The 71,049-nt window shown below is 38.1% G+C and overlaps 5 protein-coding genes and 1 long non-coding RNA gene across 9 annotated transcripts in view; 3 read left to right on the top strand and 3 right to left on the bottom strand.

Annotated features, from left to right (window-relative positions):
* rangap1a (RAN GTPase activating protein 1a) overlaps nucleotides 1–6,988 on the bottom strand; it is a 321,818-nt gene extending 314,830 nt beyond the window's left edge. For all 3 annotated transcript variants that reach the window (XM_052551056.1, XM_052551055.1, XM_052551054.1), the window contains exons 1-15: nucleotides 6,854–6,988; nucleotides 6,215–6,337; nucleotides 6,004–6,131; nucleotides 5,412–5,471; nucleotides 5,091–5,270; nucleotides 4,849–4,983; nucleotides 3,738–3,896; nucleotides 3,470–3,583; nucleotides 3,267–3,366; nucleotides 2,106–2,190; nucleotides 1,833–1,986; nucleotides 1,610–1,726; nucleotides 752–857; nucleotides 584–672; nucleotides 1–5 (exon numbers count right to left, since the gene is read on the bottom strand). The exon at nucleotides 1–5 is cut by the window's left edge and continues 117 nt beyond it. In XM_052551056.1, the coding sequence (XP_052407016.1) occupies nucleotides 1–5; nucleotides 584–672; nucleotides 752–857; nucleotides 1,610–1,726; nucleotides 1,833–1,986; nucleotides 2,106–2,190; nucleotides 3,267–3,366; nucleotides 3,470–3,583; nucleotides 3,738–3,896; nucleotides 4,849–4,983; nucleotides 5,091–5,270; nucleotides 5,412–5,471; nucleotides 6,004–6,131; nucleotides 6,215–6,326 (1,544 nt within the window). In that variant the 5' untranslated portion in view covers nucleotides 6,327–6,337; nucleotides 6,854–6,988. The remainder of the gene's footprint in view (nucleotides 6–583; nucleotides 673–751; nucleotides 858–1,609; nucleotides 1,727–1,832; nucleotides 1,987–2,105; nucleotides 2,191–3,266; nucleotides 3,367–3,469; nucleotides 3,584–3,737; nucleotides 3,897–4,848; nucleotides 4,984–5,090; nucleotides 5,271–5,411; nucleotides 5,472–6,003; nucleotides 6,132–6,214; nucleotides 6,338–6,853) is intronic.
* On the top strand, nucleotides 4,851–5,886 carry LOC127952635 (uncharacterized). The gene is made up of 2 exons (XR_008153002.1): nucleotides 4,851–4,995; nucleotides 5,056–5,886. It is a non-coding gene; the product is annotated as an uncharacterized LOC127952635 (long non-coding RNA).
* Nucleotides 6,989–9,431: 2,443 nt separating the features above from the next.
* Nucleotides 9,432–12,098, top strand: LOC127952594 (sodium- and chloride-dependent GABA transporter 3-like). The gene is made up of 9 exons (XM_052551233.1): nucleotides 9,432–9,570; nucleotides 9,700–9,834; nucleotides 9,910–10,050; nucleotides 10,131–10,218; nucleotides 10,334–10,466; nucleotides 10,583–10,717; nucleotides 11,515–11,618; nucleotides 11,708–11,832; nucleotides 11,912–12,098. The coding sequence occupies exons 1-9, from the start codon at nucleotides 9,432–9,434 to the stop codon at nucleotides 12,082–12,084; spliced, it is 1,173 nt and encodes a 390-aa protein (XP_052407193.1). The 3' UTR covers nucleotides 12,085–12,098.
* Nucleotides 12,099–12,225: 127 nt separating this feature from the next.
* On the bottom strand, nucleotides 12,226–18,565 carry LOC127952579 (zinc finger protein 239). 2 transcript variants are annotated; one of them, XM_052551214.1, is made up of 3 exons: nucleotides 18,477–18,565; nucleotides 17,495–17,699; nucleotides 12,226–16,102 (listed from the first exon to the last, which is right to left on the bottom strand). In XM_052551214.1, exons 2-3 carry the CDS (start codon nucleotides 17,541–17,543, stop codon nucleotides 15,021–15,023), a joined length of 1,131 nt encoding a protein of 376 aa, XP_052407174.1. In that variant the 5' UTR covers nucleotides 17,544–17,699; nucleotides 18,477–18,565; the 3' UTR covers nucleotides 12,226–15,020. The 2 variants fall into 2 exon arrangements, with proteins under 2 accessions (XP_052407174.1, XP_052407173.1); XM_052551213.1 differs by lacking the exon at nucleotides 18,477–18,565 and adding an exon at nucleotides 18,150–18,460.
* Nucleotides 18,566–24,349: 5,784 nt separating this feature from the next.
* On the top strand, nucleotides 24,350–27,952 carry LOC127952554 (neurotrypsin). Its single transcript, XM_052551173.1, has 8 exons — nucleotides 24,350–24,361; nucleotides 24,730–24,806; nucleotides 25,113–25,319; nucleotides 25,399–25,530; nucleotides 25,732–25,938; nucleotides 26,009–26,140; nucleotides 26,666–26,971; nucleotides 27,168–27,952. Exons 2-8 carry the CDS (start codon nucleotides 24,752–24,754, stop codon nucleotides 27,503–27,505), a joined length of 1,377 nt encoding a protein of 458 aa, XP_052407133.1. The 5' UTR covers nucleotides 24,350–24,361; nucleotides 24,730–24,751; the 3' UTR covers nucleotides 27,506–27,952.
* Nucleotides 27,953–39,882: 11,930 nt separating this feature from the next.
* LOC127952507 (interferon-induced very large GTPase 1) lies at nucleotides 39,883–69,977 on the bottom strand. Its single transcript, XM_052550998.1, has 7 exons — nucleotides 69,912–69,977; nucleotides 69,061–69,234; nucleotides 68,600–68,635; nucleotides 54,490–55,059; nucleotides 53,832–54,419; nucleotides 44,188–44,852; nucleotides 39,883–44,025 (listed from the first exon to the last, which is right to left on the bottom strand). The coding sequence occupies exons 2-7, from the start codon at nucleotides 69,131–69,133 to the stop codon at nucleotides 41,917–41,919; spliced, it is 4,041 nt and encodes a 1,346-aa protein (XP_052406958.1). The 5' UTR covers nucleotides 69,134–69,234; nucleotides 69,912–69,977; the 3' UTR covers nucleotides 39,883–41,916.
* Between the last annotated feature and the right edge of the window lie 1,072 nt (nucleotides 69,978–71,049).

Here is a 71,049-nt window from a genome sequence, read left to right as displayed (position 1 = left end):
TCACTCTACACAGAGAGAGAGAGAGAGAGAGATGAACATCAAAACACACTTTCCACCATCAGGTCCACCAGTTCTTCTGATGGGGAGTAATGAAACCAACTGCATTATTATTAGGACGCGAGCTTTCAAACTTGGTTCAGGGTGAAATGAAATGAGAGAAAAAAATAATAATTTGACTGATATCACATGGACTGTTTTACCAATGTATTTACTATGTTTCTGGACCTGGGAACATGTCAGTTGCGTTGTTGTCTAGAGAGCTCTCAGATTTCATAAAAAATATCTTTATTTGTGCTCCGAAGATGAACAAAGGTCTAACGTGTTTGGAACGACAGAATCTTCATTTTGGGGTGAACTAACACTTTAAATGTCACATACTACAAAAATGAAAATTTTTAAACATGCTGATAAAATTTTTTAGAGAACATGGCATGATTTAGCCACAGTAAGAGTACTGAAATGACATAAAACAAACATGAAATGGCATTCATAGCCTATTTTGGTTACAAGATATTTCCAAGTGAAAAGAACTTGTACATGTAAAATCCCCTAGCTCAGTTTTAAATGCACTACACATTTGTACCTTCAACAGCCCGAGCATCACCAGCAACGAGGACATGAAACTCAAGGCCTGGAAGGAGGGTGTGAGGAAGGCTTTACTCAGCACTGCGTCTGAAACACAGACACACGAGAATCAGACTCAGACACGTCTCAGATCGTCCAGCAGACGTCTGACGGAGCTTCATCTCACCGATGCTCTCCAGCACGGCTGACTTCACATCTGCGTCGTCTTCCTTATACACACACGAGATCTTCAGGAACGCTTCCACCGTCTTACTCACGTCCGACACGTCCACCTGCAGAAAAACACACAGACGCTCAGCACTGGGACTGTCGCAAGGAGTAACTAGCTACATGTAACACAATTACGTATTTTAATTACAAAATAACTGTGAAAAAATGAGTCAATGAATTACGGTTACTTTTGAAAGTGTGAACGATTGCTAAAAGGGGTAATATTCAGGGTTTCTGCAGGTTTAATGAAGGTAAAGTTAAGATTTTTTTTTTATAGAGACTAGCTAAGTAACATGATTTGTGCTGGCCTTAAATCACCCTTCCACAAATCCAGACCAGAAAGTCTTTAATTCATCATTCGATTCGCGCATATTGAGCATCAGTATTTTTGTCTCGTTTTCCAACAAATATCTAAACATTCCTAAATCAACAGACATTTACTGGAGTTGCAAATTTAGCATACGAAGTCTTGTTTTCTGAGGAATTGAGCAACAAACAAGAACAAATACCTGTCAATTATTTTTTCTTTGAATTATACACTCACTTCATTTTGATCAGAGTTCATTTTGCATCTCAAGTAAATGTATCTTGATTTAAGGAGGTTTAGATTTTTTTATATTGGAAAAAAAGACAAATACTAAGGAAGATATTGATATTTTTGCAACAATGAATGCCACAAGTTTGTGAATATAAAGCTTTATGCTCTAATTTAATACCTTTTCAGGCCTTAAACAGAGTTAAAACTTGTTAAGAGCTACGTAAACCCTGAAATTAATCTAAGAGATAGTAAAAGTCACAAGCTGAACAGACGGACCTGTTGCTGGATGAGGAAGCTTCTCTTTGCACCGAGTCGCAGGAGTTTGTCTGGAGACGGAAAGCTCAGGAACGAGGAGACGTCTGGAGTACGAGGCGCTGAAGGCGGCGTTGAGAACTAAGTAAACAGACACACATTTATTTAGTTCTCACTTGTGTTGTCAGTTTTGTAATGTTGATTTGAATTGTGCTTCAAACGGGAAGAATTTACGGTTTGATCAAACCTGGTTTAATTCACTATTTTCTTCCTCTCCTTCTCCCTCCTCCTCTTCCTCTTCTTCCTCCACGTCTTCATCATCATCATCATCATCATCATCATCATCGTCGTCATCGTCCTCCTCCTCATCGTCATCTTCCTCAGGTTCTCCCTCGTCATCACTGTGAAATGAGAAGGAATTCATACGAAATCATGTGAGAAACGAAAGCTCGTTCTAATCCTCGTTCTGAACTGTTATGAAGGTCACAATGTAGTTTTTAGTTTGGGGTGTGTTTGATACCTCAGAGAGCCCAGTTTGTCTGCCATGTTCATCTTCTCCATCACATCTCGCAGTTTATCACAGCCGTCTTCACCGAAACTGTTACCTAAAGACAAACACAACCAAATGGATGATGTGGATGTTGCTGCAATGTGTATTATTTTTATTTATTTTGTTTATTACACAGGTTGACGTCCGTGACGTTATTTTAGCAATATTTGTATACTAATATAATTTGTATTCAACTTTTTTAGTTTTAATATATTATAATATCAAAAATATAAAATTTATTAATATTTTGAAACTTTTATTTTTATGTTTTCAATTGCAGTAACTGTAGAAAATGTCTTAGTAATTTTGTTGTGCTTGTCTTTTTATTAGCTTTTTATATTACTCTTTGGATTTAGTTTACCCTTTATTTCAATTTAAGTGTTTATTGATTTATTTCCAATTAATAATTTTAGTGTTTCAACTTAAAACTTTCAATTTTCATTTTAAATAATTCATCAAATATTTATTTCTTCTTTATTTCAATTACCAAAAATAGTTTTATTTGTCGTAGTTTACGATTAACCAGTCTTACCATTGATATAGAGTTTTGTCTATACTTGGAATTAAAATTATACTTTAAAATTTTATTAAACTTAGTTGATATATATATATATATATATATATATATATACACACACACACATTTTTTTTTCAACTTTAATAAATGTTTCAAATTTTTGCTATGTTTATTTATTTCATTTTCAGTTATTTTAGTACGTCTAGTTAAACTAAATAAAGCTTTTTTAATATTACAATGAACATTTATTTTATTTGAATTAAATTTTTTTTTTAAATTTAATTAACTATATTAACCCACAATTATTTTTTTAATCACTATTAGTGTATTTTAACATATTTAAACAGTGTTATGTTTTAGATTATTATAGCTATGTGTTAACTTTCCAAGCAAATAGACAAATACACATGCCTGACATTATGTTTAATCTTAATTACATTTTAAATGTCTTTGAAGAGACTAATTGCAGATTTGTAACCTGTTCATCACTATATTTTTTAGAACCAAAATTGACTTAACCAGGGCGTCATTAACTATCACTGACTGTTCAGACGTTTGCCGATAATTACTGAAAATTCTGTGATTTTCTTTTCTTTTTTTTCATGTGTTTGTACCATTCAGGTCAAGTTTTTCAAACTGATCTTTATGCTGTACGGATCGAGCCACTTCCAACGCAGCTTCCTCTGTGATTTCCCCAAAAGACAGATTCAGCTCCTGGTGAGAGAGAGACGATCATGTGATTTAACCTTTTTCATGTCACCAGTTAAAGCTCTTTCTCCAAAACTACATAGCACAGATATTGAGCACCTATAACTACCTTTAGTATCGGCAGTCCTTCTTTCAGGGTCTCTGCTATGGCACTGGCTCCTTCAGACCGAACAAGACAGTCACCAAAATTTATCACCTGCACATTGCGCAGGTGTTTCAATGCCTAACAAACAAACAAACAAACAAACAAACATCTTTGAAATGAAGGAAAGAAGCATCAGTTTTCATACACTAATCAATTATGGGCTAGTTTTTATTTTCGGGCAGTTTTTATTTTACACTCTTTAATAATTCCACAGATCTGTTTTCCAGTGTACCTCTGCCATGGCGATCGCTCCTCTCTTGGTGAAAGTGTTGTCGTTGAGGTTCAGGACACGCAGTTGTGGGTTGTGCTGCATTGCTGTGGCTAAAGCTGTGACTCCTGGGTGATTGATCCCATTCTGGGGCATGTGCACTTCCTCTAGACTGCCAATCAACTGAGAAGATAAAGCCAATAGATCAATGGAGAAGATAAACCAATGGAAGAATGGTGACGTTAAACCACTGGACCAATGGAGAAGATAAACTAATGGACCAATGGAGAAGATAAACCAATGGACCAATGGAGAAGATAAACCAATGGACAAATGGAGAAGATAAACCAATGGGATAATGGGGAAGATATAAACAATGGACCAATGGAGAAGATAAACCAATGAGATAATGGGGAAGATATAAACAATGGACCAATGGAGAAGATAAACCAATGGAGAAGATAAACCAATGGACCCAATGGAGAAGATAAACCAATGGACCAATGGAGAAGATAAACCAATGGATCAATGGAGAAGACAAACCAATGGACCAATGGAGAAGTTAAAACAATGAATCAATGGAGAAGATAAACCAATGGACCAATGGATAAGATGAAGCAATTGGCCCATTGCTTTATTTTCTCCATTGGTCCATTGGTGTTGGTCTATTGCTTTATCTCCTACACTGGAGGACATATATCAATGAGCCACTGGACCAATACCTGTGCACCAATTGAGAGAATAAAGCAATGGACCAATGGACTTTGAAGTAATGAGTAATGGAGAAGACAACATCATGGACCAAAACTAGGACTGGGAAAATAAATCAAGAAATGATTCTGCATCGATTTTCAGAAATTACATGACTCTTCAGCACTCTTCTTCATGAGCATTTGAGTGTGCGGATCAAAACTTGATTAGAGCACCATCTGCTGTTAAACTCCAAGCTCTGAGGCAATGAATAACACCAAAGAATTAATCAGCTGAAGGAAACTAAACAACATCTACAATGGATCTAATGACAAAGGTCAGCAATCAGGTATATTTTAAGTACTAAATTTATGAAAATTAAGAAAATAACCATTATTATTCTGAAAGATTGTAGTTCAGGGTCATTTCTCATATGGTTAAGCACCTGGAAAGCCTGCGCCAGCGCTGTAGCTCCATCGTTCTCCAGTCTGTTCCTGCCAGCGATGAACACCTTCAGCTGCAAGGGGGCACCAAGTGCACTCGACTCCTTATGACACACCGTCAGAGCTGCCGCCAGGATCTAGAGCAGCAGGTAACACCGAATTTCCAGAAAAAATAAATGGCAATATGAAAGTGACGCCCACTTTTTCAGGACATGATGACATCAGTATCATAAACCCCGCCCACCTTTCCTCCTCCGATGCCCATTCCACAGTTGTTCAGACGCAGTTCCTGCAGTGTGTGGCAGGCGGTGCTCTTGAGCAGCTTCTCAATCCCTTTGACACCATCAGGTCCGAAAGCGTTATCACTCAGATCCAGAACCTTCAGCCGAGCTCCAGCCATGATTAACGCATCGCCCAGAGAATTCTGTGGAGGCAACGTTTACAAGCATTAAACAGACTGTTATAGTCACGACTACTAACTACGAGCACACTGGGTTTGATAAAGACTTTATTAAAAGTCTTTGCTCTAAAAATGTCGAATTAAATCATGACGTGTCCATCTTACCAACGCTGGAGGAATCTCAGCTCGCAGGCGGCCCGTAAACATGTCGCTCCAGTGGCAGCACTAACTCGAGAGAAAATCAACAGTTAAAGGAGAAGGTTTTTATTTGTTTCTAAATTTTACATCACTATATAATATCGTGTTTCACATACATTATTATTAGCAGAATATTATCATCTAAATGTGGTTTCTTGATCTTGGCAGCCAATAATTCAATGCACAAAACACACTATAGTGATTTCCTAAGCAGATATGGTGATGCGAATACATAAAATATCTAATAAATAATGTCTTAATTATAGAAAATGACAGATACATTTGTGGAAAAATATTGTATTGTTTGTGTTGACACAATGTCTGTGACATCAACAACTGAATACATGTAATTTGTCTTCTCATGCCTTTTAAAAGTTAATAAGCTGTTTCATTTTTCTGTCATTACGATGCATGACTTGGTGCATTAAATTACATGATTTAGCATTGTTTTTTTTCTGCTGCCTTTAATCTTTTCAGTTTGTTATCCTTCAGTTGAGAACTCCTGTTTTAAACGATGCTTAGGATTTGGGAATAAGTCCAGATGATCTGGCACATGCACCTGCAGGTCGCTCTTCTTCTCCAGGGCTTTAGCGATGGTTTGCGCTGCCTCCACGCCGATGGTGTTTCCCTCCAGTCTGAGCGCACGCAGACCGTCAAACTCCTCAATCTCCTTCACCATCTTCTCCACTGCACACAACACAGCATTACTTATGTTATACTTTCAGAAACATGCATTGACATGCTTAATTCAAAGATCACCGGCAGCTCACCAGACTGAGCGTTGTCCAGTTTAAGGCCTTGTCCTTTATAACTGAGCTCGCTCTCATCGACTTGAGTTTTGGCCAATGAGTTGGCGAGATTTTCCACATCATCTGATGCCATCTTGACACCAACTGAAGAAAATACACATAAACACACGAGTTTATAACTTGATTGCATCGACCAAGAAAGTTCTTGTGAATCATAAAGATAACATTTGACACATTAGAATCAAACCCACTTCATTACTACAAATAATTTGTATATTATATTAATATGATAACATTCTCATGTATTTTAATAGTTTACTATTATTAACCATGTAAATTAGCTATTAAATATATGTTATTCATATTAATTAAACTTCACTGATAAATTCATACCACGTAAACCTACTTTGCATGTTAAAAAGTTAAATATATTCATAATAGTGTAACCACTGTTGTTCACCCTTAAAGTGATGCGTGTATGTTTACAATTTACATAAATGTATATGTGTCTATCTCTATACGAACATGTGTTTTCAGATACACGCTGACGCATGATCAGCACGCAAAACACGACTCAAGTGACGCAGTCTATTTAAAGCTAGTATATCGACACTCATTTCCGGAACAAACTTAGCATATAAATACCCAGTTTGTACTTACAGGTGTTGTTTAATATGATTTTGTTGGTGCAGATGTACTGTACTCCGTTTCTTCCTCCCGCTCGTTCCGATGACGTAGTGGTGTACACACGCAAGGGTTCATGGGATTTGTAGTTCGTATATTATTTTGTTTAGCATGGACTCTTTTTGGCTTTTAAAATGACCACATACAAGTCATAAAGACACAATTTATGGATTTTGTGTTGTTGTTTTGTTTAGGATCATACATTGGACTAATTAATCATATGGATTTACTTAACTCTGATTATTAGTAATTTGAAAGAGAGAGGCGTTATGTTTTTTATGAGGTCTATGATATTTTTGCTGGCGGGCCACTGTCACGTGACAAGTGTTACTTTACTCATCGCTGGTCAGGATGGACCAATCACAGTTATTCGTCGATTACTGGGCAACGATTACTTAAACATCGTTTTATAGTGTTATGGTGTTTTACTTTGTATCCCAGTTATCCGTTCTATAAATGAACATGCTCAAAATAATATGCCTTCTACACTATAGACGTTTCCAATAATGCGAATAAAAAACGTTGTGAGATTGTGGTCAGATATAATTGTCTATGATGATATCATAATTAATGTTTTAACGATGTGTGAGCTGACATTTTTGAATTTGTCCCTCACTTTGCTTTCACTGCGTGACGTATGCAGTTGTATGCCCCTAAAATTCAAGATACACAGGTGTTATTTCTCCAATGAACTTTTGTCTTATTTTATTTATATCCTGTGATGTAAGTTGTAATCACAATATCACACCAGTAAGCGTGCTTTTCCCCCAAGTATCAGCAGGGTTGCAAAAGTGATTTATACAACAGATCGATAAATAATAGCAAACAATGTGAATTAAATTTTAGTTACAATGTTGTCATTATTGTTTGTTTTTGCTTTATTTTGCCAATTAAAATTATACAGGAGCAGTGTTGAGGTAACGCATACGTAATTGGATTAGTTTTTTTTTTTTTTCAAGTAGCAAGTAAAGTAACGCATTACCTTTTCATTTACAAGAAAATATCTGTTACCTTTTCAAAAAAGTAACGCCACTTTGTTTTTCCATTTATTGACTGACAAGTCTCAGCTCCTCATATTGGCAGAAATCTGAAGTACAGAGTAGTTGTGTGCACTGTGTGAACATTATGTAGTTCTAATCTAGATTAAATGTGAATGTGCTTTAATTCATCCCACTCACACACACACACACACACACACACACACACACACACACACACACAAAACGATTTAGTATTCATCAAAATAAATTAAAACGTGAAATGCAAACTCATAATATGACACAAACCTGCACTAATTATTAGTTATTATATAATAATTATAATAATAATTATCTAATTCCATTTTATTAACTAATGTCTTTGAAGCTGACTTTCGTTGATCCAGTTCAACCATAATAATAAGCAGAAATGACTTTAGATAAACTAAATGTTGTGTTTCACTGTTTTGTTTTTTTATTGCTGAAGAGTGCTGAACCTTCTTCTCCTGTGTTCTACTCTACAGACGTCAATTTACTTTTCCTTCAGCCTGAGGTATATTCATTAAACTTTTTGGTCTGAAAGGGCATTTATATATGCTATAAATATAACTTCTCATATTAAATACAATCAAGCCCTGCTCATATTTAAAAAGTAACGCAAAAATACTTTCCATAAAAAGTAACTAAGTAACGTAATGAGTTTATTTTTTAGGGAATAACACAATATTGTAATGCATTACTTTCCCCAACAGGGAGTGTATGGAAACCTAGATGCCAACCTGCATATGGCATGCATATGCATAATTTATACTAACATTTGTAAGCTCCTTATTGTATCTTGTGTCAAACAGTGACAAATCAACGTATCACCTACAGAGGATGGGAACAGATGTGAGTACCAATGTTTGTTTCTCAGGCTGGTCCTTAATATTCATAATGCTTTGCCCATGATGAATACAAGTAATACAAAGACGCAATTACAGAATAAAACTTCTAAATAAATTAAACCAACTTACAAACCAAAGGCATCCTTCTTCAATCTAATCAGAAATCTATGCTCTGTTATACGTCAGTAAATGTGTCCTGTTTTTAAATAATCAAAATGATTAGTGTTTGCTTTGATAATAACAATATTCAGAATGTTACATAGCTTCTTAGGTTCTTTCTAGGTCAAAGTTCAGAGTAGTAAATACACACTGTGATTTTCACTCATCCTTGAAACACTTTCATTTTTAAAATGTGATTAATTTTTCCACTCAGCTAATTTACACAGCTGACAGCTGACCGCAAAACCTTCAAACTTATATAACTCAGTATAGCAGCAGCAGCTGACTAAATGAATGCATGCTAGAGGCTATAGGTTACATATATATTTCTTTAAATTAGCATTTTACCTGGCACCTGTCTAACCATCATATTAACAGTTCATTTTGTCAGTTTTAGACTCGCCCATTGGCTTTTTTTGTCTCTCAAATTATTCCTTTCTTATTATTCCAGAATTCAGTTCATCCTCCACCACTGCACTACAGTCGTCTGACAGCAGGAACACAGATACCTGGTGAAAACGGTGTGACGGTATGAAGACAACTGAAGGACAGATAGAAGAGAGAGGCTACTGGGGCAGTAAAGCAGAGTTTATTTTAGCTGTGGCCGGAAATGTGGTTGGACTGGGTAACGTGTGGAGGTTTCCTTACCTATGCTACAAGTATGGAGGAGGTATGAGGCGCTCCAAATAAACAAAGTATATCTAATCAAATTATTTTGAATGTATTTAACAGCACACTCTGTATCAGCATTCTGTCAGTGGTTTTTTGATGATATATTATTGTACTTGTGAGTTCTCAGGTGCCTTTCTGATACCCTACCTCATGTTTGTGGCTACGTGTGGAGTACCTCTGTTCCTGCTAGAGACAGCAATGGGACAGTACACACAGGAGGGAGGCATTACATGCTGGAGTCGTCTCTGTCCACTGGCTGAGGGTAAGAATCATAAAGCAACAAAAACGCTAACTAAAGGGATCTTTAACATCTGTCAACATTTGCTTTTACTGGCAGGAATCGGCTATGCAGGACAGCTCATTCAGGTGTATAGCTGCATGTATTACATCATTATTCTGGCTTGGGCACTCTTCTACCTCATCTTCTCTTTCCGTTCCCAACTTCCATGGGCCAGTTGTGATAATATATGGAACACAGGTGATAATCAAATAAATCGAAACAAATATCACATTATATCTGGATTATATGCGGTAATAAAAAGGTTTTCTCTGTTGTAGACAACTGTGTAAATCTTGCAGCAAAGAATCTGACCATCAGATGGACAACACTGATTAACTCAACGTCTGCCGCTACTGAGTTCTGGGAGTAAACACAAATTAAATCATCGCTTTTCTAATAACTACATTTAAGTGTTGTTATGTGCATAGAAAATAAATGTGTGCACATGCAACCTAACAAGTCTTTTCATGTCATTATACAGACGAAGAGTGCTGGCTCTCTCCGGGGGTATTGAAGAGGTCGGTAAGATAAACTGGGAGATTCTTCTGTGTCTCGTTGCGATGTGGATCATATGTTATTTCTGCATCTGGAAAGGAGTCAAATCTACAGGCAAGGTGTGAAAGTGTTTCAGCTATGTCAGAAGGAAAACAAAAGACATGTATTTGTAATAAAAATAGCTTCACGTGTTGATATCAAATTAATATAACCCTTTCTTGTATTGTGGTTTTAGGTGGTGTATTTCACAGCTACATTTCCTTACGTGATGTTGCTGGTCTTGCTGTTTCGTGGGTTGACTCTTCCTGGAGCTCTGCAGGGGGTTGTGTTTTACCTGTACCCTGAACCGTCCCCTCTTTCTGACCCACAGGTAACCAGTCTTGGGGCGACGCATTACATAGTGCATGCAGCATAATGGTAAAAGACTGGTGACCCAACGGTGGCGGGTTCGATTCCCAGCACCAGCAGGAATTGTGTGTCAATACCACAACTGAGGTGCTGCTGAATAAGGAATTGAACACAGAACTTCATCTTTCACTTTGCATATAACGCAAGCTATATAAACAGATACTTTCTCAAGTAAAAGTAATACATTACTTTTAAATTTACATTTATTCATTTAACTTTTGGTGTAAAAGGACCCTTTTTGTTTGTTTGTTGATTAGGATGGCCATTTGCGCCATTCATAGGGGACACGTCCCGGCCAGGATTTTTATGTAGCCTAAAATATCCAGGTTAAGGTTGTTTGCACTGTGCAGGTCAGCTGCTGTTTAATTTTCATGAGAGCTATAGACAGCAGAGCAGACGGCGTCTTGGGCTTTCGATTATTTTGGTGTCTTTTTTGATCGGTGCACAGCGACACTTCAAGTCAAAACAAATATACAAATACTTGGACATATTTGCATCGCTTTGATGGTTCCCTGTAGATCTCATCTTCTCACGTGCAGCCCCGTGATTGGTCGATTATATACAATACCTGCATGTTATTGGTCAAACTGCTTTGGATGTTTTAGGCAACATTAAAATCCTTTCCAGGAAGAGTGCCATATGAACGGTGCATATGGCCACCCTAATTTTGATGTAACTATATAGTAACATAAAATAAATACTATTATTATGTAAAAAATATAGTGCTCTCTCTCTGTGTGTGTGTGTGTGTGTGTGTAGGTTTGGATGGAGGCCGGAGCTCAGATTGTTTTCTCCTACAGTTTGTCTGTTGGCACTCTCACTGTATTGAGCAGTTACAATAAATACAACAACAACTGCTACAGGTTAGTGATTTTAATAAAATTAAAGTAACAAAGAGTAGACTAATGAATTAACAGGTTGGTTGAGAGTGTGTGTGTCTTATATCTATCAGGGACTGCTTTTGGCTTTGCCTTCTGAACAGTGTCACCAGTTTGGTGGCTGGTTTTGCTGTGTTCTCGGTGCTGGGCTTCATGGCCCATAAACAGGGAGTCCCCATCGAAGAGGTGGCAGAATCAGGTACTTCAACATAAACAAGCTGAAAAAGGATCAGAAATTGTACTAAACCAGTGCTAAGCATAAGACCTCTCTCTTTTAGGTCCAGGACTAGCATTCATAGCTTATCCACAGGCAGTAGCCATGATGCCTTTCCCTCAGCTGTGGGCTGTTTGTTTCTTCATCATGATTATTTTGCTGGGGCTTGATACACATGTGAGTTTAAGCTCACTTACACATAAGCTGTATTACCTTGAACTGAAGAATATGAAATGACAACAAATGTTTAAGTATTTGATTTAAAATACATCTGAGTCTAAATCTAGGTATGTTTGTTATGTCTCACAAAATGTGTAATAAATATTGCTTTTAGTCCCGGTTTCCACATATGAGAACATGTATGAAATCAACGTCCTGTTTCATAACAGAAAGTCATATTTATTTACATAATTATCATATTTCCATAAGAGTTTCACAAAATTGATTTCAGACATTTTTGATGACCAAGGAGAGGGAGTGGTCACGGTGAAACATTCAATCATTTGGTAAAATTACATACTGTAAGGGGCATTATTAATTAATTTAATGAATGAATAATTAAAACTGTGGTGTGTACGATCTCAGAGAAATTCACAATATAATGTCCTCAAATGAGGCCACAGGGTCTTAAGACATAATACAGGCAGATAATAAAAAACTATGAACACATGAGGAACTAATGAGTAATTACCAAAACAAACTAGAAAATCAGGAAAAGGAGGACAAACAAAATGCGAGAAAAATAATTAAAATCAGTTTCTTTATTGGGAAATTTACAACAGAAAGCCCAAAAAGAAAACATAATGCTTCATGGTTTCCAGTTACAACCAAATTTAAAAAATGACTTTTCCTGATGCAAATACAGTAAGCCGACAATAAAAGTTGTTGATAAAATATAAAAAGATTTTCCTTTTAAAGTATTAATAAAAATGTAACATTTAATCAAATTACTGAAGTAAAAGTGAAAACGAATGAAATGGATCTCTCTCCTGACTTATTCAGGTTTTAATGGTATTACTAGTCTTACAATACTGCTATCCATGTGGTGCTTCTTATTGGCTCTTAAAAGAAATATCCGGGTGGCTTTATATTCTAAAATTAAAAAAAAATAAAAAATAGCATGTATCTATTTGTAAATGCACCAGTATGAAGTATGACATCAGATTTTCTCCCATCCACTTAAAGATATAGTTCAACCAAAATTTAAAGTTCTGTCAGTAATTACTCACTCGCATGTCATTCCAAATCTTTAAGACGTTCATTCATTTTTGGAACAGAAATTAAGATATTTTTGATGAAATCCAAGAGCTTTGTGACCCTCTATACAGCAACAGAACTACCACGATCAAGGCCCAGAAAGAGAGAAAGAGCAATGATATAATATAAAATAAAACTTTTTTGACATTGTTTTTTGGGGAGGAACTCCATCTTTGAGTTCATAGTGGTCTCACAGTTAAAACTGCTGGTTTTGAAGATGGATTTTATTAACTGCGAAAACTTTAGATAGTGTTTCAGTCACATCACTTGTAATAGCTCATGGATAGGAAAGATTTAAAAGGATTATATTTTAATGCTTGATGCATTATTGTGTCTCATTTGGTGAGAACGCTCACCAATATGAAAGTGCTAAATAAATTGGGCATGAAAACAGGTCAGGGGTGGAAAAGGTGAGATTATTACCCCTCTAAGGGGGTCCAGGGGCATGCTCCCCCGCAAGAAAAATGTAAATATTCCATATTTTAAAGCATCAATCTGATGCATTTTGAGATGCTTTTTTTGCCAACCTGGGTAGAGCTGGAGAAACTTAACTTCAGCCATGAGTAAAATTATTACTAATTATTATTACGATTACTGTAGCCTGGTGTTCATCAGTCAAACAGAGGAGGTGGAAGGGGGAATCAAGCGGGAATCTTTATTGGTGTCGATTTTCAGTCATTTTAATGATAGGCTTTACGAATCCGTGCTCCCTTCTGGCACGCGCACCTGTTCGCAGTTCACTGAACAGAACGAGTCAATCATTCATTCGTTATCTGGCTCGGCTCTGTGTTCATCTTCAGTTCTGTCTTCACATCAGTTCAGTCAGTGTACTGTTTGAGTAAATGAATTACTCCGGGATATTGGTTTGTTTGAACTCAGAGCAAGTGTCAGCCACATTAAAAAGTTAACCGCTTTAGTCATTTGTGGATGAATGCTTATTGGAGACACAAACCATTTAAAACGATTCAGTTCGATTTGGTGAACTGGTTAAAGAAGATCCGGTTACATCAAATGATTCATTCACGAACCGGATATCACAAACTGCTTTGTTTTGAACTCTCTCACAACAGACATGGAAGAGAAGACAATGCTGAATAAAGTCATAGTTTTTGCTATTTTTGGACCAAAATGTATTTTCGATGCTTCAACAAATTCTAACTGACCCTCTGATGTCACATGATGTTTTTCTTATCTTTCTGGACATGGACAGTAGACCGTACACACAGTTTCAATGGAGGGACTGAGAGCTCTCAGACTAAATCTAAAATATCTTAAACTGTGTCCTGAAGATGAATAGAGGTCTCACGGGTTTGGAACGACATGAGGATGAGTCATTAATGACATTTTAATTTTTGGGTGAACAATTTTTGCCATATTGCCCAGTTCTGGGTGAAGTCGCGGAGTTGTGGGGTGGTTGAATTTTAAGACTGGCACTCGGGATTGGACTCAGGAGACATGGTGTTGTGGCAAAACTTAACTCCGAACACTGAACCCTCAACAGAAAATAAATTAAAGTAGAAGCCAGCAAGAAGAGTGATGAGACCGGATGATTTCTGATGGTTTTAGAGGAGCAGCTTTAGAGTAAGCCAGAGCATGCTCTAAGAGCGCTAAAAGTTGGAAGCAAAAAGACAAGAAAAAGCATGATTTGATGGTGTCCATGTTTAGTAGTTAAACATGGTTGTTGGAACCATCCCAGATAAGCGTGCTTAAAACTGTTAGTTGGAGGACTTGGTTCAGACTTGTGGCGCAAGGGTATCGTGGACAGATTTATGACGTTGTCTTGTTATCCTGGGCCTCTTTGTGGAATTAGTCTCTTTGGGTTGTTCAACACCAATCTGATCGAATCTTAAATTGTCTGATTCGCTCTGATACCCTACACTAGTGTGGGTCTTCTCATGTGTTTTCGGGACTACCGACTAACTGAATCTTTGATCGCAGAGTGAACGCTTGTAAGGTTTCTCTCCAGTGTGGAGCCTCTCATGTGTTTTCAGATTTGCTGATTGAGTGAATCTCTTGTCGCAGTGTGAACATGCGTAAGGTTTCTCTCCGGTGTGGATCCTCTCATGTGTTCTCAGATTTGATAAATAACTGAATCTCTTGTCGCAGAGTGAACACTTGTACGGTTTCTCTCCAGTGTGAATCCTCTCATGCTGTTTTAAACAGTTCGGTGAAATGAAAGTCTTTTCACACTCAAAGCACATGTACTCTCTCACACCATTATGACGTTTCTGATGTACTTTCAAATGTTCTAGACGAGAAAAACTCTTTACACATAAAGAACATGAATATGGCTTCTCCTTTGTATGAACTCTCATGTGTTTCTTCAGAACTGAAGCCCAGAAAAATGTCTTGCCGCATCCATCACATGTGTACCGCTTCTCTCCAGTGTGGACGTTCATGTGCCCTTTAAGGGTTTCTGGTTTTGTGAAACTCTTTCCACACTGATCACACATGTACGGTTTCTCTCCGGTATGAATTCTCATATGTGCTGTAAGGTGGTTTTTTAGTGTGAAACTCTTCCCGCACTGACCACATGTGTACGGTTTCTCTCCGGTGTGGATCCTGTTGTGTGTTTTTAGATTTATTGATTTATTGAATCTCTTGTCACAGTGTGAACACTTGTAGGGTTTCTCTCCAGTGTGAATCATCTCATGTTTTTTCAGGAGTCCCGACTTATTAAATCTCCTGTCACAGTGTGAACACTTATAAGGTTTTTCTACAGGGTGGATGTTCATATGCTCTGTAAGATGTCCTTTTTGTGCAAAACTCTTCCCGCACTGAACACATGTGTATGGTTTCTCTCCAGTGTGAACTCTCATGTGAACACCAAGACTATATTTGCATGGGAAACTCTTTCCACACTGAGCACAAGACCTCTTGGCTCCTCTTTTCTTTAAATATTTCTGTTTGGTTTGAGAGCAACTCAAAAGTTTTTCTTCAGTTTTGACAAGACTTTTCTTCTCAGCTTCACTTGGTTCTTCATTCTCTTCAATCAACTCTGAAATCAAGTAAAAATCAGAATAATTTTCAGTAATTTTCCTGTTTTAAAAAAGAGAGGAATATGAAAGGGCATAAAAATTAAACCTGATATAAATGGCAGAAAAGTATATAATTGCTATACAAAATTCAGTGGCTGAATATACAACAGAAAATGTTACAAATAAAATAAGTTCAGTAGTATACAAATATAGAAATGTAATAATTAGGGAAAATAACACTGCATAGTGTTCACCTGTATCAGTTAAACTGTTTTTATTTTTATTTTATTACAGCTGTTTAGTTGTTGATGATCATTAATGATGGCAGCAGTATTTATAGGCTGCTGTGCCTTTAAGACCTGATGCAAGGGTTCAATATAATGATACACATCGAATCTGATTTCTTTCTCAACGGTTTTCATTCACTTGAGAGATGACTGACTGCATTTACCTGAATGATTGTCGAAATGGGTGTTTTGTAAATTTTATGTGTATGTGCCAGTTCAGAGGATTCAGATGATGATTCAGTTCGGTATTTGCGCCGTCTGAAACACTTTTGAGTGGCTGTGCGTGTAGAGCACAGTGCGCGAATAACTAAATTAGTTTCCTTATGCCTTTTCTCTCTGGAATTGTTTAAAATGTACTTGCTTGTGTAAATACGAACAAATTATAAACTTATATTCTATTGTGGTTAAATTAACTATGATCCATTTAACCACTAACAATTATGTATCACATTTAATTGAAAACAAAAATATAATATGCTGTTATACTCCACATAACTCCATATACAATCCAGAAACTAAGTTTTCTTTTTTTTTTTTTTTTTGCACAGGCCTATCTAAAGGGTTAATGGTCCCACCTAGTGATCAACCATAAACATTTTGAATTTTACCTCTTCCCAATGGGGAAAACGATCAACCATCGAGAATGCATGATTTTATGGTGTCATGGCTATGCAAACATATTTTATTTTGTTATAATGGAAGTCAATGGGGCAAAAACAGCCACGAACAGTAAATGAGGGAGAAAATAATTAAATCTAATGCTGCACAAAAACTAACAATACATCAAAGCCAATGTTGTTACTAATATTGGACATGCTCAAGACTGTGATAAAAGTAAAAAAAAATCTACAGTCACTTTTTATATTAAACAATCACTTTTTATATTAAAAATAAGTCATTTTGAGTGTTTTCCCCCCAAATCAGTGTGACATCATTTTTTTATTTGGCAATTTAAGAGTTAAAATCTTGTTTAAAAAAAAAGGGAAAAACATTTTTTTGTAGTTTTGATCAGGACTGAAATAGATTTATGCAACAAAAAAAAAGTAATCATATTTATCACTATAGATACACATACATATTTTTTTTTGCACAAGGGTTAATGAAGAATCAAGATTAAACACCAACCTCTTTGTTCTTCGGTGTGTTTCATTCTGCAGGCTTCTGGATCACTCATTTTTCCTCTCTTTAATTCAATCTTTGCAGATTTTAGTGCTTTCTGGTAGTTTGATGCTCATCTTCACTTGTAGGCTGATGGAAATAGTCCAGCATTTATTGGTGAAATCACTGATGGTGTGATTGTTGTGGGAGGAGCTTCACTGAACATTCATTTCTGTGTGGAAGCAGATTTGCCAAAGTCAACAATAAATTAATTACTGTCGTTTAAAAAAAATGTCAGATGTCTATATTACTATATTAAAAGTAACAGCATTGAAAAACAAATCAATTAGAAATGCTCATTCGGTAACTGCACTCATATTCACACATTCTATACATTTGTTCTTTCTTTTGCAACCTTTTCACATTTTCGTTAAAAACTACAAGGCAAATAACTACACTAAAATACACAATTTCTAAATCTAGTTTGGTTTCCTAATAACAGCATTCAAAGCACTAACGTATGTGTTAAATCATGTTATAGTTTTATACAAGCAGAAATCGACAGTGATAAAATCTTTAAACAGAAAGTGCCATTTAAAATGTCTAGGCTCAATATGAAGTACTCAGCAGAATCTGTTCTTAATTTTCACCATGTAAAGTAACGTAACGTTAACTAACTTACAACCACAGATCTGATTTTATCCGCCTGAGATAAACAACGCTATAAAAATCACAGCAGCAAACTCGACACCGGTTCTCATCCATTCCCCTTACAGATCACAATATATTCAGCAACAGTGACATTATCACTATAAACATAAAAACAATCATTCGCACGAATACATGCACAAACACAAAATCGCTCGGGTCTGAATGAACTAAACATGTTATCTACACATGATTGTTGCCTGCTTTGTTCTAGTAAGTGTTAGAGTTAAAAAACACAAAAGCGCTGTCCTCGACTGAAAACAAGGCCAAAACGACCTCGTATACTGTTGCATAAACATACTTTGAGTTTTTCTGTTTTAAATATGAGCGATACTATGAACGCCTCTGCTCGCCTCAGAACACTCGACGCTGACTGAAGGAGCGCGCGCTAGTGACGCCTTCTTCTTTAGTTCTTTGGCGCATAACAATCTAAACCTACAGCGCCATCTGCAATAAACTGCTGTAGTGCAGTCATGTCAGCTATTATCTTCTAAATGACTTATAAACAGAATATGTATAAGTCTTCATAAATTTGAAACTATACCAGATTCCCAGGTTCCAGTGTCCCATCTTCAGCTCCTTCAGAACATTTCCCTGGTTGCCTAAAATCCAGATCAGGCTACAGTATCCCTGTTTGATTTTAAATCCTCTCACTTAACCCTGTACTACAGTATGATTTTACTAGCAGCCTATATCCCACTCTATCTTCATAAAGCTCATATCCTAACAAATACCCCAAAAAAATCCTTATTTACCTTTCCCTTTTTATTTAAGAATGTTATTAATTCCTTTTCTTCATCATATATATTTTTTTATAATAGTATATTACATGCTCTATTGTTTCTAATTCCCCACAATACTCACATAAACCATTCTCATGTAGTCCAGTAATAAATAGTGATGTGTTCAGTTCTGTGTCCATGTCTCATGCTTGTTACAATGACTTGTTCCCACCACTAATGTTTCTTTTATTGTTAACATTGTTTTAATAATAAATAAATGCCTCCCCTTATTACTTAAATTCCATATTTCTTGCCAATCATTTAATATATTTTCCATAATTATAGTTTTGACTTTACCTTTACTTAAAGCAACATTAACATCTACCTGGTCCTTTTTTAAAAGCATCTTTTGCAATTCATCAGCTGTTTCATTTCCCTTTATGCCCACATGTATATGCCATAATAATATCAATATTTCACTTAATAAGTCATGTTTACATAAATGATGTGTGGAAAGCAACCTCAACACAGAAGCAGAATAAGAGCAGATCCATCTGTATAAATATGCATTCATACTCACATAAAACCTCTGCTGTAAATGTCTATTCACCATATTATTAATATTACCCATTTCCTCCCAGTCCCTTTTCTTGTCTATATTTCCAAATAAATTTTAACTTCAGGAATTAACCAAGCTGGTACCTCACCTTCTTCCTTTGTATATTCCCAACAATTATTCAATACATCTTCAGAAATATGTTCTCCAGCATGACTCTTCATAGATGTCCAATATAGGCTATACCAGGGACAATTTTACTCTACGTAAACTTAATGGCATTTAATTTGCCTGTACTAATAGTGCATTGACTGGAGTTGTTTAAGTTGCTCCTAGACATATCCTGAGTGCTCTGTACTGTTTTCTATCTAATCTCCTTAACAATGTTTCTGATGCTGCATCACACACACCATACATCCATAATCAAGTATAGATCTAGGGCTTGATATATTGTTAAAATAGTTTCTCTATCTGCTCCCCACTCTTTTCCAGCAACTGTGCTCATCATATATAATAGTTTTCTGCTTTTTTAAAAATCTGTTTCTTCGAAATATTTCTTCCAAGTGTTTCTTCATCTAACCATATTGCCAGATATTTGAAAACATAAACTCTTTCTAAAGGTTTACCATATAAAACTTAACCCAGTGTCTGTTGGAAATTCCCTTTACCTATTAAAGAACATACAACATTTAAAAGCATCTTTTGCAATTCATCAGCTGTTTCATTTCCCTTCCTGCATATATATGCCATAATAATGTCAATATTTCACTTAATAAGTCTTGTGTGCATGAATGATGGGTGGACGGCACACTGTCGGCACATTTGCAGTCACTTGAGATACATTTCGACCCCACACCATATCCTAAGTTTTCAAAAATATAATGAATCATAATATTAAAAAGAATTGGACAGACAACAATCCCTTGTGGGATTGTCCACCACTGTCTTTATATACTTCACAATGTTTATTAAATTAATTCCAATCTGCTTTCTCATACCTCCACATCCATTGTAAAAAGCACTCCCTATTACTACTATTTACATTTAATTTAATTTCGCTTCCAATATTAGCTACTACTTTTTCATCTATTCCATTTGGAATTAAAGTTAGATTTATACATGATAATGTATTCCCTGCTAAGTTAAACCTTGTACCTTCTGTGTTTAAGCACATCAATTGGTCTATTATTTCCCAATTGTGATAAATTTTTTTACTCCCCCATAACCAGTTGTGTTAAAATCACCGCACCATAATTCCTTATTCCTTTTTGTAATTCTTTAAAGCAAATTTAGAGAAGTCTTTTTACATGGATTATAAAAATTATATAAACAATTAACAAGTTTTAAGTTCTTCATGGTGAAGTTGGACATTCTTGCAGTGATAGTAATGAAAAGTGCATGTTGATGTCATGTTTCTCTCTCTTTTAGGCATTATCACCTGTGTATACACATTTCATGATGGTAAGTTTAATTTCCTTAATTACAACAATTGGAGCGTTGTTTTCAAACGTGTATCCATGCTATAATATTTTTTTTTAATTTGATACTTTTTTAGATTTTATTTGTTTATGATAAAAACATATATGATATTTGTCATGTAGGCCTTTGACTAAAATCATGCAGGGTAAAAAAATAAAAAATAAGAAGAATTTTAATATATATATATATATATATATATATATATATATATATATATATATATATATATATATATATATATATATATTATTATTTTCTTTTTCTGGTATAGAAAACTAGTTCGGAGGTTTCCTTTGGCCTGTTTTTAACTAAATAAAAGTAACTGCTTTATTTATTTAGAAGCAGGGTATTTTAAATAGTTTTTGTTTTAATTTTTATATATTTTTTATTTTATTAATCAAAAATACAATGCCCACCACAATATAATATTCGGTTTCATGTAAATCAGGGCGGGTTTAAGTCATCATTGGTCCACTAGTTCTTGATTGACAGCTCCTCCTCTAGCTAATCAGTCGAAGGGGGCGGTGACGTCACTCCATCCCACCTTATTAACTGCCGTTGTTCAGTGTTGTTCACCTGTACGGCTGGGAAACATCTTTCCATACGGGACACTGTTATTATGTGTCTGCCTGTCACTGCTGTAGGCCTGCCCGATGATCCAGTAACATTAAATGAGTAAATTGGTAAATTAGTTATGAATAAATGAATGTAATGTTTTTGCATTGACTAGGCTCGATTTGATTACTTATCAGGAGACAGTTAAAGGGGCCAGATGAATTTGATATGTACACAATATTTACATAAACACTATGCAACAAGCTACATATATTATTGCATTACACTATAAAATTTACGTTTTAAATATATAAAATCAAAATATAGCAACAACATGAAAGTAAAACAGCCAGCAGGTGGCGGCAAGTATCTTTGGAGTAAGACATGATCATTCAAAGGCAGTTTCATTCAGAGGAATAGAGAATCATTCAATATAAGGCTGCTGTGTGTTGCTTGTAGGACACTGTTCTGCTGTGGCTTTGTCTGGACTCTTCATCAAAACTCACTATTATTAAACTCACTCAAAATGTCCTTCCTGTTAAATTGATTTTATACAGTTCAGTAAAGATTTTCATTGGAGCTGATATTCGTGAAAAACATTCTGTCTCATGTGATATTGCTTAATGTCATTTTATAATCTCAGAGTAACACAAAATGTCATACATCTTACAAACCCATCAACCTTATCAATTACATATACTGTAAATGAAAGGAAAAGCCGCATAGCTGTTTACAAAAAACAGTAAAAAAACATGTAAAAAAAATTAGCTAAATATTGCCTACAGACGGTTAACAATTACGAGCAATAGAGCAAACTAAACAATTGTAACTGATGTATTACTCTTACTCATATTATCCTCTCCTAACAATAATAACTATTAGACTTCAGGTGGGTCATTCCTGCTATAGTTACTTTTTTGTCCCAATGATTTATATAATGGTATTTTCTCTGAAATGAGTGACATATTAATAAGATATGGCTTAAATTGTATAATTAGTTCTTCTTTCCATTTACTCTTCTCTTTCCACCCTGTTAGTACATACTTTCTCACCTTCCAAAACTGACTGCAATGTCATTGAGACCATTTTCAAGAAGTGACAATTTATCTTTCCCACTGGATTCATCTGTACAAACTAAAGTAAGCTTCAACTCTCTTGCAACTTTTTTTTATTTAGTTTTTGAAATGTTATCCTGCTTGTTCCACCCTGTTAGGTTATATTATGGAGAATGTTTGTCCTATCAAAAAAATGTAAAAACAAATATGACGTAGTTATATAAATTCAGTTAATCTTTGAAAGGTTAGCTCGCTAAATGTTGATCTTTGAATTTTCAATGTGCAACTTACAGGGTGGAAATTCTAATAGAATAAATAGTATTTAGTGTATATAGCAAATGTCTGTATATATATATATATATATATATATATATATATATATATATATATATATATGTGTGTGTGTGTGTGTGTGTGTGTATATATATATATATATATATATATATATATATATATATATATATATATATATATACATATATATATATAGAGAGAGAGAGAGAGAGAGAGAGAGATAATGTTCAGAACCCTTAAGCTTCAGAAACCGGTAAAGAACTCGATCTTGGAGGTAAAAAAAAAAAAAAAAACACCCACTAGGCTGAGTTAGGAAATATTACAATTTTAATACAATTAACACAGCATCCATTTTCTCATAATAATTATCATCATAATAAAAATAAAATAAAAACCACAAAAAATGGCTTCACTGTCCATTACTGTTCCTTCTTGTGATGGTTTTTGTGTTTTGTTTGTTAATCTAGTTAATCCAAATGATTTATAACATTTTTATTTTTAATCAAATATAAATGAAAAAGAATGGTAACACTTTACAATAGGATACTTATTAGTTGCTTATTAGCATGCATATTACTAGAATATTAGCTAAGTATAAGTGCTAATAGTTGCGTAACTTACACTTTTTTTAATTAAGAACATATTAATGCCTTATTCTACTTGACTTTATTGTACATCCCTAATCTTACCCAATACCTAATCCCAACAACTATCTTACTAACTATTAATAAGCAGCAAATTAAGAATTCATTGAGAGAGATATTGTAGTTAATAATACCTATTCTAAAGTGTTACCAAAATAATTTATTATGTCCTCTCTAATTTCTAATTATTTCTATTTGTTTTGCCACCATGATTGATAGCTATTTTCTGTGTCCCTCCCCCAGAGGAAATCTGGATTATTTATTTTTGGTATGTTTTGAAACAGTATTATATAGGTGCAGTTCCACACATTACAGACGGAGAAACCATGCAGGACATTGACGAAAGCTTGTCTACTGTTAATGAACCTGTTAACACTGTTTTGCTCCTTTCCACCCTGTTAGACAATGTGACTGCAATAGTTTAGGTGGGATTCTGATCCCATTGGGAACTCATCACTTACTTTCTGTGTTTTGTGAATTTAGTTTGACTGGTCTCATTTTCATAACTGTAAGGATATCGAGTGCCTCAACTTGATACAAAATCCCCCTTCCCATCAGACTCTTTGTATACTGCTGGCCTTAATTGTCATATCGTTCAGTTTTAAAGTAATGTTGTCTATACACAATAGCAAGAGTTTGCTGTTCATCGTCCCTTATGAGTAACACCTAACAGTTGATCAAATTTAGCCTTGAAAAAAGTAAAACCATCTGCATGAATGGTAAACTGAAGTAGGAGGCCTTATGATCATCTGTTCATTTGTTTATCCAATCAATTCTGAGAGTCTTTGTTCTGAAATCAATGAATATGCATAACAAGACGATATATAAACTGTGTATCTGACCAATAAACTGTAAAGAAGGAGACTGAAGTTAACCACTCTGTGTGTGTAGGTTTGTGTGTGTGTGTGTTTTGTTTGTGTGTGCAATTTTCACAACACGAAGAGGATCTGAAGCAGAACAAACGGAAAAAAAAAAAAAACAGAGCAAAGTTTGTATTATGTCTTAGCTGAAGAATGGATTTTTCTTAGCCCAGATAAGATGACGGACAGTTCTTGTTTAAATGCCTTTTGCAGTAATGAAACTTTAGCTTTTTTTGTAAATAAACATTTTGGTAGTCCTCATATCTGATCACACAGCGTTTGACCCGAGCTTCACAAATGTTGGTTTAATTTGGTCATTATTTAATAGTGTTGAGATGTTTTGCAACTGATTCAGCTGTGAATTGTGTTCCCGTCTCTGCTGTCTCCAGTATTTCCAGCAAGAAAAGGATCATGTATCTCCTGTGGCCTCTGCTGTTTGTTTCAGCACAAGGTTCGATCAAGATTGGTTAGTAAAGCTTTAATTTTTACTTTTTTAATATAAAATAAATAGTTTGCAGTATTATTATTGGAAAGATTTTCATGAGTTTCATTAAAAAAAAATACAATGTCGCAATAAATATATTTTTAAACATTTTTTTATGTTAAATAAAGTCTGTTTAGTGGTCTATTAGAATTTCACATCCAAACATGTCTGTTGCAGCAACAGTTGCACAGATAGCTGAGGTTAAACACTTTATTTACTGCTTTAAACATTTCCTGAGCAGTTTGCATTAAATCTCTCAATCTCTGAACCTTCTGTCACTGTCTGAAGATGGCAGACCGAGGCAGCCGACAGAGGAGGGCAGCGTGAGACTTGTGGGAATCCTTGATTCGGCTGGTCGTGTGGAGATATATCATGATGGACAGTGGGGTACAGTTTGTGCTGATGAATGGGATCAGGCCGGAGCACAAGTTGTGTGTCGTCAGATGGGTTTTTCTGGAGCCATAAGAGCCACGTCTGGAGGACGCTTTCCAGCAGGTATGAACTCCTCAGAGCAGTTCGATTGCTACACACTGGACTAGTTTTTTTTTTACCCAAATTCTGTTAATTTTTTCAGGCTGTGGTCCAATCTGGATGGATGAAGTGAAGTGTAACGGCTCGGAGAGCTCACTGTCTAAGTGCAGCTTCAACGGCTGGGGTGTTTCTGACTGCACACATACAGAGGATGCCGGAGTCATCTGCGAGACTGGTACGACACAGCAACGAAATTTAAGAAGTCAGGATTAATGATTTCATTGCCCCTTGTGTGACTTTTGTAACACGGAGGCTTACTGTCATTTACATTTAAATCTTTGAAATGTTACATGAAAATGTCAGACTGTTGGCAGGCCTCTGGGTTTTCATCTGATTCTGTTGATATACTCTTTAAACCTTCTGTCACTGTCTGAAGATGACAGACCGAAGCAGCCGACAGAGGAGGGCAGCCTGAGACTTGTGGGAGGTCTAGCTTCTTCTGGTCGTGTGGAGATCTATCATGATGGACATTGGGGTACAGTTTGTCATGACGGATGGGACCTGGCCGGAGCACAAGTGGTGTGTCGTCAGATGGGTTTTTCTGGAGCCATAAATGCCGTTTCCGGAGGATATTTTGGAGCAGGTATGAACTCCTCAATGCAATTTGATTGTTACAAACTGGTCTTACCCAAATTCTGTTGATTTTTTTTCAGGCTGTGGTCCAATCTGGATGGATTACGTGAAGTGTAACGGCTCGGAGAGCTCACTGTCTAAGTGCAGCTTCAGGGGTTGGGGTGAGACTGACTGCACACATACAAAGGATGCCGGAGTCATCTGCGTGACTGGTACGACACAGCACAGACATTTAAGAAATCAGGATTAATCACTTCATTTCCCCTTGTGCAACTTTTGTAACATGGAGGCCTACTATCATTTACCATTATATATTTAAAAATAATACATGATCATGTCACAATACTGGCAAGCCTCTGGGTTTTCACCTGATTCTGTTGATTTCAAATGGATCAGAGTGGAAATAACTGACTGATTTCATCCAATAGCCTACAATAAAAACTGAAGAAAAGTCATGTAAAGTCAGTCTTATCAATATTTAAAAGAAATTAAATCAAAGCAAAATAAATTTCTACCCCAAAGCACCTCACTGTACAATGGAAAGTAAATGATTCCAACATCCCTATAGTGTCAAAACTGGAGTATGAACAGAGCGCTGAAGGTCTTTTACCGTATTTAATATTTACAGTAATTAAGAACTTAATGGTAAGTCATCTAATTTTGGTTTGCTCATAAGCTCAAACTCTCTCTTCTATAAATCAAAATGTACACATTTTATCTTTTTTTCTTACTCCTAGCTACATTCTCACTGAAGCTGAATCTGAAGCAACCAATTGAGCAAGAATTATTTGTCAATGGTAAAGTTGTCTTGGAGGCTGTTGTTTCTGGAGACATAGAGGCAGTGAAAGAAGCTTCAGTGTCATGCAAAGTGAAGGATAAACCTTTAATCACTGTACCAGGAACTACAGACTCTTCACAGTTTATAAAAGTCCACAAAATCACTGTTGATGCTGAGAAATGGTTTGATGGTGAAAAGGTCACCTGCACAGTCCATTCAAACAACCGCAGAGACATTGAGCAGGAGATCTTTTTCGATAAAGGAGGTAAATAATCAATACATATAGTCACATATCTGAATTCATAAAAATGATGGAAGTTTGAACATAATTGTAGTGTCTGACAGAAAATACAAGCACATTTGAAATGCTTAGATACACTCTCAAAACTTGGCTTGTTAAATTACTGTTATTCACTATAGTTTGATTGTTTAATGAATCTTTAGCACTTTCTTTAATTCAGATGGACTGAGACCCAGTGTTGTCATTTACAGTCCTGGTTATATCCCCGCTGACAACATCTCTCTGGTGTGTGAGGTCTCCAGCCCTAAACTCGGCAATGTCTATATCATGTGGAAAGCGGGCGATGGGACTTACATAAAGGGCTCAACCAGCGCTCCTATCCATCGAAAGGACTCCACGTCTGTTCTCAGCATACTAACAATGACAAAAGAAGAGTATGAAAATCCCAGTACCACCATCACATGCGCAGTCATACATGCCAACATGGAAAATATGAGATCTCCTTTACAAGTTTCAGCACCCAAAAGTAAACAGTCAGAAGTGTCATGTGATGATTAATGTTCTAGTGCTGTACCAAACAGTCACAGTGTTTATCTGCTGTTCACTTCGATGTTCTCCAGAGCTTCTGTTTTGTTGATCCTATCTGATTATATATCTGTGGTGTTCTTGTGCATTTGTTCTGTCTATATCTGTATCACTGAACTGCATAGATCAAACATCAATGCCAAATTACAATACAAACTGCGTTTCATTTGTGATTGCATGCAAATAAATATGGCCATACAAAACATAGTCAGCATAAATATCATAGTGTGAAAAATCAGTAGTTTTCCAGACAATGTCCTGTGCTTTCTGTGCTGCTGTTAACCCATTCGTGCCATGTAATATAATCTAACATTTTCAAATTGTTTACTAAAAATGATGACGTTTAAATCCAAAATTTTTCTTTTTTTGTTTTGTTGTTTTACAATATTAAGCAATAAATATTGGTGTTTGCATGATTAATTCCAGCTTTCATGTGAATCGACATCAGAATTTCAGAAACATCAGAAAAAATGTACCCTAAAATCAATTATTTCTTGTGTGGTATTTTCTGAAAAGTAAAGGTGAAAGATGTAAATCCACTGTAAACAGTTTACAACTGTCTGAGAATAGAGCTCTCAAATAACAATTTAGTGAGTGGTGTATCATCAGCAAGGGTTAGGGGTAGAAGTAAGGGTTCGTTTTTAGTTCCAGCACATACTGGAGTAAAGGGGAACGAGGAACCTGATAAATTGGGTAGGGAAGCATTAAAGGATCCTGATATTAACATCAGATGAGTAAATGTAATAGAGAATGACTTAAATGATTCCAACCACTTAAAGAGAGTATGAAATTATTCAGTTAAAGGAATAGTTCACCTCAAAAATGCTAACTTCTGTAACCATTTACTCACCCTCATGCCGTTACAAAACTGTATAGGTTTCTCTCTTATGTTGTGCCCTTATTTTTGTGGAGACATGGCTCAGCAACAGAGTTCAGCTAGATATGCAAGTTCAGTAGAGTTTCTAGCTACTGCTCATCTCTGGTGCAGTTTGTGACTGTTAGATGCAGACCATCTTCAGCACCAGGGGAATTCACCACAGTTATCATAATTGTTGTGTACATCCTGCCTAAAACTGTTGATAAGGTGGAGCTTTGTAAACTTCACAGGAAGATTAGTTAACTGCATAATACATGCAGACTGTATATGGCTGAATTTACAATAAAAGTCTACTTGACTAAACTTCTTGGACTTAAACTACTGCGCAAGAGTAACAGATAGACTCCAGACCGTGTCTTTCAATATGCTTGAATCAAGGCCAGGAGGATCTCAAACCAATCACAGAGAATCCACCTGACAAGATAATTTAAACAGTTTATTCAGCATAGATGCATGGCAAAGGTAGCATGGCATTAATCATTTTCCTCAGATATAACTGGTTCTTCATATGTGCAATTCAGCAACCCCCCCCCCCCCCCCCCATTACTGACAAAACACATTTGGTTTTTGATGACTTCAGCTTGTTACTCAAGTCACTGATTGTTGTGCATATTTTTATATTCAGACTGCTGTCTTGTCCATATGCATCCGTTATTGCAACACACTAAGTTTTGGTACATTTAGTACTCAAAAGCATTCAAATGTTATGCCTGATAGTTATGATTAATTTCAAATGTTTCCTTCACTTTAATATATATATACACACACACAATACCTCAAATCAGAAAAAGTTGGGACATTTTGTAAAATTAATCTCTGATTTGTTAATTATGTTTTATTTAACTGATCAAAGTACAAATATATTTCACTGACCAGATAAATTATATTTTGTAAATCATAAAACATAAAACAACACACTCCAAAAAAGTGGGAACAGAGACATGTGTAAAACTGTGTCACATCAACTTTCCTTTAAATTACAATGTTTAATCATTTGGGAATTGAGGATAGTATTGTTAAAGTTTTTCAAGCATTATTTTTTTTTGTCCAGTCTTACTTGATTCAAGGCTAGAAATACACAATATCATTTGGTTGTAAATGTCTGATTCTCCTCTTAATGATGGACTATATATCTTTAACTGAAAACAGATCTGGATCCCAGTGAATGCCTCCACATTAGTGTTACCTTCACACAAATGCCAGTCATCATGCCGTTTGCTCTGCTGCACATCCATACCATGACAGACGTTTGCATCTGTCACTGGTGAAATTCTGAATGGTCTGTTTGTTCTTTACACAATTGACGTACAGCTTTCTCCTTGCATAACAGAGATTCAAGTTGCATTTATTGATGCAGCTGCAGGCTTTACTCCTGAGTACTCCTGAGCCCATGTGGCTATTCCTAACACCGCAGCATGACTGTTTCTTATTCAGTGCCATCTGAGGGCCCCGAGGTTCCCTGCCTTCCCCTACACAAACTGAGATTTCTCTGTATCTTTTCACAAAACTCTGTATTGCTATTGCTGAAAGACCTGAATTCTTTGCAATTTTGCATTGAAAAATGTGAGATTTGACACAAAATGGTGAGTCATGGCATTCAAGCGTTTTCTTCTTTTATACCCCTATAAATAATTTATGATGATTAAAACATGATAGAGAAAAATGAAATGAAAAATATATATTTTTTGTGACAAAGGTCAGAACTCCTATTATGATCTAGTTTATGTTTTAAGGTGCAGTCTTATCATAAATTAATCTATAACTGTTCCTTCATAATTTGTAAAAAAAAAAAACAGTGATAAAATATCTATCTACTATATCGCCATTTATTCCTAATCTAATCATGACAAACTATTTATCGTTAAAGGGTTAAAAATGTGGTTAAACACACTTAAAAAAAATCTTAAATGAAATACATTTTGATATTAATTGTTTGCACTTTGTGACAAATACTGATATTACGATCTTTCTGTTCATGCCTGATTGCTTCTTGTTTTTAATAATGTGATCCAGAAATCGAACATAATACAAGGGTTAATCATTCACAACAGACTGTGAGATTACGTACATTAACTGAGAAAAATGTTCATGGATTGATTTGATTAATTAAGTTATACAGTTTAAAAGTTATAAAGCCTTTAAGACAATGATCAGCTATCAACAAAGACAATTTGAAGTAATTTGAATTTACCACAGAAGCAACATTTTTTAACCACATTTTTAACCTATTTTTCAGAATTAGAGCTAACATATATCAATAACACACTTAAGTGTGAAGCATTGAATGCATAAAATATGATAGCAGTATTATATTTTTATATATAAAAAAACAGGCCCCTTGTCTAATTGATTGGCTGATGGCAGAAGTGAACTTGGCCTTAATTTCAGAACTTAAACATCACTTCTCTTTATATTTTGTGTAAATGCAACACAAGCAGTTTCACTTCTTTAGCTGCTTATAAATAGCAAATATGAATTGCTGAGCCAGATAATTTTTTTAGTCTAAAATACTGTTTGTGCATAGAGAGGTCTAGTATAAGAAAGATATATTTTCATCTTTTGTGGATAATAAACAGGTTGAAAAGGGAAAAGAGCAAAGACCAAAAAACAAACAAAATAAAAATACACACAACAACAACAAAAACCACAGATTCATTGCATGTAAACGCAAATCATTTTAATTTCAATGGATCCACAAGCACCAACCCAGAGCTTGGTTCCTGTCCTGTGTGTTATTGAGGAATTCTACCTCAAAAATGATATCAGCAGCCCGAGACAATCCTGTAATACGAATGAATGCTGAAGGTCTTTTCACAACATAAAGTCTTTATAAAGTCAGTATAGTGACATGGAATGAAAATACTCACAATACATGTGAAGTCACACACCAACGAGAAACAATCATTGAGAAGAAGCACTTCAAAAGTAAGTTATCTCCCAGCAGGCGAAAAACATCTTTCGGTTGCAATATCGGATGACCAAAATTCAATGTAAATTCAATGTCTAATGTCAATGTTAAAATGATCCAATACTGACATCAGATGACATTGATTTTTTTGTTGTTTTAAAGTCAAATAATGACGTCAACACCGGTACAGAAGTACGGTGCCTGCTGTGCTCATTTTTATTTCTTTAACTAACATTCTTACATTAATAAATCTGAACTCACACAATAAATCATGTTTATAAGTTATGTACAACAGCATTGCAGTGCTGTTAGTCTATTCATGCCATCTAATATAACATTTTCACATTCTTCTTACTAGAAATTATGATGTCAATTCCAAAACAATTCATTTAGATTTTTATTGTTTTACAATATTAAGCAATAAATCTTTATGTTTGCATGATTTAGTCCAGCTCTCATGTGGTTCTTAACACCAGAAACCTTTGTGTAGATTACTTTCTCCTCCCTTTTTATCAGTATTTAGAAAAAGCGCTCCACCACCACTCCATCACAAGTACAATTCATGCCAATGGCCCTTAAAATAATTGCATATTTAGCAACAATTCACATATAATTCACAGCTAGCTTGATACAGATGGATTACTCAAATTAAAAGGTAATGATGATGACAATAACTGAGCGGGAAGTTAAAGGCTAGTTCTCAAGGAATTTGTTTGTTCTTTCTAGATACTAAATATTTTCGGGTGAAAGCATGAACACATTCACACGCAATCGCTTTTACAATAATGCTTTCAAACAAATGTAATCTTACAATGCTACTTCATCTGTAGGCTATCTGATGTTGAATGAGCAGAAACCTGTAAGAAATGCATCGAAGGCTGAGCACTATTTCTGGCATCAGTGAGCGCAGAGAGGAGTGGGAGCGGGAAATGGTGAACCTGGAGAGGAGTTGGATTATGAAGTGTTTATGAAATTTTTGCCGCTCCTCCAACAATCTTGCTGTCAAACGTACACTCAAAGAAAATAAACTGGACCAAATTTGTCTCTGTCTGACAACACAGCGTGAGGCAAGGGAGCACGTGCAAACCAGGAGCAATGGATGTCAGCAGAGGTTTGTGGGCTGCTAAAGACCCGAGATGATGCTTTCAGATTGGGAGACAAAGCAGTCCTCAAAACACCAAGAGTGTGGTGACATTCAGCCAAGTATGATGTCCCATACTCAGAATTCATGCTCTGCATTTAAACCATCCAAAGTGCACAAACACAGCAGTGAATACACACACACACACACAGAGCAGTGAACACACACACACACATACATACACAAACCCGGAGCAGTGGATAGACATTTATGGTTAGCAGTTGGGGGTTCGGTGCCTTGCTCAAGAGCACCTCAGTCGTGGTATTGCTGGCCCGAGACTTGAACACACAACCTTAGGATTCAAACTCTCTAACCACCAGGCCACGACTTCCCCGTACAAACCCCCACCGCAGGCCTGTGATCACAACACATCCCTCCCAGATGCACTCAGTGAGTTTTATGTATGGTTTGAAATGCAAAAACTGCCCACACCTCCCAACGACCAGGCACTCTGTCTGTCTCCAGTCACTGTAAGGAAGACCCTATCTAGGGTTAAGCCACGCAAGGCTGGCCCTGACAACATACCAGGCCAGGGAATGAGAGACTGCGCTGAACAGCTGACAGATGTCTTAACAGATATCTTAACATCTCACTAAGTCAAGCAGTTGTCCTCACATTTCTCAAGTCCCCTACCATCTTACCAGAACCAAAAAAAGCACCTGTGTCCTGCCTGAATGACTATCATCCCATTTGACTCCGATAATGGTGAAGTGCTCTAAAAGGTTTGACTCACATAGCCAGACCTTCAGACTGAGATTCATGGCAGCTTTTATTGGGCAAGGCCAGCTCATGAGGCCGTTTGACTGACATTTCAAACAACCAATCACAGTTCATTTCATTCAGCATCACGTTTCAGGGCGTTTCAAAACTATCTGACATATTTTAAATGAAATGTATAATATTGTATTGAACCTTACTGAAATCTGTGTCCATAAAAATAGAAATCCACAATCAGTCGTTGTACCAAAGAAAACACTTCCTTTATTACAATTGGAAATCTTTATTTCTCCTGTGACCCGGATAGTGAAAAACATGAAGAAAGGAATTTTGCATTGAACAGGTTTAAATATAGGCTAATAAAGCTGCTCTTAATTTTCATTAATGACTGCAGTGTTAATACTTTTAATTATAGGCCTATAATTCACTGTATAAATTAACAGACCTGTTAAAGAAATCAAATAGGAGAAAGCTAATAGCCTGAACTTTAATCATCCTCACAGCGCGTTATGCGTTTATGCGCTATGAAATTATTGCGGGGTAAATTTAAAAATAAAAGTAACCTAATAATAATAGGTCTAACAATAAGAAGAATGTAACAGGCCTACATTAATTGAAAAATGCTAAATCCTCTTAATATTTCCAATTTTTTATGCTTTTGACAATATCTCTGGCTTTAGTCGACACATGAATAGTGTGGAAATAATGTCGGCACTTTATCTATTGTAAAAAATAAAACAAATGGTTTGAATTTACCATGTTTTCCTGCCAGTTGGAATTGAGAGTGACTGAAACTTGATGGTCAGAAAAAAATGACTAAATAGATAGTGTAAAAACAAAACAAAAGACAAACACACTAAAACAATGAAAACAAATCCCTACTTTCTCTATTTTCTCTGGCATATGAGAAGTTTGATACCACAGGAAAAATGCCTTTTTCGAAGCTTCTGTAGGCTATATAAAAAACACAAGGTGGCTGATTCTGCATGCTTTTTAGATAACTGAAGCTTATAGATGTTGATTACTTTTACTCAGTTAAATTAGTTTTTTAGCACCCCCCTTTGAACTGTTAAGTGTCACACCCTCAGCTCGTTCCCTCAGCCCCAGTCACCATTGCCAGTCACCATCCACTCAATCTCCCATGCACCGCTCACGTGAACCGTCACCTGAATACTGATTACCTGCACCTGCACCAGCAATCACCACACCTTTAAATACTCACCTCACTCATTCACTCACCGGCTGGAATCAAGATTGCATGGACGCTCTTATGGATCTTCTGCCTGCTTCTTGTGGATCATATTGTGACTCTGTGGAGATTCAGACACAGCGATTAAGGGAAGTGACTCTTTGTTGTCTGGCCTAGCCTTGTGCTTGAACTCACCTATTTGATCAGTGCTTGAAGATTCATCGTCTGTGACCACACTTACTTGCTCTGTTAAAAGTCCTATGTTAATAAAGCCTCACGTAAACACTTACCCATCTCCTCCTCTCCTTGTGTGGATGTGACAGGATTCCAGCCCAAAAACAGAACTTCATATCTCCATGGATGTTAACGCTGCTGCTCAGGGAGCGGCTTCGGACCCGTTCACCGAAATGGTGACTGCCCTCCGCCAAGTATTACAGTCAGTTTCACCACCCACCGAAACTAGTGCTTCCACCACCAACAGCACGCCCCTTGCACGTCCCGCGTGCTATACGGGTGAACCGAGTGGCTGCAGTGGGTTTATTCTGCAGTGCTCACTATTCGTCAACGCGAATACCAGTAAATTCCCCAATGAGGCCACCAAAGTCGCCTATGTGATCTCTCTCCTCACCGGACGAGCTCTACAATGGGCAGAGGCTCTTTGGAACTCCCAGAGTCCGGTTCTATCCTCATTCGATGCCTTCGTCACCCACCTCCAGGAAGTGTTCGGAGTGGCTCTAACTCCTCTTTCAACCCATGATGAACTCTTAAATCTCCGCCAGGGGGCCACGGAAATACACGACTACACTCTCCGTTTCCGTACATTATCCGCCACCAGTGGTTGGAACCAAACTGCCCTGCTAGCAGCATACCGTAAAGGTTTAAAGCCCCAGATCAGAAAGCAAATGGTTATTTACGACGATAATATCAATCTCGAGACATTCATCAGAAAAACTATAAATGTTGCTCAGCACCTCTCGGCTTGTGCCTCCTCGGCTTCATATAACATCTCACCATCGGCCAGAACGCCCTCGCCCCAACGAGACCAGGAGGAACCCATGATCACCGACTCCTACCACCTAGATGCCTCTGAACGGAGACGCCGCATCCAGCAGCGGCTGTGTTTATACTGTGGCGAGGCCACTCACCTGATCCACGCCTGCCCGGTCCGTCCGCCTCGCCCAATGGTGAGTACAGTTTCCATTACCCCATCTGTATCTCACATACCTCATATCAAAGCCCAGATAACAATTAACTCACGCAATCTTTCCATCCATGTCCTGGTGGATTCCGGAGCCGCAAGCAACTTCATCTCATCTCACTTTGTAACCAAGCACCGTATACCCATCGTCCAGAACGAGACCACTTACCGTATCACTACCATCCAAGGATCACCATTGGGCGGTGGCAAAATATCTAAAAGGACACACGAGCTGGAGCTCGTTCTGCCCCACGGACACCAGGAACAACTGGCCCTCCTCGTACTTCCGCGCGCTACCGTTGACGTTGTCCTGGGTAGGCCATGGCTGGCCCAACAAAACCCCCAAATCAACTGGAGCACAGGGGAGATCCAGGCATGGGACCCGAGATGCCAGAGTCACATTCGCCGTTCACCAGTCCAGAATTCACAGTCTGCGCCACCGCACCTTCAATTACACTCCACTACCATGGGAAGACCTGCCCTTTACTCCTCCTACTCTGATGTGTTTAGCAAGGAACAAGCCACCCGATTACCACCACATCGGCCCTGGGACTGTTGTATCGACCTGCTGCCAGGTGCCAAGCTACCACATGGGAAAATATATCCACTCTCCCATCCTGAGCAGGTGGCAATGGAGGAATACATCCAGGAGGCTCTCGATCAGGGGTTCATCAGGCCATCCACATCTCCAGCTGCATCCAGTTTCTTCTTCGTCCTCAAAAAGGATGGCGGACTTCGACCATGCATCGACTATCGAGTGCTAAATGACGCCACCGTCAAGTTCGCCTACCCGTTACCACTCGTTCCAGCGGCTCTAGAGGAACTGCGGGAAGCCAAGGTGTTCACCAAACTCGACCTCCGCAGTGCCTACAATCTGATCCGTATCCGAGAGGGAGACGAGTGGAAGACTGCCTTCATCACCCCTGCCGGGCACTACGAATATCAGGTTATGCCCTATGGGCTTGCTAACAGTCCATCCATCTTCCAGAGTTTCATGAACGAAATATTCCGTGATTATCTCCACCAATTCGTCATTGTCTACATAGACGATATCCTGATCTACTCCCGGAACATAGAAGAACACCAAACCCATGTCCGCCACGTCTTACAACGACTCCGAGACCACCACCTCTACCTAAAAGCTGAGAAGTGTGAGTTTCACTGCACTACCGTCTCCTTCCTCGGATACATGATCTCTGCGGAGGGAGTTCAGATGGAATCAGCCAAGGTAGATGCTGTGGCCAACTGGGCGGAGCCCACAACGGTGAAAGAACTCCAGCGTTTCCTTGGCTTTGCCAATTTCTATCGGCGCTTTATCAAGAACTACAGCCTGCACTCTGCTCCTCTAACATCCCTCCTAAAAGGTGGTCAGCGCCGGCTGCGCTGGACACCCCAAGCTCGAGAAGCCTTCAGCCATCTTAAACACCTCTTCACCTCAGCGCCCATTCTTCGACATCCTGACCCGTCCAAACCTTTCGTCATAGAGGTGGATGCGGCCAATCACGGCATTGGAGCCGTGCTATCCCAAAGGTCTGGTGAACCTTGCTCACTCCATCCGTGTGCGTACTTCTCTAAGAAACTCTCTCCTGCCGAATGCAATTATGGAATCGGAGACCGTGAGTTGTTGGCCATTAAACTCGCCCTTGAGGAGTGGCGGCACTGGCTAGAGGGAGCTCAGTTCCCATTCACTGTTGTCACCGACCACAAAAATCTCCAATATCTGCAGAATGCCAAAAGACTCAATGCTCGTCAGGCTCGGTGGTCACTCTTCTTTGCTCGCTTTAATTTCCAGATCACGTATCAACCCGGTCACAAGAACACTAAAGCAGATGCCATGTCCCGTATGTACTCACCAGATCCAGACACCAACAAGCCTGATTCAATTCTACCACCCTCCGTTTTCCTCGCGCCTATCCTCTGGCAGATCGACGAGGAAATTCGAGCCGCCACCCTCGAGGAGCCTGCACCTCCGGAGGTACCCACGGGTCTAATGTACGTGCCCACCAACCAGCGACTCCCCCTACTGGAAAGTACGCACACGTCACCTGGCTCAGGACACCCTGGCAGCAGGCGAACCCTCTCGCTCATCCAGCAGAAGTACTGGTGGCCTAACATGGTTCGTGACGTTACCCGGTACATCCTCGGATGCTCGGTCTGTGCCGTTACCACCACACCTCGTCAACTTCCCGTGGGTAAATTACAACCACTGCCCATTCCTCGCCGACCCTGGACCCATCTAGGGGTGGATTTCGCCACTGACCTTCCCCCCTCAAGGGGGTACACTACCATTCTAGTTGTTGTTGATCGTTTTTCTAAATTCTGCAAACTAATCCCATTAAAGGGTCTTCCCACAGCGTTCGAGACCGCCGAAGCCCTCTTCACCAACGTGTTCCGGAATAATGGCACTCCAGAGGACATTGTCTCGGACAGAGGACCTCAGTTTATCTCCAGGGTCTGGCGAGCGTTCTTCCAACTCCTCGGAACATCCGTCAGTTTATCTTCTGGATATCATCCTCAGACCAACGGCCAGACCGAGCGGAAGATTCAAGAGATCTCACGGTACCTCCGTACTTACTGCTCCCAACACCAGGATACCTGGAGCCAGTATCTGCCGTGGGCTGAGTATGCCCAAAACTCCCTTCGCCAAACCACTACAGGCTTAACCCCTTTTCAATGTGTTTTAGGCTATCAACCACCGCTGTTTCCCTGGTCAGGAGAAGTCTCTGAAGTGCCCGCGGTAGATCACTGGTTCCAGGAGAGCGAGAGGGTGTGGGACTCAGCTCACGTCCATCTCCAACGGGCAGTTCGGAGGCATACAGAGACCGCTAACCGACGCAGATCGCCTAATCCCGTCTATCTACCTGGAGACAAGGTTTGGCTCTCCACTCGGGATATCCGCCTCCGACTGCCCTGCAAAAAGCTGAGTCCCCGCTACATAGGGCCGTTCATCATCCCTTCTCAGATAAATCCCGTCACCTACCGCCTGGACCTACCACCACACTACCGGATCTCACCCACGTTTCACGTCTCACTGCTAAAACGTCACACTGATCCAGTTTCTCCTTCCTCCACAGAACCAGAACCGCCTCCCCCTCCAGACCAACCCGAGATCCTCGGAGACAACATCTACCAGGTCCAAGAGATCCTCGACTCCCGGCGGCGGGACGGCCACCTGGAATACCTCATAGATTGGGAGGGGTTCGGTCCCGAAGAGAGGTCGTGGGTACCACGCAATGACATCCTGGATCCGGCTCTCCTCGAAGATTTCCACCGACAACACCCAGACCGCCCGGCTCCCAGAGGTCGTGGTCGTCCCCGTCGCCGCTCTAGGATGCCTGGAGTCACCCGTGGGGGGGGGGGGGTAGTGTCACACCCTCAGCTCGTTCCCTCAGCCCCAGTCACCATTGCCAGTCACCATCCACTCAATCTCCCATGCACCGCTCACGTGAACCGTCACCTGAATACTGATTACCTGCACCTGCACCAGCAATCACCACACCTTTAAATACTCACCTCACTCATTCACTCACCGGCTGGAATCGAGATTGCATGGACGCTCTTATGGATCTTCTGCCTGCTTCTTGTGGATCATATTGTGACTCTGTGGAGATTCAGACACAGCGATTAAGGGAAGTGACTCTTTGTTGTCTGGCCTAGCCTTGTGCTTGAACTCACCTATTTGATCAGTGCTTGAATATTCATCGTCTGTGACCACACTTACTTGCTCTGTTAAAAGTCCTATGTTAATAAAGCCTCACGTAAACACTTACCCATCTCCTCCTCTCCTTGTGTGGATGTGACATTAAGCTCCTCCCTAGCACCCACAAAAAAAAAAAAAAAAAAAAAAAAATGCATGGATCACTGCTTAGATGTAAATATTCTTGAATGATTGAACAGAAGGATTTGAAAGATTCAAAGCAGTTAAACAAACATACTTAACTTGTGCAGCTCTAAATGAATCATGTTCAAACTTAAACTGTACATGTTACATTTGTATTAAGAGTCAGAAAAGTCTCCACACCAGCATATTTCTGTATTGCTCAGCACAGAGTTTTTGCTGATATGGTCTTTCGCAGCACATATTGCATTTATAATGAAACTATAAGTAAACTCATTATTTACTCACATTTAACATATAAATACAAAAATTGTGGGGAAGTCGTGGCCTAATGGTTAGAGAGTGCTGTTTCTATCTGATTCTGGTCTAACAAAATTCAGTGAAGGTAAAAGTTTAATAAGGTAGAATGTGAATAAATTACATAAAACAGCAGCTGACTGTAAAATGTTAAATGAGAGAAATAGATACAGATTGCGTAAAATGTATAAATTTTTATTTAAGAAAATGTAATTACATTTTTGTACCATTTACATCATAATCATAACATTGTGAGGTCAACCAACTTCACACACTCACAGTCCAGTGTGTTCACGTCATAGACACAAAGTGTCACAAAAACAGTTTTTATGTATGTATTTATTGTTTTTTGTTTGAATGGAACATTTTATCTAAATCCCACATTAAAAGCTTTTGCATCATCTACAAATATGTTTTCAGTGTAAGTAAATACAAATATAATTTCCAGTTGTGTCTTTTAAGTTGTAAACGACAAAAGTGTAAACCAAGTATAGTTTGTGATGTAAAACTGCACTCTGGTGGTGCATCTTCAGATATTACAGTAGAAACGACCTCCTTCAATTACACATATTGCAGTCTTTATTTCATTCACTGGTAACATTTCTGAGTCAGAATGCTGAATTCTGATTCACAGCCATGTATCTGTGAAGTTTATGTGGGTCAGAAATATGACTTCACTGTCTCTTATTTAAGTATACGAACGGAACATGGCTCCTGTGGAAAGAACAGGAAGTGCTGAGGCCGAAGGTCATGGGCTGGAACTGATGAAGAAGTTTGTGTGCAGTCAGTGAACCGAACTGAGAGCTGAAATACAGTTCATACAAACAAACAGACCTATCTCTCTGTCTTTCTCTCTTCATCTGGACCAAAGACAGGAGGGTTTTATTGTCAAGGCTCACCAGAGACGAAGAAATGGGTCACAGTGTGACCTCTTCCCTTTGCCAAATCCTTTCTTCAACAATACAACATGAGTAAAAACAACAAATTTACTCTCTTTGAAGAGTAGATGAGATGAGGGCTGAAATGGTGGGTTTCCACCAAACATCAACCAAACATCAACCCAGATTAATCAATGCATAGCATTGCTTGTGTCACTTTTATATAACAGACCAGATTCAGGTATGGAGATTTTGGAAAACAGCACTGAATGAACCAAACTCTGATGTCAGTCGAACGTAATTGTACATCAAAAGTGGTGTGGTGTGGTTGGTGCAACTGATGCAGTGAAAAACACAATCACTGCTTAGCAGTCAGATGTCCATATGCACAAAGGCACAGGTCCATATCTGCAGATGAAACTTTTTTTCTAGAAGCATTTTTTATTTTATTTAAATGAGCACCTCATGACTACACCACGTTGTGTAATATGTACGAGAAGCTGCAAAAGACAGGTGCAAATGGAATGTACAAAACATTGTGACATTATTTTTTAAGGAAATATAATGGGCAATATATTGCGTAACCAAAATTTATTGAGGTGCCTACACTCTGGGTTTCCATCACCCTTGCCTACTTGGCTTTTAATGCGCATTTTAAAGTGTCGCATCAGAATCGAGTGATAGAAATGCAGAATTTCGAATAAAAATGCCTTTATTCGCAAAAAAAACTCACTTCACTCGCTTCAGATGGTTTTTGACTTGTGCGAAAAAGGATTAATGTGAATAATTGGAGATAGAAATGCATTTTGCAAATGAATTCCGTCAAGCGCATCAAAAAAGTCGTGTGACCTTGCGCTATGGGACGGTTAATCCTGACTAACCAGTGGACCGATCTTGTTCCACAGCATCTAAAATGTTGTTATGGTCATTCGGAAAAAGTCTGTCATCAAAGTATTTCTGTATAATTGCCTCCTAGAAATTTTCTCTTTTACTTGATGGATGGAAACGATGCTTGTTTCAAATGTTTTGTGCAATATTTCAATTTTGCACATAAGTTAAATTCGCTACTTTGGATGGAAACCCGTGACCCGAGCTCCATTCCTTTATCAAGGACTTTTGCCCGATCCCACACTCGCTACTATCCTATCTCAATAAAAAGTCATAAAAAAACATAAAAATATAAACAAGTGATAATGTGAACAACACTCATAAAATCTGACCACTGTATTCTGTGCATCACTGTTCTGATGAAGTGTCAGTGAATTTAGAGTCTCAGTAAAGTGTATCAGAAATATTTTTGTGATCTACGAAGAATCAGGGATGAGACAAGAATCTCATTCTCTATTTAATCCATTGGATATATTTATCTAAACTCTTAATAGCATCCTGTTTTGAGTATGTTCTCCATTCATATGGAATCTCACCCTCACACTCAAATGTTTTATTGTAGTATTTTTCCAGATCTTTCTGGAATCTGCACACAAACCACTTCCAGTAGGGCAGCACTGAGTGGCCAGGGTTGATGTGCCAGATGGCATATTTAGACACTTCAATTTGTATTTTGTTCCATGGAATCCTTTCACTTGGTGTATAAATATCCTGATCACTTGCCACTGAATGTGTGCAAATATCAGCACAGAGATTCGGTGTAAAACGATAACATGTGCCATTGATTCCTCTCACTCTGTGGAAAGCAACACTGTGATCTCCATCATGGTTTTCTATGGTGTTGGTGCAGGTGGCTCTACAGAAAGGACACTGAACCCAACAGCACCGACAGAAGTGATCAATCAGAAGCTCATCCGGCTTGTACTTCACACTCAGTTTTTCATCAAATGCCTTGATGGTGAATTCTCTGCTGATGTCAGTTATTATATAAGGAAACACTTTCTTTATGACACCTTCTAGGAGTTTCACATCAACATCATCATGTTTGACTCCACTGAGGTCTTTTTCAGAGAAGATCAGCTCATCTGAGAGTTGCTGTGTGAAACTCTTTAACCACAAACTAACATCTCCACTGTTGACTTGAACATGTTCAGTAGATTGATGAGCTGCTTTTATTATCTTCTTCTGCAGGAGTTTAATGTTCTCCTTCATCTTGTACCAAATACTGACACTGAACTTATCAGTGATGTACCGACAGACTTCATCTCTGATGAAACCCTTGAAGTGATCTCTGGGATTATGAATGTAGTCCATATATTTCTCGAAATCCTCCTCCTCTGCCAGTGTCTTCATGATGTGTTTCTCCAGTTTCGATCGGTTTCCATTCAGAGATTCACAGTTTGATCTAATTTCATCTGACAGATCTCTTGCAGTCTTCTTGTAGACACTCTGCTCAATGGGCTCTTTCAGTTTCTGACAGATGATCTCACCAAAAATGGCAGCTGATGCAGCTCCTTGACAGTATTTCTGGAAAATACTATAGTACTCCTCTCTCTTCTTCTCGATACATATTACAGGATCATTGGCTTCCCTGAACAGTCTGTGTTGGTCAGTAATCTTCTTATTTGCTTTCATACAGATGGAATAAACCAAATCCACGAAGAATTCATTCTTGAACACATAATTCACTTGTCCTTCCTCATGTTCTGTTACTCTCCTCTTGATGTAACCTATGAGTTGTTGGATAAAGCTGATGTCGTAGCCCATTTTTGAAAGGTTAAATGACTGAATCATTGTCTCTGTCTGCAGAACAACATCTGTAATTAATGATCTTATTTGATTTTCCTCGTCCGTAGATAGACTGTAACCAAACTTCTCTACAGCTGATTTGTAGACATTTGTGATCATTCCTTTAAGTCCACTGACTCTTTTTAACCATACATACTCTAAATAATTTGGCACACAAAAAATATCTCTCCTTTCTTTCTTGTGGTCTACAAGAGCACTTTTATAGATGTTACTGAGGATCTCTCTCATGTCTCTCATTATGTCAATGTCTCTTATTGGAGGTGTGTCTGAGATGATCTTCTTCATCCACTGTTCCCAAAATAAATCAAACTCTTTACTCATTGTTTCTTTGTCATTTGCTTTGTCTTTTAGTTTTAAAGCAAGTTCTTTGCTCTTCTCAAAGTGAGTGTTTTCTTGATGTGTCCTCTGATCATCAATCGCTTTTATCAGATCTCGCTGTTGAAGAATCTCATTTAATTTTCTCTTTGTTTCTCTCACAATATTTCCTTCAACATCTTTCATTTTGATTTCAAATGTCATTTTCCACTGAATCAGTATATCTTTATCTTTGTCTTTCTCAAATAATTCAGACATGGATCTTTCCACTTCTACACTTGTCTCCTTCAGTTCTCCTTGAAGATCATTTTCTTCAATCTCATGAATTGCTTCATTTTCTATTTTGTTGTGTAGTTTGTTCTCAGTTTCCATCATGGCTCTACGAAGTCTCCAGGACCACTTGCTGTATTCAGTCTCCAGTTTCCTGTAGGCTGAAGCCTTTTGGAATTGATAGCAACATAAATTGTTCAGAAAACATTCAGCAGTGTCTTGAGACCTTCATTGTCAGGCAAGTATTGGTGGGTTATTATTACCAATAGTAGCTAGTAAAATGTACTAACATAACAAACATGAAAGATTAAAAGTGACATGAACACTCACCTGTGGTGAATCATCAGCTTCAGAACAGATCTTCTTCTTCATTTCTTCTTTCTCTCGTTCATATTCCTCCCTCCACTCCACTTGTCTTATCTTCAGTTCATCTTCATACTGTTCTTCAAGGAGTTTCAGATTCTCTTCAAAAGACTTTTGTAGAGCTTCTGTCATGTTTCTTTCTTCTTTTAGTCTCGTCTCCAAATCCTCTACTTGTTCGTGTTTCTCTCTTTCTATTCTCTTGTTCTCTTTGATCATCCCCTCTATTTCATTCTTGAGTCTCTGAATCTGTTCATCAGACATCTGTTTTTCTTTTGTTCTAAATTCCTCATCCTCTTTTTTTCTTTCTTCTTGTTTCTGCCTCTCCCATTCCTCTTTGTCTCTCATATGATCCTCTTTTTCTTTCATTTTTCTTTTATATTGTTCTTCTCTCTCATTAAATTCTTCTTCTCTTCTCTTTCTCTCTTTGTCGTGATTCTGTCTTTCTTCCTCTACAATCATCTTCATTCTCCTTTTTTCTTCTTCATGTTTCTTCATCAGTTCTTCTCTTTCTCTGTTCATTTGATCCACTCTCTCCATCAGGTTCTTCATTTTGTTTTCTTCTTTTGAACTTTCCCCAACTTTGATGCTTTTTCTCATCAGAATCCTTAGATCATCTTCCCTTTCTTCTAAACCTTTGAAAGAGGAAATATGTCAGTCTTAAAGATTGATAATAAGCCACTGATCAATGTTTGGGCTTTTGCAAATGTTTAAATTGTATGGTTATTTTTTTTCCAATGCTAAAGAAAAAGGTTTCAAGGTAATATAGGTGTTTAATATGGAGCAGGTAAAAGATAAGAATATTTAATTTTAATTTTATTTAAAGGTTAGGAATTTTAATTTTAGATTTGATTATTTAACACACACGCAAGATTAAAAATTTTACTTTAGAACTTTTAGACACCAAATTAAATAATCCACTATCAGCCTCACTGCTCCAGAGAAGTTTAGAGCTGATTCTGCAAAATCCATGGCTTCAGTGCTGCGGTTGATTTGCTCAACCACAAGGTCCTGTTAATCAGTGAGATATCAGTGGGCTATGGTGGCTGAGAGAGCTCAATGCGCTGCAACTTTAGAAAACACATGCAAATAGAAAAAGCACCAGCAAATCAGGTATACATCTTCATCAATTTGACAACACACATGCTGCAAATATGCAGCACGTTGAGCTCTCCCGGCCACCTTAGTGGGCCTTTTTTGGCACAATTACTAAACCTATTTTAATTGCTATGCACTGGCTTCTTGTTAAGTACAGAATTTAAAAATAGTATGTGTAGGAGCCATTTATATATTCACCTTCTCTGGATAGGTTAATATTGCTATTATTATTATAGCCACTAGGTGGGAGTGTTGCACTATGTGTGACACGTCACTGGGAGGTAGATATATTTACAGGTGTTGCAATTAGTTAGGAAAGGGTGTGGATGCCGAGGAACAAACGGTTCTTACCGTAGCCATGAGCACTCAGGTTACCAACAGCACTTTAATATTCAGCACTGGGTGAAGTATCATTTTATAATAAACGGGAACACCACCCAAAGAGAGCTAATGTTTGGACTCAGAATTTTCTGCTACGTGTTGAGAACACCATGCCATCTATGCCGAGGCTTATAGGATAGCCTCAACAGTATGTTTACAAAGCCAACAATAAATCCCTCAATATCTGACTGATTTGCTCCATCCATATACTCTCTCCTACAGTAGAACCTAAAAATCTTGCGATCTTGATTTACTCTCTACAGTATGTGCAGCTTTGCAATCACCAGTCTAAAGCTTTGGAACAGTCTCTCTATCAAAGATTAGCCCCTTCTATTTCAGCCTTCAATTCAGCTCTAAAGACACTTATTTTTAGGCTGAAATAGTCCTGTAACTGTTATGCACACTTTGTGTTTCTTAGGGACTTGTTCTTTAAACTTGCGTAGATATAGGAGTAAATTCAGGGTAATTTGCACATAAAAACAGACCTTCCCGAAAACCCTTCTCTTGATTCACATTAGATTTGAGTACCTGCTAGGGATCACTCAATAAGGGATATCTCCCTTATTGATGATTACAATCAGCAGGTAGGTCCGTCTGGGAACTCCAGGAGGCGTTCCTAGAGGGGAGGGTACTGTCACGGTTGGTAAACCGTGATCTCAGGTTTTGCACTATGTGGGTGGAGTATGTGTGTTTTGCATCAGCACTGATTGTTTCATGTGGGTGTCTCTGTTAATTGTTCATCAGCACCAGCTGCCACTCATTACCTTTCCATATATATTGCCCTGTCTAGCGTCTTGTGTTTGTCAGAGCGTTGTTAGTCATTCCGTGTCTCATGTTCTGCCTTCCTTGTGTTTGTTTCTTGTCGTTGGATTGTCCTGTCTTCCTGGAACCCCGTCCACTCCACCTCATCACTGGATTACACCACTTACCTTCACGGCTCTTCCCCCACAGTTCCTGTGTAACACTCTCCTGCTGCCAACTCACCATCGCACCCCGGATCATCTGTGAGCTCTGCCTCTTCCTGGACTTTGCATTTCCCGTCAAGACTACCAGTATCACCTGTCTTCGTGTTCATTGTTTATTTTCTATTATTAAAAATTCATTAATTCGCACTTGCTTCCTCCCACACATTTGACGAATCGTTACAGAATGCTCTGACTAACATGGAAGCAGTAAGGACCACTTCTCCCACTGACTTCATCCACCACAGCATCACCCGTATGGATCAGCAGCAGGAGAGTATTGTCAACACTGGACGTGCTGTCTAAGCACTGGTGACACAGGTGTCTGAGCTTACCCAGCAAATCCACCAGCTGACCTCTCCCGCTGAGCCACCTGCACTGCCCGCCCCCTGGGACCTCTCCGATGACCACTTCCGGCCCAAACCTCGTCTTCTGGTGCCGGAGTGTTATTCTTGTGAGCCAGATTTCTGCAGAACATTCCTAACCAAGTGTTCCATGCACTTTTACCTACAGTCTTGCACCTTTGTGACGGAGGAGTCCAAGGTAGCATTTGCGCTCATGTTACTCTCCGGCAGGGCTGCTTTATGGGGGACGGCGGTGAGAGAACCACCATCTATGCTGCTCCTTGTTCCACTCTCTCTCTGTGGAGATGAGAGTTTTCGACTGGGCCGCGGCCGGCAAGGAAGCCGCTCGACAGCTCGCAGATCTCAGACAAGAGGACCTTTCCGTAGTGGATTACTTCATCAAGTTCCGCACCTTGGCGACCGTGTGCAAGTGGAAGGAGGCGGCGCAGTGGGATCGATTCCTGTATGGGTTGGCTGACCATGTTCATAAGGAGATCTACCTCCTCGAGTTACCAACCAGCCTCAACGGCCTAATCGACTTGGCGCTCCGTGTGGATGCTCGGATTAACAGTCTGGGAGCGCAGGCCAGTCACACACTCCTTCTCAACTCTACGGAGAGTGGTCACTCGAGTCGAGAGAACATGGTCGGTCTCGTCATCGATCACAAACCCATGCAGGTGGGTAGAGCATTACTATCCCGGGAGGAGTGAGAGAGGCGGAGGTCCCAAGGACTTTGTTTATACTGCGGTGGCTCTGGACATCTCCTACGCACGTGTCCGGTAAAAGAGCCAGCCCGGTATTAAGTTTGAGGCTACTATCGGGTGGGATCTCAGCCGGGAAGTCCTCAACGACATCATTGACTCTCCTTCCGGTGAAACTGCGGTGGGGCAACAACACTCACACCTTTCACAACCTTCTGGACTCTGGAGCGGAAGGTAATTTCATTGACACTGTCCTTGCACGTCACCTGAACCTTCCTGTCCTTCCCTTGTCTCATCAGATCAGTGTTAATTTTGACACGAAATTTTAATTTAGTTTTAGTCTTAGTCTTTTGACTATAATTCTTTTTAGTTTTAGTCAAGTTTTAGTCATCTGATTTGTTTTAATTTTAGTCTTATTTTAGTCGACTAAAATTGCTTGGTATTTTAGTCGACTAAAATTGCTTGGTATTTTAGTCGACTAAAATAAGACTAAAATCAATAACAGATTTACTAGACAATTTTTTACAGCTGGTATAGGAAACTAACGTAACCAAAATATATAAAACACAAATTCAACTTTATTTCAACACAACTGTGTCTTTATTTTGATTCAAAAGCTTTTATGCAGCAACAAACACTGTCATGATAATGTAAACAATAACTAGCTGCCAATTGACCATCAATAAAAGAAAAATAAAGTTAGGTCCAGGACCTTAAAGCTTACAGCTGAGCTGAACAATAAGTGCATACATTTAAAGTAAATATTTAATAAGTTGGGTGGATAAAAAAAGTAACAAGATTTTATAAGGTATTCATTTGTCTAGCAATATTGTATGTTTTAAATACTACAATATTGCTAGATTTGTATGTATAATGATAGGATGTGAACATTCATGTTTCACATGACTAATATAGAAATATTTGTGATATTGTCAACAAGTAGAACATTATAAAATATACTAAACATTAGTATTAATCAAATGTATTTATCATGATATTACGTATTAGTATTGTGCTCGCATCTAATTTGAAGAAGGGGCTATTTTACAGTACTTTTCAGTTCGTAATATTTAATGCTACAACATCTACGCACTGCACTATTCCAATTTTGCTTAGCTCAATAAACAAAAGAACATCGTTGTGAAATTACATTTGAGAAAATGTCCGGGTGGCTCGTCTGTAAATGTCTTTTCAAATTGGTTGTGTTCTTGCCACGAATGAGCGCTCTGCGTGCTTTACACTTTGTTTTGTTTTGTTCGTCGTCAAACGTGAAGTGAGCTGTGGACATTTTGTCGCTCTTTTAGACAGTAGGGACTTTAAGCAACAGCTGCGAATGGAACGGCTACAGCGACCGGAAGTTTGCCGTCACACCGCTGTAGCCAAGAACGTAAAAGTCACTAAGCAACGGTAAAACAGAACAGCGCAACGCAGCATTAATTCATTTATTGAGATCCAAAAAAATATATAATTTAAAAAAGCAAGAGAAGGATTGCTTTTGGCGTTAAATGACAATCTTTTGTCAGAAGAGGAGTTTTTAATATTGTATGATGTAAATAAGTCTAAAAACATAACATTTATTTACCTAACCTCTCACGTTGTAGCGACTCCGGCAAATCAGCTGTTCTCCCGTAGTAGACCGTTAAATTAGAACGTCACAAAGTAGCAGTTAAATTCGCGCAGGCGCAATACAACGCCAGAATGGCGTTGCCGTTCCACCAGAGGCTGTTGCTTAAAGTCCCTATCACCTCTTCGAATGCCGACTTCCCGGGAGCTCATAAAAACTGAAAACCTTCGCTTCACGTCTCAATAAGTCAGGCTCTGATTGGTTCTCTTCTCTCATGCAGTCTGTTCTGTTTTGCCGGTTCTTTTGCTCATTCCTGGCATCTCTCCCGTCTGCTGATTTGATTTTCGTCACAGTCTATTTTCGTCTCGTCCTTTATTCGTTGACGATAATGTCAATCAATTTAGTCATAGTTTTAGTCTCCATCAGTGCCTTCTATTTTAGTCTTCGTTTCGTTTTCGTCGGCAAAAATATATTCGTGACGAAAATAATGACGAAAATATTTAGTCAACGAAATTAACACTGCATCAGATCCACGTCAGAGCACTCAATGGCCAGGAACTGCCACACGTCACCCACACAACTGAACCCATAACTCTGCTCACCTAAGGCAACCACACTGAAACCATAGCTTTACTCCTTATGGACTCCCCTGTAGCACCCATCGTTTTAGGTCATCCTTGGTTGGTCAAACACAATCCACGAGTGGAGTGAAAATTGTCATGAGTCTTGTCTGGTTTCTGCTTGTCCTGCTGTGTCTGTTTCTGTCTTTCAGGAGACCATAGTTTTGTCAAACGTGCCTGCGGAGTACCTGGACCTGAAGGAAGTGTTCAGTAAGTCCCGTGCTGCTTCTCTCCCTCCGCATTGTCCCAATGACTGTGCCATATACTTAGTTCCAGGTAAGTCTCCACCTAAAGGCGAGCTTTACTCTCTTTCTATTCCGGAGAGGGAGGTCATGGAGAAATACATTTCTAATTCCTTGGCATCGGGGTTCATCCGCCCTTCCTCTTCTCCAGTGGGGGCGGGATTCTTTTTTGTTGGTAAGAAGGATGGTTCTATGCGACCTTGTATTGATTACCGAGAGCTGAACAACATCACGGTAAAGAATACCTATCCTTTGCCATTGATGTCTTCGGCGTTCGAGAGGTTGCAGGGAGCATCCATCTTCACAAAACTGGATTTACGTAATGCTTATCATATGGTCCGCATCAGGAAGGGGAATGAGTGGAAAACCGCCTTTAACACCCCTAGAGGGCACTTTGAATATTTGGTGATGCTGTTCGGGCTCTCCAACTCTCCAGGGGTTTCCCAAGCACTCCTGAATTACCTGTTGAGAGACATGGTAGATCAGTTTATATATGTTTACCTGGATGACATACTGATTTTCTCCAGGAACATGTGCAACATGTCAGACGAGTGCTCCAACGATTACTTGAGAATGGTCTTTTTGTCAAGGCAGAGAAATGCATATTCCATGCACAGTCAGTTCCCTTCCTAGGATATATCGTCTCGTCCGAGGGAATACGTATGGATCCTGACAAGGTTAAAGCTGTGATAGATTGGCCAAGTCCAGATTCCCGTAAGGCCCTACAGCGGTTTCTGGGGTTTGCCAATTTTTATCTCTGTTTCGTTCGTAATTTCAGCCAACTAGTCTCACCTCTGATCGCCTTGACCTCCACCAGTACTCCGTTCAGGTGGTCTAATACAGCCGAAACTGTATTTTCCAACCTCATGAGCCGCTTCGTTTCTGCTCCCATCTTAATAGCCCCTGATCCCACACGTCAATTCGTTGTGGAGGTCGACGCATCGGAGGTGGGAGTAGGTGTACTTTCCCAACGTGCTGCATCAGACAACAAGATGCATCCATGCGCGTTTTTCTCACATCGTTTATATCCTGCTGAACGTAATTATGACATTGGTAACGGAGAACTGTTGGCCGTCAAATTAGCATTAGAGGAGTGGCGTCACTGGTTCGAGGGTTCAGGGGTACCTTTCATCATTTGGACTGTTATAAAAACTTAGAATACATTAGAACTGCTAAAAGACTCAACTCCAGGCTGGCTCGGTGGGCACTTTTTTTGGTCGTTTTGATTTTTCTCTGTCGTACCGCCCGGGTTCCAAAAACATCAAACCCGATTCTTCGTCACGTCTTTTTGATCCTTCCGAAGCCCGGTGACTCCCGAGTGTATTTTACCTGAGAATATAGTCGTCTAAGCACTCGTATGGGAGGTCAAATCGAAGGGCAAGACGGCCTTAGAAGGGGTAACGCCTCCGCCCGGGTGACCCCGGTGGGGTCACTGCTCTAATGTAGCTTGTCATCCAGGGATAAGCAACACCAAGGGTTTAGTAAAGCAACAATTCTGGTGGCCACACTATTTTGTTTTGGCTTGCTCAGTTTGTGTCAGTGGTAAGTCGTCTAAGCAACCTCTGGATGGGCTTCTTCAACCGATGTCTGTCCCTTCGAGACCTGGTCCCATATCGCTCTAGATTTTGTTACCACCCTCTAATGGCATGATGGTCATTTTGACCATAGTGGACAGATTCTCGAAGTTGGCACATTTCATCCCCTTGCCCAAATTAACTACAGCCAAGGAGACAGCACTCACTGTTATTGATCACGTCTTTCGGTTACATGGCCTCCCGGTAGACATGGTTTCTGACAGGGTATCCCAATTTATATCCAAATTTAGAATAGAATTTTGTAAATTGTTAGGAGCGACGGTTAGTCTGTCTTCGGGTTATCACCCTCAGAGCAATGGTCAGTCTGGGCGAGCCAACCAAGATTTTGAGAGAACGTTGCAATATTTAGTCTCCAAGAATCCTTCTTCTTGGAGCCAACAACTCTCTATGGTTGAGTATGCTCATAACTCATTACCAGCGTCAGCCACGGGCCTTTCTCCTTTCCAGTGTAGCATAGGTTACCAGCCACCTGTTTTTCCTAGTCTGGAATCTGAAGTCACGGTCCCCTCCGCTCAGTGAGGGAGCTTACGGAGACCAATGCCGATCGCCACCGGTCGAAGCCTCCCGTATACGTCATGGGTCAAAATGTGTGGTTTTCTACTAACAACATTCCGCTCCGTTCCATTTCTAATAAATTAGCTCTCAAATTTATTGGCCAGTTTCCTTTCACCAAAATCATTAGTCCGGTGACAGTCCGCCTCAAACGACTTATTCGGTTAATCGGATTCTGGACTCGAGACGGAGGGGACGAGGATTCCAGTACTTGGTGGACTGGGAAGGTTACGGTCCAGAGGAGAGGAGTTGGGTACCTGCTAGGGATCACTCAATAAGGGATATCTCCCTTATTGATGATTACAATCAGCAGGTAGGTCCGTCTGGGAACTCCAGGAGGCGTTCCTAGAGGGGAGGGTACTGTCACGGTTGGTAAACCGTGATCTCGGGTTTTGCACTATGTGGGTAGAGTATGTGTGTTTTGCGTCAGCACTGATTGTTTCATGTGGGCATCTCTGCTAATTGTTCATCAGCACCAGCTGCCACTCATTACCCTTCCCTATATATTGCCCTGTCTAGCGTCTTGTCTTTGCCAGAGCATTGATACTCATTCCGTGTCTCATGTTCTGCCTTCCTTGTGTTTGTTTCTCATCGTTGGATTGTCCTGTCTTCCCGGAGCCCTGTCCACTCCACCTCATCACTGGATTACACCACTTACCTTCACGGCTCTTCCCCCGCAGTTCCTGTGTCACACTCTCCTGCTGCCAACTCACCATCGCACCCCAGATCATCTGTGAGCTCTGCCTCTTCCTGGACTTTGCATTTTCCGTCAAGACTACCAGTATCACCTGTCTTCGTGTTCATTGTTTATTTTCTATTATAAAAAATGCATTAATTCGCACTTGCTTCCTCCCACTCATTTGATGAATTGTTACAATTTGATAGTCAGACATGTATGTTAATGAATTCCAAGAGAACACTTTGTTGGCACAGCACTTTTCCAGCTGAGATGCTGTTGCTACGATTTTGAATATTTACGGCAATAACATATTACTATTATCTCATTTTGAAGAATGTTACTGAACATAAAAACATTTTTTTTAAGAAGTACTTTTGTTTTTTAAGTTTCTGCATCTTCCTTCATCTTCATTGGATATCAAATGTGACAATTTCTTGATGACTGCTATCTGTTTTATTTCGTCATAGTGTTAATTTATGTTGTATGTTTGGTGTCTTCTGTAATTATTTTTTCTTGTACAACACCTTGGTCAACTTTGGTTGTTGGAAAAAACAAATTGTGTATTGTATTGTTTTAAAATTATTGTTTTGAATATATAATAACTAATAATCTACTTTTTCGTAAAATGTAGGACTTTTGATTTTCACATCTGATGTTTTTAACAATTAGAATTAAGCTGTAAAACTCAAATCTCAGTTCTCAATTCTCAATCTCAATTCTCACTTTTTCCAGCTCTTAAGTTTAAATACCAAAATTTGTATTGTTGTCGTGTTTTGCCTCCATAGGTGAACCTCTTTGTTGTTTTCCTCACTTTGGATGTCTTCCAAATTAATAAATGTCTTAATGTAAAATATAAATAGATTTTCTGGTCATTACCTTTTGACAGTAAACGTGTCTCTAGTGAATGAATTTTCTTTTCCATCTCTTCAAACCGCAGTAGTTTTTTCATCTGTGCCTCCAAAAATGTCTCTGTGGAAAAAACCTTGCCTCTATTTTTTTCCAGCATCTGCTTTATGTTCTCCATCAATGCAGACACTTGTGTTTTGGGACCAAAGAAATAATGTCGTCCTCCAAAACTCTCAATAACAGACCGTGTTTCTTCATTGAGTTCTGCTGTCTGATGCTCTGAATTCTGCATTATGAGGACCATGATGTGTTTGTTGATTCTTGAGCTGAAGATCCTCTGGAGCTCCTCCATTTCTGCTTTGTCTTCATTATTGATTGGAGCATCAGGAATAATGAGGAGGAAAACATGAACTCCAGGATGACAGAGAGACACACAGCGAAGGATCTGACGCATCACTTCCTCCTCTGAGAGCTGAATCAGAGCTGGAAGCTGCAGCAGACTGATCTTATGTCCATGAAGCTTCACATCTGTCTGCTGCTGGATCAGCTCTGATATGGAGGACTTTAATGTCACGTCACTCCCACACACAACCAGATTCAGCTTTATACTCTCTGAAACTGATAGAAGAAAAATAAATTTACAGAGCATTCATTTATCACTAGAAGCATCAGATATTGTCACACTTACTTTTTTCTGTGGCCTGTTGCTCTATATTGAAATACTGTGAAGCTTCAGCACAATCCAGGTGCTGTCCGTCATTCACTTTCACAATGTCCTCAAACATCTGCAGAAGATCACAAGGAGAACTGCTTCTATGAAGACTGAAGTGTCTGTTTGCACATTTCTGAATGATTTTCTGTAGGATGTCATTGGTTTCAGTGGGCTCTTGTGTTGTGAGCACCATGGTGTGTTGATAAATGCGCTCGGAGAAAGAGTCCAGCACCTTCTCCACACACTCTTGATCTTCTGTTGAACACTGCTCATGACTGAGGAGCAGAACGATTACATGGGGTCCTGGATCAGACAGATTCACACACTCTCTCACTGTCTGTGTCATCTGATACCATAAGATGTTTGTCTGGAGCAGCCGAGGACTGTTGATGATGATCACATGTCTGTTATTCAATCTTCCTCCGACTCTCTCCACAACATCTGGAGGAGCTTCACTGTCAAATGCTGCTCGTCCTAAAATGAAGTTTCCCACTCCACTGTTTTCTGACACACTCTTCCCAAGAAGAACAATCCTCAGATCATTCACTGAAACACAAACACACATGCAGTATGTTCTCTGTAATGACATTTGAACATTCTTCACAAAAGAACCTCATGCTAGTTGCAGAAATATGTTGACTTCTAAAAGTTCCAAAATAAAGTCAGTTTCTTTACAAACATAATTTGAGTTGTCATGTTTAGCATTTAAAACATATTAAGAATATTAAGAACCGATCATAGAATTTTGTTTTTATATTTAATAGTTAAACAGATCCATCAATTTTGTGTTTATTTGCTTTGTCTGTTTTGTCTATATTAACACTGGAGAAAATGTTATGGGCCTCTGCACGAATAAAAATGGATGACGGGAACATTCTTGACACCAGAGTAAGTGAGCAGAGCAGAATCGGGAACATAGCGCTGTCATTTTGAATAGAGGGAGAAGCGGATTGTTTTTAAAAGTGGGAGCGTAATGTTTTTCACTTGCTCCAAGAACCCTCCAGCAGCGCTCCATCACAAGTACAATTCATGCCAACGGCCTGTAATATAACTGCATATTTAGCAAAAATTCACATGTTAAACATATTAAGCTAGCTTGATACAGATGGATCACTCAAACCAGAAAGAATGTGAAGGCTATTATGACAGCAATGCATGAGTTGGAGGTTATAGTTGTCAAGGAATGTGTTTGTTCCTTCTAGATACTGAATATTTTGATATTAAACAAGTACTACAACACTTATTCACAGGCAATCACTGTCTCAATAATGCATTCAAACAAATGTTTTACAGTGCTACTTCATCTGTATCTGATTTTGAATGAGCAGAAATATGTAAGAAATGCAACGATCTGTAGGTAAAATAATGGATGAAAATTTAGGCCAACTGTTATTTTCAGCAGTGTGTCTGGGAACCGGAACTGTTTTTGAAATAACATTGGATTTAAAGTGTCTAGATGTCTTCCACATCTTAAAATGTGTCCAAAGGCAGCATTTTCCATTTCAGATGCAACAGTCAGGTCAGCTTTGATTCTGCTCTAGTATCAGACATGCTTTTTCTGTCTAGTCATATTAGGAACATGCTTGTTCTTAAGTTATAGTTGTATTGTCGGGAACATGCTTGTCCCAAACCTATCTGAATGTTATTGGAACATGCTTGTTCTAAAAGCTGTAGTTGAATTGGAAACATGCTTGTTATTAAGCTATCTAGTCGTATTGGGAACATGATTGTTCTTAAGTTATAGTTGTATTGTTCCAGAGCAATCAGGTCATTATTCAAAACATGTTTGTACTTAAAGCTGTAGTTGAATCGGGAACATATTTTTCTTAAGACTGTCTCGTTGTTATTGAGAACGTATTGCTTAAGTTTTTAAGGTATTGGCAACATGGCGAGTGTGATTTCACCAAGTACATGTTCCTGGATCAACATCCTTGTTAATCATGGAACAACATTCCAATCAACCAATCAGAACTGAGATATAACTTTTCAGAAAATATCTGTTTTAGGCTTACAATCAGGGTTAGGTGCTTCTACACCTTTATTTATCAGCTATCATTTCCCACTGATTTTAGGAATAAATTATGGGTAGGGTTAGGTTTAGGGATAGGGATTGAGTTAAGTTTTGATTTTTGGACAATAATGTTGATCCAGATTCAACAGAAGATGTGGATCCAGGAACATGTCTTCCTTGGCAAAATCACGGCGAACTTGGCAACATACTTATTAGGTAATCTGTAAAAGGCAAAATGCTTTTTGCTACAGGTTATGTGGGTTTTGACAACATATTTGTTTTGGTCATTGGATAAGGGCAACATGCTTGTTGCTTAAGGCTTTAAGATTTTGATATCAGTTTGTGTTGGGGGATATCAGCATATTAATTTGTTTTGGGGGGTTATTGCTGCTCCCCCTGCTCTTCTCCATGCTAGGCTGCATGGATGTGCATAGAGTTCTTGCTCATAATGGAACCATGCCACCAATCCAAACTGTATGCTATTTGTCAGTCATCTTTGATGATAGTGCTCCTGACAGAAATCAAGCGTAGTGTTAGTTCTGGTAGGTCATATTAGTCAACATTACATCAGCTGACTCTCAGCTGATCCCCATCTACCTATAGAAATAAGACACCTATCTAAGCATTCATATATAAGGTCCCCCAGTATCATCATCAGCTAATTACCTTACTCCATCCCCAGCTCCTCCTCTTGTCAGTCAGGAGTCAGACTTCTGATTCTCCTTTGAATCAGACTAATTCTAAAATGCGTACAACTTACTTGTTACATTTTGGACTCATTAAACCAACTTAATCATTGTAACCTGAAGGGGAGTTTAACGGGCTGTTGTTATGTGGTTCTCCTTTTACTGTTGGAGAAACAGAGTCTCTGCCCAGATTGGCTGCCAATCCAGAGACTTTTTGCAAGATGGCCGCCATTCCTGAGTCTCATCCCATATTGGCCGCCATTCCAGAGCCTGCCCATGTCAAGCCTGATCATGTCTCAGCAGAACTTCCAGAGTCTCGTCACTTTCCGTTTGGACTCAGATCTTCGAGGTCACTTCTTCAATTCCTCCAGCTGGCATCCAGGGTAAAGGATCCCACGCTTCTGTCAGTAAGATCAGCTGGTATTCCTAAACCAGCACCTATCTCTTTGAGTCCAGCTGATCCTGAACTAGTTCCCCATTCTGAAGTGCTTCCTATTATGCAAGCATGTTAATAGAAGCTGAGTGGAACAAAGTGTGGAAGAAAAAGATCCACAACCAACCGAGAGAACTACAGCCTTATGAAGAATATCAAGAAAACTGGATTCAAGAATTTTAGAGAATTCACAAGGAATGCACTGAGGCTGGGGTCAAGGCATCAAAAGCCACCACAAGCAGAAGTCTCAAAGAATTTGGCTACAGTTGTTGTATTCCTCTTGTTAAGCCACACCTGTACCACAGACAACATCCGAAAGTGTGAAAGTTATGCCATTTGCCAAGTACATGTGCTGGACATATAATTAGAATATCATCGAAAAGTTGATTTCACTAATTCCATTAAAAAGTGAAACTTGTATCTTATATTCATTCATTACACACAGACTGGTATAATTCAAATGTTTATTTATTTTAATTTGGATGATTATAACTGACAACTAAGGAAAATTCAGTATCTCATGATCTTCATTATTCTTAAAATTAGAATATAACTTAAGACTAGGCCTGTCACAATAGCAAATTTTGCTGGACAATAAATTGTGCAAGAAATTATCGCAATAAATGATAATATTGTCGCTCTAAGACCAGTTTCAACTAATATAATGATAATGGCATAATAACGCAGGTACACCTTTTCAAAGATCAATAAACTTTTATTTTATTTTATGGCAGATATAGAGCAAGAAATACCAACATGTTAACTTTGTGTGGCTTAATTTTAAATTTTGTATGTTATATTATGTTTATATGCCAGTCAGGGATGCTCATATTGACCATTTAACCGTTAACCGAAAGGAAACATTTTGACCCATGAAGGGGCCATTCACATATCACGTATTTTTTTGTGCTCAAGTTCATTAATTCAAATGAGGTATGTGCGCTCATAATGGAAGTGACGCGCTCACAACATGCTCGTTTTTTCCAGGTGCGTCTGCAATGAATTGAGTTAAAAACAATAGCTTTTCAGAATGATGCAAGCGTCTGTCAAGACAGCAGTCTTCCCCATGAATGTGTAGCCTATAAAACTAGACTGAGAGACCATTTAAAGGCTTTGCAGGTGTTTTGAGTTAATTAGCTGATTAGAGTGTGGCAACAGGCAGGGGCGGACTGGCCATCTGTGTGATCTGGAGAATCACAGAACGGCCGGTATTCCAGGACGGCCAGCGGGCTGGCCCACCACCCGCCACACGTGCAGTCATCACCTGTTTTTTTTCACCCCGCTAATCTGTTTTACACTCCAGTACTGTAGGTGGCAGCAATACACCTTTAATCCGGAGCAGAAGGTGGCGGTAATGCACCAAAAGCTGGTTGCCAACCGCCGTTAAAAACAAAAAAGAAGAAGAAGAATACACGTTGGATGCATAGACAGTAAAAGAAATGGACACAGCGACCCCATTGGAACTCAATTGAGACAAGTGAAGCCCATTTTTAGCGTTTTTTAGCACTTCCGTTTCTGACGCGCAGACTCAAACGAAGCTTGACGACGTCAGCAACCTGTCTGACTGATGTAAATCTTCTAAGTGGCTGTGCGTGCAAACTGCCATCGTTAATCTTGCAGAAACGGCGAGCTTGAGCGGGGAGTTCTTTGTCGTGAGTGAGCAGGAGTAAGTATTCTGATTAATTATTTTGTATAGTATTTTAAAATGTAACGCCAGTACGCCATATTAAGTTAATTGCCTGCGAGCTTCTCCTCCTGTCTGTACGGTAATGCGACAGAGAGCCGAGTGGTTATGATGCAATCGTTAGCCTATTTTTTACAAAAACTGTTTATACGGGGCCATAATGTAACATAGAAGGTAATGGAGCCCTTTATACATTGCCGTGTATCTTTAGAAATAAATAATGGACAAACGGAGTCTTTAAACGCCTCAGATGTAAAGTTATTTGCTGTCAAAGTGACGCCAAAATGAATGGGAGTCAATGGGAATGCTAACGCAAGTGAAGTTCTGCTAAAAGATGGCAGCCCCCACCCGACTTCAACTTCCGGTCGAGTTCCTTGCCCCCTGGTTGGATGCCAGTTGCACTGTCCGTGGCCGCCAAGAAGAATAAGAAGTGGAAGAGTAGGAAGAAATGAACAGCAAAGACGTTAACGTTAGATAGAAGAAGCATAGAAACAAACAAACAATATGCATAATGTGGCCGCGGGTAAAAAAGCGAAAGAAAAGGGTGGGACTGAGAAGGTGAGAGAGAGAGAAAAAAGCGGAATTTAGATACCGAAGCCGCTAAATTTCCCAAACTAACTGAAATATATAGCAATATTTTCCAGCTGCAGCACCTCGCAGTTAAATATTAGCAGCAGTGAAGTGAGCCAGATAGCTATGAAGCAACATGCCACCTGTGATGATGATGAGGGACAGAAAGATGAGCTGGTTCCACAGGCAGATCCAGATCCAAGTAAGGAACATGAGAGGAGAAAGAGAGTTTCTTGCTAGGGATGATGTTAGGAACTGATATTCAAGTTGCTACATTTTTAATGATTACAATAGTTAAAACAGCTAAACTTCAACATTTTAGCTGTAAAATGTCACATGCAGTAGCTAATATTAAGAAATATTTTGTGCTTTTATTTTTAAAAATATTGGTAACATTACAGTTAATGCTTACAAACTTTGAAGATTTTGAATACAGAAGTTACATTTGTAATGGTGTATTTTCATTTAGATAATAGTATTTTTATGTGCAGTAAGATTAATTACTACATAAATTAAAATTATTAAGTAATAAATTCATTTTAAGACAGAATGGAATAGATTGTATAATATGCTGATTCAATCAGGGTATCTTCCGTCCATTCCAAATCCGTTTTCAACTAAAAAACAGAAAACGAAAGACTCAAGTGAGAGAACATGAATTCAATAATGAGAAATGGAAAAATGGCTTGTTTATTCGTTATTCCATCTAAGGTTAACAAACGGAAAATTAGTTTTTGACTTGATTTCTCATTTTGTCGTTTGGGGTTTAAAAAACGGTTTATGGCTTCAATATTTCATTCGCACTTGTGGGCGGAGCTGAAACGCTACTTTCATCTGATTGGTCGACTCGCTCCGCCTTCAATTCGATCTTAAGACAGGAGACAGGATTTCTGTTTACGTAAATTTAAATGACAGATAAATACATTAATTTCATGTGTACCACCATGAATATGCCATATCTGTGTAACACAGGTTCTTCAATGATAGATGGGGTGGGAGGGGGTATACCTTAGCTCAATGATAGCTGTGCAATATAAAACAACATTAACTACTGCAGCTGGTGCCAAATAAAAATGATTAAGTTTTGGAAAACTGCAAGTCAAATGTACTTGCACAAATGACTTGCTGTTACACAATACCCCCTATGCGTTGTTGGGGACGTTTTCGTCCACTAGGGGGTAAATTTGAGTCTTATTTTGGCCACAACTTTCTCTGTGTTTCAGCTAATGGAATGATTTTTGGTGACAAATCTTATTTTGACACTTATTTTGGGAAAATGCTTGAAATTTTTCCAAAACTCAACAGTATACTGTGGGTAAATTCACTACCCTTTTGTTATGTTTGGGATGAAAACACCCACTAAATTAAAATGCTGTAAAAATGTCTCCGATAAAGATTTTTTTTTTTTTTTTTTTTGGCATAAATCTAATAATCACCCTCAGTCCTGATCAAAACTACCAAATGTTAAAAAAAAAAAATCCAAGATTTTAACTCTTTAATTACCAAGTTCATAAATGATGTCACAGATTTGGGAAGAAAAAACACACACACATTTTTATATTTTCAATATAAAAAGTAATTGTGGACTGGATATTTTTTTTACTTTTTATGACAGTCTTGGACAGGTCAAAGATTAGTAACAAGATTGGCTTTGATGTATTGTTAGTTTTTGTGCAGCATTAAATTTTAATTTTTTCTCCCTCATTTATTGTTGGTGGCTGTTTTTGCCCATTGACTTCCATTATAACGACATTTTTTGATTGGAAAGCCATGACACCATAAAATCATGCACTCTTGATTGTTGGTGGTTTTCGCTGTTGGGAAGAGGTAACATTTGTTATTTTTACAGTTGATCACTAGGTGGGACCATTAACCCTTTAGATAGGCCTGTGCAAAAAAAGGCTTAGTTTCTGGCCTGTATATAGAGTTATATGGAGTTTAAAAGCAAATTATAGTGTGTGTGTGTTTGTGTTGGAGAGAGAGAGAGGGAGAGAGAGAGAGAGTGAGAGAGACCTTTGTGCACTTAACTTGATGTATCTGAAAAAATCTAAATATGCACCTCATGCTCTCAGAACTACATGGACTAAACAATAAAAAAAAAGAAGTGTGTTTATGCACCTGCTGCCTTTTGATGGTGAAAAGTACGGATGGCCTATGTGTGAAATGCTTGTCTTTTCTTGATGGTGAAGCCAGTTTAAAACCTTTAAATCTTATTTTAAAAAACTACTTTGAACATAATTGATTATGGACCAAAATGCAATACCAACTTCAAATAATCAGCAACTCGCTGGAGGGGTCAAGCTGCATAATCATTTCTAAAACTTTGGTTCAAGTCAAGCCCTTTCCCGTATTGCTTGCTGCTCTTCTCACCATCAAATGACCAGCAGGATGGCATGCACGTGTTTAAATCTATGTACTTTGTTTTTGTTTAGTCTATACTTATCAGACATGGGGACTTGTGACTTGGTGACTTGGACTCGAGTCGACTCGAGTCGCTATTTTTAGGACTTGAGACTTGACTCGGACTTGGAAGTTAGAGACTCGGGACTTGACTTGACTTGAGACACGATGACTTGAATGACTTGAGTGTTAATCACATCATGTTTTCAGTTTGAATATAAAATATATAAATTATTTTTTTAAATAAAGTTGATTACTCAGCTGGAGCGCAGGCTGAGAATAGCGTCGTGACTGGATCAGGACACTATCATCAGTCATGCCCTCTCTACCTTACACACACCACGCCCACTTAAATCAGATATCACATCAACATGTCAGCCTGAGAGGTACCGAGGGTCATCGCTTTTGTCTTCAATAGTTCGCGCCTAAAAACGCGTGGAAAACGATAGTCGCGCCGCTTTCTCCTTCTTTCCAAAGCGCTCGGGCAGAAGTGCTCCTGGGGCGTCTGTCGTTGCTAAGCATCCATGACACGCTCTCTCTCAATGAACACGCGGAAATTTCAGCAAAGTATAAATGGATTTGCAGCACTAAAAATCGCTCGCAGTAGCTCTGCTACTAAATTCGTTTCAAAATGGCAATCCATATACAGCTATGAACAGCTGCTCCTTCATCTTAGCTGAGCTTTCAACGTTGATACGGGAAAGGATGAAGCTGATTGGTTATTTATTGTCACATGACCCGCAGTGCGCTTGAGGAATTCTGAAAAGTTTAGATGTTTTTAACTCGATGCGGTGCGACGCGCGCGCGTTGCTTCCATTATGAGCGCGCATACCGCGCGCCTACATTGGAAATAACGAACTTGCGCGCGCAAAAGACGTGATGTGAACGGCCCCTAATGATCCGCTAGCAGGCCGTCAAAAAAACGCATTCCAGGGGCGGCGCTAGGGCTGGGCTAAGGGGGCATAAGCCCCGAATATTTTGTTACCTTGTCTTTCTCACAGAGCAAAACAATTAATCAGAAAAACTAATGTAGCTGCCGCGATTACCCAATCATGAGACAGTACAGAATATAAATATGACGTATTTTAAGTTGTTTCATACGTTTTTGTTATGTACAGTAGGCTACAGACCAAAAGTTTGGACACACCTCATTCAAAGAGTTTTCTTTATTTTCATGAATATGAAAATTGTAGAGTCACACTGAAGGCATCAAGGGCTATTTGAGCAAGAAGGAGAGTGATGGGGTGCTGCTCCAGATGACCTGGCCTCCACAGTCACCGGACCTGAACCCAATCGAGATGGTTTAGGGGTGAGCTGGACCGCAGACTGAAGGCAAAAGGGCCAACAAGTGCTAAGCATCTCTCGGGGAACTCCTTCAAGACTGTTGAAGACCATTTCAGGTGACTATCTCTTGAAGCTCATCAAGAGAATGCCAAGAGTGTGCAAAGCAGTAATCAAAACAAAAAGTGGCTACTTTGAAGAACCAAGAATATTACATATTTTTGGTTGTTTCACACTTTTGTGTTATGTATATAATTCCGTATATAATTCCATGTGTGTTAATTCATAGTTTTGAAGCCTTCAGTGTGAATCTACAATTTTCATAGTCATGAAAATAAAGAAAACTCTTTGAATGAGAAGGTGTGTCCAAACTTTTGGTCTGTACTGTACATAACAAAAAAAGTATGAAACAACTGAAAATATGTCATATTTATATTCTATACTCTGAGAGAGAGAGAGTGTGTGTGTGTGTTTGTGAAAGAGAGAGAGAGAGAGGAGAAATGTAACAGTTTAACGTTGTATGTAAACTGTGTTTGAGAGAGAGAGAGAGAGAGAGAGAGAGAGAGAGAGAGGTGTTCAGAGAGGAGTCTGTTGGATGTTTAGCTGTTATTTGTTTTATGGACTCCATGTTGAAAATGTAAAACATTTCAAACACTATTGGCAGAAGTGAAAAATAAATAATTTTAGGAAGTTACAATTTTGTTTGATTCCATGATGTATTTTACTGAACATGAGTATTTACAATGCAAATCCAAATTATTTTAATTTACTGACAGTTACTTATATCTTGTCTTATTATAGTAATTCAAATAGTTTATTAATCACCAAAATTAGTTATATTTTGTTGAAGATCATTAAACCATAACACTGCCTCAGAAGCCTGTCCAAAATCAGTTTCATGAGATGCCTTCATGCAAAAACGCTGCATGTAAAATCATTGCCTCATACGGCAACGAGGGAGCAAGTCAACTGCCTAGGCTTTCGGACGCAGAATTGAACATCACTGGTAGGTTTGTTTGATTAGGGTTGGAGCTAAAGTCTGCTGGAAAATGGAACTCATGTAGTAGAGCCAGAGATGGGACCAAGTCACACATGTGCAAGTCTCAAGTAAGTCTCAAGTCTTAATAAATAACTTTATTAAGATCAGATTCTGCAGGTAAAATAACAATATTAAGGTGACTTGACTTGGACTTGACTTGACATAGCTTGTGACTTGACTTGACTTGACTTGCCCAAGAAAAAAATACTTGGGACTTACTTGAGACTTGAAGGTTAAGACTTGAGACTTACTTGAGACTTGCACATGTGTGACTTGGTCCCATCTCTGATACTTATCACCACCATTAAAAGGCAGCAGGTGCATAAATACTCCATGTAGTTCTGAGAGCTGAGGTGTACATTTAGATTTTCTCAAATACATCAAGGTAAGTGCGCAAAAGTCTATCTCTCTCTCTCTCTCTCTCTCTCTATCTATCTCTTAAACACATACACACAATATAATTTGATGTTATACTCCATATAACTCCATATACAAGTCAGAAACTAAGTTTTTTTTTGCACAGGCCTATCTAAAGGGTTGATGGTCCCACCTAGTGATCAACTGTAAAAAAATAACAAATGTTACCTCTTCCCAACAGGGAAAACCACAAACAATCAAGAATGCATGATTATGTGTCATGGCTTTGCAATCAAACATGTCATTATAATGGAAGTCAGTGAAAAAAAACAGCCACCAACAATAAATTAGGGAGAAAAAAAAATTATCTAATGCTTATAGCAGTTTAATTGAGTGGATGTTTTCATCCCGAACATAACGAAAGGGTAGTGAATTTGAACAATAAACAAGGGATACATACATTTTTTTATTTGGCACCAGCCGCAATTAATGTTGACAGCTAGCAGGAGTGTGGTGGGGTGCGAGGTCTGTTTTGACCAATGGATGGAGACCTCAAGGCAATGGCCTAAATGCTGATCTGAAGATTTTGTCTTTATAGATTACAGTTTACATTGTACTTACTGAAGTACACCTCTGCATGCAGACACCCAACTGTACAAATTAATTTACAGATTTAAAACCCAGTCCTGAACCGGGAGAACCATGTTCTGCAGAGTTCAGTTCCAACACACTTGCTTGGACATTGCTACTGATCCTGAAGACCTTGTTTAGCTTAGGTGTGTTTATTTGGGATATCTAAACTTTGCAGGACACTGGCCATCCAGGAGGAGGAGTGAGAGTCCTGACATTAGCACTTTACATTCAGTGCATGTGATTTATCAACACTGAGTACATCTTAAAATGTACAGCTCATGAAAAATAAAAGTTCCAGATGGACAAACATTAAATGCATAAACCAGTGTGAATAAAAAATAAATCTTAAAATAAATTTGGAGGTACGTTGAAAAAGCCAGAATGGGAAGTTTTAAGTACAGCTTGAAGTGTGAAGTTTATTCTTGTACACAGATATGGGATATTCATGGTAGTACACATGAAATTCATGTATTTATTTGCCATTTTACGTAAATAGAAATCCTGTCTACTCCTCTAGTGGACATTAAGTGTAAGACCTTCATTGCTCAGATTATGAAAGTCACTAGGATTTTTTGAGAAGGAAATTTGGTGAAACATTAAAATTTTAGTCATTGTCAATTACTCCCATAATAAATGATAATAATGTTCAAATATATGTTGGCTTTCTCAAGGCCAACAAAGAAGACTAAAAGAAAAACATCATTCAATTTATTATGTAATAAAACTAATATTACTAATTTATTTCATAAATTTAATTATATTAATTTTCCCAATTAATTATTAATGTCACACACACACCTACCTAGTGCCTTTTGACTTAAAATAAGAGAGTGGTAAATGTTACAGACATATTATCATGGAACTGTTCAGTCTATTATTGATTTTTATTTCCACTTCACTTTTATCCAAGGAGACAAAACTATTTGTACTGTATTTACAGTGGGACAATATTCATACAATACTATAACCTAGAAATAATTTAAAGGGGTGACTTGCAAGTCACAGCAGCACGAATTATGTGCGCAGCAACATCTGACTCAAATATTATGTTAATTAACAGTGTGCGGTGGTTTCAGACACTACTCTTATAAGACTCTTATTCTGAAAGAATGTAAGACCGAGTTAAAGGCGGAGCGATTCGACCAATCAGATGAAAGGAGCGTTTCAGCTCCGCCCACAAGTGCGAATGAAATATTGAAGCTATAAACTGTTTTTTAAACCCCAAACGACAAAATGAGAAATCAAGTCAAAAACTAATTTTCTGTTTGTTAACCTAGATGGAATAACGAATAAACAAGTCATTTTTCCATTTCTCCTTATTGAATTCATTTTCTCTCACTTGAATCCTCTTGAGTCTTTTGTTTTCTGTTTTTTTAAATGAAAACGGATTTGGAATGGACGAAAGATACCCTGATTCTGTTATAACAGCATATTATATAAACTATTCCATGCCATCTTGGAATAAAACCTGTTTAAAAAAATAAATCCATTCCATCTTTGTTTATTCAGGTTGAGCTTAAACCAGAGAAAGACACTCACTACAGCTGAACATCTAGTCAACATCTGTGCTATTGCTATAATTTGGATGGTATGGTATCATGAGCCACAATTAAAGTCTTGTGACACTCATGCCAGGCGTTATTGTTGTTGTTGTCGAGTTTACGGGCGCCCGATTGCTTTGGGCCTTGCCTAGTCAAAGTCCAGGGCCGTTTTTTAGTCCCAGTCCGTCCCTGAATGCAACCCACATAAAACCGTGCCCACCACAGAGCGCCATTCACATAGTTTTCCATTAAATTACATGATAGTTCTCCCAGATTATTGTAAATGTACATAATGACTTTACCCTAGGCTATAATATGTATTGTGCATTTTCAGCAAAATATTTGTCTTTCTGTGGATCTAATAAAGTATGATTTGTTTATCGAGCTATAATACCCTATATATTGTGAATTCTCTTTCCATTTGCTCTGTTTTTTTTAAACAGCGAACTGCAAACAAAAGCAATTGTTCATTCGTGAAGTGAACTTTTGCCCATTTGGTGATCCAATAAACTGTTTTAGACTGCCACTTAAAGTCAATGCGATGCGTCAGGTGTGAGTAGTACCTTAGATAATCATCAAGTGTTCTAAAATAGAAGCAAATAAAATGTGAGAGTATACATACAGTATCCACATGTATGTCATTTCAGTTCTATGGCCTTTGCGTACATAATTAAAGATTAAGCTGTCTTTAAGTATGAATGTTGATATAAAATGGAAACACTTTACAATAAAGAGTCCATTTGTAACGTCAAGATTAATAAAAGCTGTATAAGTATTGTTCCTTGTTAGAGTGTTAATTTCAATTTAAAATTTCAACATTTACTATTATTAGCCTAACACATTTTTCATATTTTTTCTACACTTCTTCTGTAAACATTAGGTAATAATCTATGAACTAATGTTAATGATCAATTTAATAATTACTAATAATAACATTGCTATTCATTTACAAATTATGCTTAGGTAGGTTTATATATATATATATATATATATATATATATATATATAATTATTTTAAAATAACTATTTATGTTTTCGTTCAGGATCCATTTAAAAAAACTATTGCTTGATGAATTGGTATCGGCCAGTGTAGAGCAACTTAGCTATCCGTATCAGTAAAATCCAATATCTGTCGACCTCTACCCAACAACACTTCACACCTATTTCCTATGTTGGTACACAACCATGAAAATGACACACAATCATATTCCAACAAAACCCAAAAGAAAATATGCAAAATCAATGTTACTTACGCAACAACAAGAAACAACACAACCCTGGCTTCTGATTCAAGCCTTTCCTGCTCCTGCTCCTCCTGCTGCCTTTGGATTTTAGATACTGTACTACATGTTATGCTTTTATTTATTATGTATGCAGATGGAATACTGTTTTAATGGAAAACTTTCATCAAAACATGAAATTGCTGTTGCCATGTCATTTAATTCACTTACTGTTGGGGCGATCATAATTTGGACTTCTTCTGCCTACTGTAAAACAGAAGACATAATGTTATAGTGCTGTTGAAAATAATTATGCACTACATGAATTTAAATATTAAGATTAAAGATTAGCAAATATTTTCAACAACCTCTTCCCTAAAAATATGGAAGAAAAAATGATTGCAATTTCGCTTTATGCCAACTAAAAAATACATTTACTTTATAAATATACTTCACTGCACTACTCTCACACTAACATTACATAAAATACTACAAATTATGCGGGTCTGGATAATAAATTGTGTGATCACAATACTAATTTACATCTACATGTTTATATATTTACACAACCTTTAATAAAAAAAAAAAAAAAAAAATTTGATTTTTTACATGTAGTGATTCAGTGTTTGGCTCAAGTATCAAATACATTTTAGGGTACTATGTTGAAGGTAAACACGATTATTAAGACTTACACAGGCAAGGGGTCTGTGAGAAACTGGTAACATCACATTTTTGTTTGTTTTTCTCTTTGAAACCAGGATCCATGGTTCTGAAGTCTTCTCTGTCCCCAAATGAGTCAGTCTCATGTCTTTGTTTATTTATTATTTAAATTTCCATTCGGCATCTTCTGTTATTTTTCACTAAATCTGAAAACAATAAATCATTATGCAGTAAGCATCATCCGCATAATTTTTTTAATATATATATATATATATATATACCGGTGTATGTATGTGTGTGTGTGTGTATATATATATATATATATATATATATATATATATATATATATATATATATATATATATATATATATATATATATATAGCATTTTATTTACAGTTGAGAGTTATATGTTGCCTTGTGTTACAAAAATATGCTTTGAACGTTTATGGCTTAAGCATGTAAATGGAATTCTTCAAAAAGTCTTCCTAGAAATAGCTTATTTGTTTCTCATCAGCACACACTGATCAAACATTCAGCTTGTTTTCACTGTAAGTCACTTTGGATAAAAGCATCTGCTGAATTCATATGATAGTATATGTAGTACGGCTGAACTTTAATCTCTATGCTTCCAACATTTTGTTGTACATGTTAAAGTTGTACTAAGAAAATTAGACAAACTAAAAAACAGTTCACATCAGCAAAGATAACCCCGTGTCAACAGTGAGTAGTTTCGGTTCAGCGACAAGATGAAACTGAAACCCGTTGATGTAACGGTTGTACTGATGTTACTCATGTTAATTATTACATTCTTAAAATCGTTATTTAATGTTCTCATTTATATTTCATATATACAGACTACTGTTATAAGGAAATGTGATACCTGTACGTGGAAGTTTCGTCGTGCTTAAATGTTTATTTCCTTATTACAACAAAAAAGCAGGAAGACATATGTGGGTGGAGTCAATGGCGTATATATTTATATATATATTATTTAATTATTTATTTATTTATTGAATCATTTTCTTGATAGAAATAGAGAAAATGAAAGTGCAATAACATTATCACTTTGCATGAAATAAGACTCTAATAAGAAAATACAAGTGTGGACTAACGTTAACGTTAGTTGTGCTTTTTGATTCATTTTGTGATTTTGCAAACTCCATGCAAAAAAACAAAAACAATAATAATAATAATAATAATAATAATAATAATAATAATAATAATAATAATAATAATAATTGAGCCGGAGGTGGGAAATTCCTAATAATGTACGTTTTAGGTATTTTAATGAGTTAGATAACTTTAACTTACCTAAAATACTTTGCGCAGACAGCTCAACTAACGCGACCGTTATAAAGGTGTTTGAAAAACAAAACACACCCTCTTGCACATATTTGACAATCGGACTATCAGATATATCCTGCTAAAGCTAACGAATTTGTGTGAAATTTTGAATGAAAAGGGAAATAAAAGCAGATCATCAGTCATTCAGCGCCATTGTGGCTTGCGTTGTGACAAGCAATGAATGACGGGGAGGGCGACAAAATGGCGCCGACGACGCACGCATAATCATTTTCTCTGTAAAGGCTTTGGCCATTACTCCTTCAAAATGCGTAAATAGACGGATTATCTAGTTTGTTTAAGTGCTTATCAGTAGTAATGCTTAAATTCTTTAAGTGAAATACAACTTAAAAACTTTAAAAGAAAAAACACATTGGAATCAGTAGAACCGACATTGCTAACGATAAAAAGCTTAAAATGAGTGGCGTAATACAAAGCAAAAAAGAGATCCTCAGAAACTTTTGGACCACTCATACCCTGCGGTATCTAACAAGATGAGAGGTTCTTCAAAAGAACTTGACTTTGGTAGATCCTGTAAACCTCTCCCCGAAATGCCGTCAAATAGCCCAGCTTCAAAGAAATCTAAAGGTGATCTCTCGTTACTTGAGCTACAAGAGAACATCATCACTGTCCTCAACAAGAGAGCTGACTCCCTTGAAGAAATGATTAAAACTAAT

The sequence above is a fragment of the Carassius gibelio genome, chromosome B3 (genome assembly GCF_023724105.1).
Source record: "Carassius gibelio isolate Cgi1373 ecotype wild population from Czech Republic chromosome B3, carGib1.2-hapl.c, whole genome shotgun sequence".
Lineage (NCBI taxonomy): Eukaryota > Metazoa > Chordata > Actinopteri > Cypriniformes > Cyprinidae > Carassius > Carassius gibelio.
Note: the sequence above shows the minus strand (reverse complement) of the source record. Positions and strands in the feature narration are given on the sequence as shown.

Excerpts from the sequence above, each read along its gene's own strand:
- LOC127952507 (XM_052550998.1), bottom strand. The coding sequence starts at position 69,133 with ATGGATCCTGGTTTCAAAGAGAAAAACAAACAAAAATGTGATGTTACC. Across the intron at positions 54,420-54,489 it reads GCAACAGGCCACAGAAAAAA|TTTCAGAGAGTATAAAGCTG; the intron begins GTAAGTGTGACA and ends TTCTTCTATCAG. Across the intron at positions 44,853-53,831 it reads GACACGTTTACTGTCAAAAG|GTTTAGAAGAAAGGGAAGAT; the intron begins GTAATGACCAGA and ends CCTCTTTCAAAG.
- LOC127952594 (XM_052551233.1), top strand. The coding sequence starts at position 9,432 with ATGAAGACAACTGAAGGACAGATAGAAGAGAGAGGCTACTGGGGCAGT. Across the intron at positions 9,571-9,699 it reads ATGCTACAAGTATGGAGGAG|GTGCCTTTCTGATACCCTAC; the intron begins GTATGAGGCGCT and ends GTGAGTTCTCAG. Across the intron at positions 11,833-11,911 it reads CGAAGAGGTGGCAGAATCAG|GTCCAGGACTAGCATTCATA; the intron begins GTACTTCAACAT and ends TCTCTCTTTTAG.
- LOC127952554 (XM_052551173.1), top strand. The coding sequence starts at position 24,752 with ATGTATCTCCTGTGGCCTCTGCTGTTTGTTTCAGCACAAGGTTCGATC. Across the intron at positions 25,320-25,398 it reads TGGAGGACGCTTTCCAGCAG|GCTGTGGTCCAATCTGGATG; the intron begins GTATGAACTCCT and ends TAATTTTTTCAG. Across the intron at positions 26,972-27,167 it reads GATCTTTTTCGATAAAGGAG|ATGGACTGAGACCCAGTGTT; the intron begins GTAAATAATCAA and ends TCTTTAATTCAG.
- LOC127952579 (XM_052551214.1), bottom strand. The coding sequence starts at position 17,543 with ATGAGTGATCCAGAAGCCTGCAGAATGAAACACACCGAAGAACAAAGA. Across the intron at positions 16,103-17,494 it reads ACACACCGAAGAACAAAGAG|AGTTGATTGAAGAGAATGAA; the intron begins GTTGGTGTTTAA and ends ACTTGATTTCAG.